This window comes from Spinacia oleracea, chromosome 3 (assembly GCF_020520425.1).
Source record: "Spinacia oleracea cultivar Varoflay chromosome 3, BTI_SOV_V1, whole genome shotgun sequence".
Taxonomy (NCBI): Eukaryota; Viridiplantae; Streptophyta; class Magnoliopsida; order Caryophyllales; family Amaranthaceae; genus Spinacia; species Spinacia oleracea.
In genome coordinates, this window is record NC_079489.1 from 33,384,232 (window position 1) to 33,456,320 (window position 72,089).

Consider the following 72,089-nt stretch of genomic DNA (forward strand, 5'->3'; position numbering starts at 1 on the left):
CTTTCGGGAATGGGGACAAAAGTAGGTGTCTACATATACAGACCGGGTTAGTGAGGTTTTCCAAGCTGTTTATATTCTACAAGAATACCAACACGACACAACCTAACACGATACGACACGTTTCGCCAGACTCTATTCTTTTTTTGGTGTGAATGAGCTACAAGGGCAATTCAAATTATTACAAACAGGGAAAAGATATTGAATGTAACATGAGGCCAATCCTACACATGCTCTATCTTAACCACTAAACCAAGACCTGATTGGTTGCTAAAAAAAAGACCTAATTGGTTGTTGGGGCTCTATTCTTAATAGGTCAAAACTTCACTTATAATTCATATGCAATATTATTACAATTTCTATTAGAGTTTTAAACCACAATTTAGAAAAATTTGCAAATTACTACCTAGATTTTTAGTGAATTTGCGAATTACTACATAACTTGTTAAAAATGGTCTATTACTACCTAAGTGTTTAATTATTATTGTCAATTACTACCTTAGTCCATATTCCGACGACTTAGTCACTAATCATATCATAATCAACCGTTAAATAATACTTTAATTATTTTAATTAATTGATAAAATTAAAAATTAAGTAAAAAAATTAAATTATTAATGTAAAATAACGGTTGATTATGAAATGTTTATGAAAAAAGAATTAAAAATTAATTAATGAAACTAAAAAAAGTTATTTTTTTTAATTAATTAAAATAATAAAAGTATGATTAACGGTTGATTATGATATGATTAATGACTAATTGGCCGAAATATGGGATAATATAATGTAGTTATTGACAACAATAACTAAACATCTATGTAGTAATTGACAACTTTTAACAAGATATGTAATAATTTGCAAAGTCACCCAAAACCTAGATACTCCAGTAATTTGCAAATTTTCCGATAATTTATGGGACATTAGTAAATTAACCAATACTTTTTTTTAATTTTTTTTGACAGGTTTAAATTACCCAATACTCTACTCCCTTTGTTTTATTTATTTATTATTATTGCACGGTTGCACCTTTTGACATTTCACGCTTGCAAATGCAAAACTTGAATCATTTATGTATCTTAATACGTATTAGATTAAATTATAAAAAGTTCATATTTTGAAATTATATATCGATACGAATTTAACAAGATCCCACATTACTATATAATTTATTATGTATAAATAAATAAAAAAAATTGAAAAAAAGAAATTGTGTAACTAGTGTAAAAAAACAAATGTGCAATAATAATAATAATAAAAATCCAGGAAGTATTTTGTTTTTGAGAGGAGTAAATTACTTAATACTCAATTTTTTTTTTCGAGAGAAGTAAAGTAAATCGGTAACTTTTGTGTAAGACCGCCTTACCGAAAAGACCACTTTGATTGTTTAACTAATTGGTTATATTAGTTAACTAATTATTTCTAGTGCTTAACTAATTTTTTCATTGTTTAACTAATTGGTTTCAATGCCTAACTAATTAGTTCAAATGTTTAACTAAATGATTTTATTGCTTAACTTATATGACATCAAGGTGGTCTTTTGTGTAAGACCACCTTATATAAAAATTTGTAAAAATAAATTACGGAGTACCCAATACTCTTTTGAAACAAAAGCAAAATCCCTATCCCTATCCCTATCCCTATCCCTATCCCAATCCCAATCCCCGGTGCCTCCCCATCCAAAAAACCCCAGCTGCCCTTTGTTTCCCCTCTTTCCTTCTTACGCTTTCAAATTTGACTGTCTTTAACACGCTTCTCTCTTCCTATTTAACCCATTTTTGCTTCATTATCACCGCCTCCTTCCTTGAACACTTATCATATTTTCTCCAACACTTCTCTCTTCTTCCTCCCTCCCTCAAAAAATCTCAACCCATCCAAAAAAACCCATTTCCTTCATTTCTCTCTCCAAAATCCCCTTTAATATCCATCTATCTCCTCAAATTTCATTCACCTCGGTTTGCGTGTCAAAACTCCCTAAAAAACAGAGCTTTTCCTGCCATTAAAAGAGCACAAAAAAAGGTTGGATATTTATTTTTAATACAGAAAAGATGGTGCACCATCAAAGATACTATCAAATGAAGAAAGGAGGAGAAGGGTTATTAGTTAAGAATTTTATCGTAGATGAAGAATCACAAATTGGGATTACTACTACTATCAATGGAAACTATTTTAAGAGAGCAATTCGACCAAAGCTTCTTTCTTTCCTCTTTCTATCTCTTCTCTCTTGCAGTCTCATCTGGACTCCTCAGCTCTTTGGCTTTCCCTCCACTTTCTCTCTCCTCTGTAAGTTTCTTCTCATTCCCTTTTTTTTTACTGATTTTTTTTTTTTTTTTTTAATTTAGCATGCTTGAATTTTGATTAATTTTTTCTGGGTTTTTCTCTCTTCAAAGTCCCCTGTTTTCGTGGGTTTTTTCTCATCATTTTTATTATTTTCTTCTTTAAACCCCTGTTTTAATGGGTTCTCAATCATCAATTTTGTTTTTCTTGGGTGCTGATGTCTGTTTTATTCCTATCAAATCCCCTGTATTAGTGGGTGTTTAATCATTATTTTTGTACTCTGAATGAAGGTTTTTTTTTGTCCCTTTTCTGATTATTGCAGTATGATTTCTCTAATTTTTGTTTGTTTGGATGAATCTTACAGATTCGTTAGGAGCAGAGGATGAGCATATGGGTTCTGATGTGGGTTCCAAGCTACCTCTTTGTTCTTCCGTCGCTAATGGTTTGTTCTCTTTCTTAACTTCAAAAACACTTTCTTTTTACTCATCAGAACTTGAGGTAGTGTATGCCGGCTAGCTGGGATGGTACTAGACCACCATAGCCCGAATTCTGTCTACATCAATTATGTGTTGATTAATTTTTATTTACAGAAAAGGATGTGGTAAAGTTCATTTTAGATGCATTGACTTATCATTAAGATAGTGGTCAATATTGCCATATTGCTATGAGATTGCGTAGATGAATTTGTCAAGCAATTACTTTTCATGACCAAATATATTAAAAGTTGAAGAAATAAAGGGGGAAAGGGAGAGTTTTTTGCTTGATCATTTTCAATGAAACAATTGCTTACATCAGAGCAGTTTGAAATATTTCAGAATGCATTAAAATAATTAGAGGGGGAAAAAAATGAATTTCAGGCTTTTGTTTGTAAATTTGAATGCTGCAATTAAACACATCCCCTTTTGGCTTTTGTTGTTGAATTGTTTTACTAAATTTATTTGGTAATTTTGATTGCAGGAACAATATGTTGTGATAGAAGCGGTATCAGGACTGATGTCTGTTATATGAAGGGTGACATTAGGACACATTCAGCTTCTTCTTCAATCTTCCTTTACACTCAAAATGGTCCTAGAGATTTTTCACATATGTTGGAAGACGAAGATGAAATTGTCAAGGAATTGGAGTTCCAACGCGAAAAGATTAGGCCTTACACTCGAAAATGGGAGACTAGTGTAATGAGCACGATTGATGAACTTTCCCTCGTGTCGAAGCACGTAAACAGCCTCTCGCAGCGTAAATGTGATGTTGTCCATGATGTTCCAGCTGTGTTCTTCTCGACAGGAGGGTATACCGGAAATGTCTACCATGAGTTCAATGACGGTATAATCCCATTGTACATCACTTCTCAGCAGTTTAACAAGAAAGTTGTTTTTGTCATCCTTGAATATCATAATTGGTGGATAACCAAGTATGGGGACATTCTTTCTCATCTGACTGATTACCCACCAATCGATTACAGTGGGGATAACCGGACTCATTGCTTTCCGGAAGCCATTGTGGGTTTGAATATACATGATGAACTCACTATTGATCAGTCCCTCATGAAACAGAACAAGTCAATTAGAGACTTCAGGAACATATTAGACCGAGCTTATTGGCCTCGGATTAATGGGTTAATCCAAGACGAGGAAAGAGAGAAGCAACTCTTACAATCTCCATCCTCGACCTCTTTGTCTGAACTAGATTACCAACCTAAGAAACCAAAGTTGGTCATTCTTTCAAGAAGTGGGTCGAGGGTAATACTGAATGAAGACTCATTAGTGAAAGTAGCAGAAAAGATTGGTTTTGAGGTGGAGGTGTTAAGGCCAGAAAAGACGAGTGAGTTAGCTAAGATATATAGGGTACTGAACTCGAGTGATGTGATGATTGGAGTTCATGGTGCTGCCATGACACATTTTCTTTTCGTTAAGCCTGGTGGTGTTTTCATCCAAGTTGTTCCTTTAGGAACTGATTGGGCAGCTCAGACTTACTATGGGGATCCAGCGATGAAGCTTGGTTTGGAGTATATTGGATACAAAATTCTTCCAAGAGAGAGTTCACTATATGATGATTATGATAGGAATGATCCTGTTTTATCAGACCCTGACAGTGTCAACGCCAAAGGATGGGAGTTTACTAAGAAGATCTATTTAGATAAGCAGAATGTTAAGTTAGATCTTAAGAGATTCAAGAAGCGGCTTCTTCATGCTTATCATCACTTAGCTCTTTCCCAATTTTGAGCACCCTATTCTTTTCTTCCTTTGTTATGGGAATGGCTTATGGTTTCCCTGCCAACCATGAACCATTACAGAAACAAAAATGTATATTAGTATAAAGTAGTGGATGGATAATGGATTAGGAGGAATTAATTTTGTAGAGAATGTGCAGTGTCATGTAAATGAAATACGGAGTAGTATGCAAAGAATAAGATTGGTTCGGCTAATTGAAACATCTGGTTGGTGCCCCATTTCCTGCTGTAATGACTAATGACTAATGACTAATGACTAATGAGAAGGGAATCTATGCTTTCCAGATCAAATTGTATTGGAGAATGGAGATGCTTAATCTTATTCTAATGCTTCTGACTTCTGACCAACCTTTTAATTATTAATTATCCAACTAATTAATTAGTGTCACTAACATAACATGGCTACTTGCGTAATTAGGCTAATTAAACTAATCACTTTCTAATGTCATTGTCCCACCTAGGGATTGGACCTTCACCAATTTAGGCTAAGGTCAATTAAGTAAACACGCTTTCCCGTTTCTGTACCACCGGTCTCATAAGCTTGGAGTCATCATCTTAGAACGTATTCACATAACCGGGACTTGAACGCAAGACGGCAAGACCTTTGGAACACGCACGTGGTCCTTGTAAAATTATGAGTCATATATGTAACTAGTTTGGTTATACTTTTTACTTCTTATTTGTTATGGTTGAAAATACCCGGTTATTTATGAGATGAGCAAGTATGCGAATCTTAGAATATAAACAACCATCAACATAAATGGTTGAACAAAGTGAAACCAACTACTTCTTCTGTCTCAATTTGTTCATCTTGGAGTTAGGAGTGTAAAATATATCTTTGTACATGTACTTCATCAAAAAAAAATAATTCTAAACCGTTCATCTAGATTTTCTTTTTTACCGAGTAATAAAAAAGAACCATGTACATAATACACTCGACTCGAGCAGTCGAGTGTATAATAAAATAGGAATCACATCGTAAAAAACATTCTAAATACGAAGTAGTATTCAAGAGTTTCTTATAACCATTTTATAAAGTTTGAAGATTCTGTTGAAATTTACAAAGTGGTAAATTACTAAATTGCTCATGAATTCGTGATAAAAGTGAAATATTTACCGAGGACAGGGATATATCAATGGTATTAGGCTATTAGCCGTTAGGGAAATGGATTATGGAGTACAACTGTACATTGTCTGTAAAAAAATAATGAGAAGTAATAATAAAAGTCAAATAAAGAATAAAAGTCAAGAAATCCAAAAAAGAGCCTAACTGGAACCAGAAGGCTATTTATAAAGTGTATGACCCTCATTAATTGGATTCCTGTTATCTACCAAAACCGAGGTCACCATCCAAGCACCTTATCTACCAACACATAACTCGGATAAGAATTTCCATGTTACACTTCCAGTTATTTTTGGCTACTTGTGGCTAGCCAGTTTATGGATTACAATTTTACATAAAAAAAAACATTTAACGTCTAACTTGTAGGGTATTCAAAACCAAATTCATCGACAAAAATATTTTTAAAAAAGAGACTAAATGTTAAGGCACAAATTATAATACACTAAGTCAATGAGCAACATGTTGACTTTAGTTAGTTGGTTAGTTACAAAGTTTGTTAGGCTGTTATAACAAACTTGATGACATGGCATTACATTGTATAAAATCGACATTGCATTGTATAAGTCGATATTGCATTGTATAAATAATGTCTTAGCTGATTGTGATCAGTTATCATAATACAAAATAAAATCCTAATTCCTATCTTCTCTCTCTAATTCTTCGGACTCTCATTCTTCTCTCTTCTTCTTCTTCTTCCTCTTATCTTCTATTTCTTCTTTTCTTCTTAATTCTTTCTGACTTGCTCAACAAGAAACTGATCAAAGATATTGATCAAAGCAGTCACACTTAAGGTGACTGTAACATTGGTATCAGAGCAACTATTGACATCAAACCATCTTTGATGATCTCAGATAGACCCTCGGAAATCAATTCTGGAAACAAAAGAGTTTTCGCATTAGCAATCAGAAATTGATCAATTTGGTTGAAATTGATTGTTGAGCAATTCCCTAAACTGGCGCCTGCAACTCGAAAAGTGATGGAGGATCACTTGAAGCAGCTTGAGGAAAGATTACATGAGCAGTCTGTAAGGGTGGAAACACAATCTGCACAGATTCTGGATCAATCAAGAAAGATTGATGACATGCTAGCTGTGATGATGGAAATGAAGAATCAATGGAAGGATTCAACTCCTACAGGTTCTAGGAGTGGAGGTAATCATGAAATTAATTCATTACAGAAATCTTTAGGATATAATCCGAAGTTGTCATTTCCTAAATTTGATGGTACTAATTGCAGAATTTGGATTAGGAAATGTAGCAAGTACTTTAGCTTGTGTAAAATTGCTGATGATCAAAAGGTTGATTTAGCTTCTTTAAACATGACTGATAAGGCTGAGAGTTGGGTTAGTAGCTATTTGTCTGCTAGAGGACATGTGGAATGGCATGAATTTTGTCTTGACTTGGCTGCTAGATTTAAAGATTCTAGGGGTACAAATTCTGTAGAAAAGTTTAATAAGTTGACACAAACTGATTCAATTGAGACATATTTGGATGAGTTTGAAGATCTGAAATCTGGTGTACTGCAAACCCATCACAATTTGCCTGAAGAGTTCATATTAGATAGCTTTATTGGGGGTCTTGATCCAGTAGTGAAACCCTTTGTGAAAGCTTTCAAACCCAATACTATAGCTGAAGCTGTGGAGTTTGCAAGATTACAGGAGGAACATAATTTAGCTTTAAACCACAAACCAGCCAAAACACATTCATACTCACAAAATTACAAAGCCATACAAGCTGTCCCTTTGAATGCCAGTAAACCAGCCTTGTTTCCCACTCCATCTACAAAACCAATCACACTACCCATCACTAAGTTTCACAATAGACCAAACATAAATTTTAGACATGTACCTGCTGATGTGAGAGCTGAGAAAATAGCAAAAGGCCTTTGTTACTACTGTGATCAGCATTATGATAGAAATCATAAATGTCAATTCTGTTAGGTTATGATACATATGACAATTCATAAATCATGCGGAAAAACCATTTAGCCAGGAATACATATTATTTACACATAATCATTTAGCATAGTTTAGATGCATACTCTTTGTTGCGTGCCTTCCCTAGCTGCGCCCGAACCGAACAAGAACAAGTCTTTAGGACTCCAAGTGTCGTCCCTCCGTAGATAGTCCACAGCACGTCCGGATCCGCCTTAAGATTGACCAACTAGAATCGCCCTTAAGGTACTAATAATTTCGGCACTTTTAGGCAAGGTATGTGACTGAATTTTTCTCTCAAAAACTCACTTTGAATACTTGAATAATCTATGTAAATATGTGACCCTAGGCACCTATTTATAGAGTTATGGAAAAGGTTTTGGAATCCTATTAGGATACTAATTTATTTAATTATAATCCTACTAGGACTCTAATTAAATAATCATTATCTAATAGTTTTAGGATTTAATCATATTTCGAATCCCGATTGCTTTAGGATTCCCGCACAAGCATTGCATGAGCACCGTACACCCGCGCAAGCCTTGCGGCCCACGCTAGGCGCACAGCGCTCGGCCCACTGCTGTGCTCTCGCGCGCGCGCCCCAGGCCTTGGCTGGGCCTGGCCTTACGCTGGGCCTGGTCGAGGCTTGGCATGCGATGGTGCGTGTTGGCTCGCTGGGCGATGGCCTGGCTTCGTGCTAGGCCTTCGTCTAGCGGGCCTCGTCCGATGCTAATTCGTACGATACGCTTCCGATTAAATTCCCGATTCCGGAATTCATTTCCGATACGAACAATATTTAATATTTCCGATTCCGGAATCAATTTCCGTTTCGAACAAATATTTAATATTTCCGTTTCCGGAATTATTTTCCGATTCCGATAATATTTCCGATTCTGACAATATTTCCGTTTCCGGCAATATTTCCGATTCCGGTAATATTTCCATTTCCGATAATATTTTCCGATACGTACCATGTTTCCGTTTCCGGCAACATCTACGACTTGGATAATATTTATATTTCCGATACGATCCATATTTCCGTTTCCGGCAATATCATCGTTTCCGGAGTATTCATTTCTTGTCTGTGACGATCTCAGCTCCCACTGAAACCAAGATCCGTCGATTCCGAATATCCATAGATGGAGTATTTAATGCCATTAAATACTTGATCCGTTTACGTACTATTTGTGTGACCCTACGGGTTCAGTCAAGAGTAAGTTGTGGATTAATATCATTAATTCCACTTGAACTGAAGCGGCCTCTAGCTAGGCATTCAGCTCACTTGATCTCACTGAATTATTAACTTGTTAATTAATACTGAACCGCATTTATTAGACTTAACATTGAATGCATACTTGGACCAAGGGCATTATTTCCTTCAGTCTCCCACTTGTCCTTAGGGACAAGTGTGAAGGAAATAATGCCCTTGGTCCAAGTATGCATTCTATGTTAAGTCTAATAAATGCGGTTCAGTATTAATTGACAAGTTAATAATTCAGTGAGATCAAGTGAGCTGAATGCCTAGCTAGAGGCCGCTTCAGTTCAAGTGGAATTAATGATATTAATCCACAGCTTACTCTTGACTGAACCCGTAGGGTCACACAAATAGTACGTAAACGGATCAAGTATCTAATGGCATTAGATACTCTATCTATGAATATTCGGAACCGACGGATCTTGGTTTCAGTGGGAGCTAAGATCGTCACAGGCAAGAAATGAATACTCCGGAAACGATGATATTGCCGGAAACGGAAATATGGATCGTATCGGAAATATAAATATTATCCAAGTGGTAGATGTTGCCGGAAACGGAAACATGGTACGTATCGGAAAATATTATCGGAAATGGAAATATTGCCAGAATCGGAAATATTGCCGGAAACGGAAATATTGTCAGAATCGGAAATATTACCGGAATCGGAAAATAATTCTGGAAACGGAAATATTAAATATTTGTTCGAAACGGAAATTAATTCCGGAATCGGAAATATTAAATATTGTTCGTATCGGAAATGAATTCCGGAATCGGAAAATTTAATCGGAAGCGCATCGTACGAATAAGCATCGGACGAGGCCTGCCGGACGAGGCCCAGCACGAAGCCAGGCCATCGCCCAGCAAGCCAAGCGCGCCGCACAAACAGCAAGGCCAGGCCCAGCAGGCTGCGCGCAGCGCGCAGCGCGCACAGCGCGCACAGCACGCGCAGCGCACAGCGCGCACAGCGCGCGCAGCGCGCAGCGCGCGCGGGCGCTGAGTGGGCTGCTGCTCGCGCGCACGCATGAGGCCCATCGTGGCTGTCGTGCGTGTGTGTGCAAGTGTTTGTGTTCGTGCACGTTTCCTAAAACATGCAGAGTTCGGTTAATGATTAAATTCCTAATTCTATTTGATAAATTAATTAAATTAGAGTTCTTGTAGGATTCTAGGTTTGATTAATTTGTATCTGAATAGGATTTCGATTCCCTTTCCATACCGCTATAAATATGAGGCTAGGGCTCACAATTTATAACACGAGTTTTCAAGTATTCAAAGTGAGTTTTTGAGAGAAAAATTCAGTCACATACCTTGCCTAAAAGTGCCGAAATTATTAGTACCTTAAGGGCGATTCTAGTTGGTCAATCTTAAGGCGGATCCGGACGTGCTGTGGACTATCTACGGAGGGACGACACTTGGAGTCCTAAAGACTTGTTCTTGTTCGGTTCGGGCGCAGCTAGGGAAGGCACGCAACAAAGAGTATGCATCTATTCTATGCTAAATGATTATGTGTAAATAATATGTATTCCTGGGTTTATGGTTTTTCCGCATGATTTATGAATTGTCATATGTATCATAACCTAACAGTGGTATCACGAGCCCCTTATTATTTTCATAATCTAAATTGCATGAACATGGTTAAATATTACAAATTTGCAAGAATTAAAAGGGGTGATTAATTTTCGTAATTGTTAATTAATTGCAAATTGCGTTTATTTAATTATACGTACGCAGTTTTTCGGCAGTTTCTTCGTTACTCATCCGAATTGAGTGATTTTTGTGTCAATTCCGCATGTAAAATGCATTCTAAAAATTTTGACAAAAAGAGTATTTTTCTGCCGAACCCAGAATTCTCAAATTCGAAGCCTAACTATGACTTTTCGAAGGTTTTAGTTTTTCGAATGCAAAATTTCGTAAATTTAAGATGTTAAATTAAATATTTGCGATTCTTGTTGATAAATCTTGAATTTTTGATTGACCTACTGCATATGTTTAACAAGTTTGAATGCCTAGTCTTGTTAATTATGCAATCTAATTATTAATTATGATTAATTTGTTGAAAATTAGAATAATTTAGAATTAATTTGATTTTCATAATTAATTGTAATTTAATTAGAAACCTATGATTAAAAACCACCATAAAAATTGTAAATTTACGATAAATTTTAAATTTTTATGACCTAGACTTGAATCCATATCAATCGGAAATCAATTGGATAATAAATTTTCGATTTTTTCGCCCTAAAATTATGAAATTAATATTATTTATTAATTTGTCATTAATTTTAAATATAAATTTTAAATTTTATGCGATTCGTTCATAAAACTTGCACGCACGAAGCAATGGACGCTTCGTGTTACCCTTAAGGGGTGTTGTATAATGCGGGCATGCGACGACGAGCAAGGGAGCTCGTCGCCCGTGCGGCACGAATGCAATGAGCAAGGGCGTAGTGCACGAGCACAAGGCAGCAGCCCTGCCTTGTGTCGTGTGCCACGAGCAATGAACGAATGGGCATGGGCGAAGAGCGAGCCAAGGCAGTCGCGTGTGGGCAGCAAGCGAGCTGCGCCACAACGCGCGCTGCCTCGCACAAGAGCGCGCAGCCTCGCGCGCAGCGAGCGCAAGCTCGCGTGCCACGAGCGCTGCGCCCAGCATTACTCGCGCGCACAGCGAGCGATGTCGCCCGCCCAGCGAGCGATGTCGCGCCCCAGCGAGCGATGGCTCGCGCGCACAGCGAGCGATGTCGCGCGCCCAGCGAGCGATGTCGCGCGCCCAGCGAGCGATGTCGCGCGCCCAGCGAGCGATGTCGCGCGCCCAGCGAGCGATGGCTCGCGCGCCCAGCGAGCGATGTCGCGCGCGCGCACTGCGAGCGATAGCTCGCGTGCGATGAGCGCTGGCGCGCGCAGCGAGCACCAATGCGTGCGGAGGCTTGCGATAGGGAAGCAGCAGCTATGCGACGAGCGCATGGGCTGCGCGCACATGGCCAGCAATGGCTGTGTGCGTACGGCCCATGGGCGTGCAACGCGTAGGGTGTTTGCGTTACGATTAGATCGTTTTGAATGTTTAATTTGAAAATTTCAGTTCACGTAATTTTAATTAATTTTAAAATTAATAATTTGAATTATTTTCTTGGATTTTAATTTTGAATATTATAATTATAATAAATGTTATTTATTCTAATTATTTTACTAAAATTAAAATCATGAATTAATTTAAATACGACTGAAATTAAATTAAATTTTTGGATTCAATTATAAATTGATATGAGCTTTAAATTTTAATTAAATTTGTATGTTTCCGGTTGGACTAGAAATACATTTTTATGTTTAAAATTGGTAAAGCATATGAATTTATTGGTTTAAGTGGGAGCGCTTTTTAGTCATAAACTCTTGATTAGGTCTACAAATACTTAAGGTTAAAACAACTTGATTAGAATTAATAAGGACTGAATAATTGGTAGATTATTGGTGCCCTTGATTAATTGCTGCAAATGTTTACGTGATGCATAATGTGTCTTACTAACCAGCTATGTGGGCCATTCATGATAATGAATGGGTGAATGGTATATATTGTATATGTACTGTTTTGCAGGTTATGAAGTGACTAGTATGGCCCAAAAAGGATAGAAAATATGGTCTGCGTACCATTAATTTGAATGTAATTGGTCTAAAGTACCAAAGTTATTTTTCAATTCAAATATGGTCTACGAACCATCAAATAGTTGTAATTAGTTATAGCTTATCCTATTTGAAGAAAATGGTGCCTCCCACGGAGATTTTCAAGACGGACTTTGAAGTCAAAGCTTCAAGATGAAGTCGGGCCATACTAGATCACAAATATCTTATGCATGTTTTAAGTTATTTATTGTTTTAAATATGTCTTAAAATGCATGAGATCAAAAGCTTGATTATGTTGCATGATTAAGGATTTTAGTTCACTTAAAATCTAACCAACATAGTAAGAGCCTTAAGTTCCAAAACTTAAAAATTGAGTTAAAAGGTGCCATGCCAAAATATACACTTGCTTGGATATCCTTTACATCAATCTAGTAATAGTTTTCGCTCAGCGAGGTGTTACTTATTGGTCCTAAAGGGGCAAGGTACACAAATAATTGTGAGTACATGTTAGTTTTGGTGAAACTCAACGATATAAGTAAGGAGTCCTTTTATGTCGTGGCAAATTCGATAGGTTTACCTAATAAGTTCTTAGACGTACCTATCAACCAAGAATAGTTTCTAGACTATTAGCAAAAGGCTTTTGCTTACCTAAGATGTTCTAGGATTAAGTCGACAAACTGTGCTTAGTTCTTCAATGATTTTAGGATCTTGGAATCATTTTATTCACACCTGCCGGAACACATAACTTGAATAAAATGCTTAATAAACATTGAATTATGCATGTATGCTAGAATTTAAGTTTATTAAGAGAAACTGTGAATGGTTATTTATTTGTTTATTCTTTTCAATTGTAGTTTTTAATATGGCAAACAACAATTCATTCAACATTCGATCAATTCTCGAAACGGAGAAGTTGAACGGGAAAAACTTCCTTGACTGGCAAAGGAACTTGCAAATAGTTCTTATGCAGGAAGAAAAGGAGTATGTCCTAGATGAGGCGATGCCCGAAGCTGCAGGCGACGGGGTCACTCAGGCAGCCCTCAATCGTTGGATTGATGCCAACAAGGATGTGAAATGTCTAATGCTCGCCACCATGAGTGCGGATCTGCAGAAAACGTTCATCAACTCAGATGCTTTCACAATCATCAGTGAGTTGAAGAACATGTTCCAAGATCTGGCTCGAGTCGAAAGATTCGAGACTCATAGGCAAATTCTTGAGACCAAGCTTAAGAAAGGCGAGCCCGTAAGTCCACATGTTCTCAAAATGATTGGACTCATTGAGAATATGAGTCGGCTGGATCAGCAATTTTCTCAGGAAATGGCTATAGACACCATCCTCCATTCTCTTCATAGCGGGTATGATCAGTTCAAACTGAACTACAGTATGAATAGTCTGGACAAAACGCTCACTGAGCTTCACGGTATGCTGAAGACCGCTGAAAAGACGCTCAAAAGTGATAAGCAGGATGTGCTTATGGTGCGTGGGGGCAAGTTCAAGAAATCTGGAAAGAAGAGGAATGCTAAGAAAGGTGGCAACAAGGCCAGCCCAACTAAGCAAACTGGCGCCAAATCTGCAAAGAGGAAGGTCAGTCAACCCACTTCTGAATCCGAATGCTTCTACTGCAAGAAGAAGGGGCATTGGAAGAGAGATTGCTTGAAGCTAAAGGAAGATCAGAAGAACAGAACAGTCGTTCCATCTTCAGGTATTTTCGTTATAGACTGTATACTTGCTAATTCAACTTCTTGGGTATTAGATACAGGTTGTGGCTCACACTTATGTTCCAATCCACAGGGACTAAGAAGAAGTAGAAAGTTAAGCAAGGGTGAAGTCGACCTACGAGTGGGAAATGGAGCACGGATTGCTGCATTAGCTGTAGGAACTTACTATTTGTCGTTGCCCTCCGGGCTAGTTTTGGAACTGGAAGAATGTTTCCATGTTCCAAGTCTTACTAAAAACATCATTTCAGTTTCTTGCTTAGATGCTAAGGGATTTTCCTTTATAATAAAAGACAATAGTTGTTCGTTTTATTTTAAAGAGATGTTTTATGGATCTGCTAGATTAGTCAATGGACTTTATTTATTAGATCACGACAAACAAGTATATAACATAAATACCAAAAAGGCCAAAAAGGATGATTCAGATCTCACCTATCTGTGGCATTGTCGATTAGGCCATATAAACTTGAAACGCTTAGAAAGACTTCAAAGGGAAGGAATTCTAGAACCATTTAACTTAGAGGATTATGGTAAATGCGAATCATGTTTACTTGGCAAAATGACAAAGCAACCTTTCTCTAAAGTTGGAGAAAGAGCAAATGAACTATTGGGTTTAATCCATACAGATGTATGTGGACCAATGAGTACAAATGCTAGAGGTGGTTTCAGCTACTTTATCACTTTCACTGATGACTTCAGTAGGTATGGTTATGTCTACCTAATGAAGCATAAGTCTGAATCCTTTGACAAATTCAAGGAATTTCAGAGTGAAGTAGAGAATCAATTAGGCAAGAAGATCAAGGCACTGCGGTCTGATAGAGGCGGTGAATATCTGAGCTATGAATTTGATGACCATCTGAAAGAATGTGGAATTCTATCAGAATTGACTCCTCCTGGAACACCACAATGGAACGGTGTGTCAGAACGGAGGAACAGAACCTTGCTAGACATGGTCAGGTCAATGATGGGTCAGGCCGAACTTCCATTAGAATTTTGGGGACATGCACTAAATACAGCTGCACTCACTATAAATAGAGCTCCGTCTAAAGCTGTCGAAAAGACTCCATACGAATTATGGTTTGGAAAGCCTCCAAATGTGTCTTTTCTTAAGATTTGGGGATGTGAAGTATACGTCAAACGATTAATTTCAGACAAACTTCATCCAAAATCTGACAAATGTATCCTTGTGGGCTATCCAAAGGAAACAAAGGGGTATTACTTCTACAATACATCTGAGAACAAAGTGTTTGTTGCTCGAGATGGTGTCTTTTTGGAGAAGGATCACATTTCCAAAATGACAAGTGGGAGAAAAGTAGACCTCGAAGAAATTCGAGTCGAACAACAAACTCTAGAGAATGCTCAAGATGACATTCAAGATGAAACTCAGAGATCTTTAGAAGAATCTGGTGAGAATCATGGTCAATCTAGAAATGTTACCCCGCGTAGATCGCAAAGATATAGATCTCAACCGGAAAGGTACTTGGGTATTTTGACGAACGAGAGCTATGACGTTCTATTACTTGAAAGTGATGAACCTGCGACTTACAAGCAAGCTATGACGAGCCCTAGCTCCAAGCAATGGCAAGAAGCCATGCAATCTGAATTAGACTCCATGTCTGAAAACCAAGTATGGGATTTGGTCGATTTGCCAGATGGCTACCAAGCCATTGGAAGCAAATGGGTTTTCAAACTGAAAAAGGACAAGGATGGGAAACTTGAAGTTTTCAAAGCTAGATTGGTTGCAAAAGGTTACAGGCAAGTCCACGGTGTGGATTACGATGAAACCTTTTCACCAGTTGCAATGCTAAAGTCTATTCGAATAATGTTAGCAATCGCTGCATATTACGATTACGAAATATGGCAGATGGATGTCAAAACTGCTTTCTTAAACGGCGTTTTAACAGAAACTGTGTTTATGACACAGCCTGAAGGTTTTGAGGATCCAAAGAATGCTAAAAAGGTATGCAAGCTAAAGAAATCAATCTACGGATTGAAGCAGGCATCCAGGAGCTGGAATATACGTTTTGATGAAGCAGTCAGTGACTTTGGTTTCATCAAGAACGCGGACGAATCTTGTGTATACAAGAAGGTCAGTGGGAGCAAAATTGCTTTCCTAGTATTATATGTCGACGACATATTGCTTATCGGAAATGACATTCCTATGTTGAACTCTGTCAAGATTTGGCTTGGGAAATGTTTTTCGATGAAGGATCTAGGAGAAGCACAGTACATATTGGGCATCAAGATTTACAGAGATAGATCTAAAAGGATGATTGGACTTAGTCAAAGCACTTATATCAATAAGGTGCTTGATAGGTTCAAGATGGCGGACTCCAAGCGAGGCTACCTACCCATGTCTCATGGAATGACTCTAAGCAAGACTCAGTGCCCAAAAACACTTGATGAGCGTAGACGAATGAATGGGATTCCATATGCATCATTGATTGGTTCAATAATGTATGCTATGATATGTACACGCCCGGATGTTGCGTACGCACTCAGTGCTACGAGCAGATACCAGTCAGACCCAGGAGAGGCGCATTGGACTGCTGCCAAGAATATTCTGAAGTACCTGAAAAGGCACAAAGATGACTTCCTGGTCTATGGTGGAGATGATGAATTAATTGTTAAAGGCTATACGGACGCAAGTTTCCAAACCGACAAAGATGATTTCAGATCACAGTCTGGGTTTGTCTTCTGCCTCAACGGAGGAGCAGTAAGCTGGAAAAGTGCTAAGCAAAGCACCATTGCGGATTCTACAACTGAAGCGGAGTACATTGCTGCACATGAAGCAGCAAAGGAAGCTATATGGCTAAGGAAGTTCATAGGAGAACTTGGTGTAGTCCCCTCCATTAAAGGACCAATAGCCCTGTATTGTGATAATAACGGAGCTATTGCACAGGCAAAAGAGCCTAGACACCACCAGAGAGTCAAGCATGTACTTCGTAGATTTCACCTTCTACGAGAGTTCGTTGAAAGAAAAGAAGTCGAGATAAGCAAAATTGGAACTGATGACAACATATCAGATCCATTAACTAAACCTCTGCCGCAAGCGAAGCACAACTCGCACACTGCAGCTATGGGAATCAAGCATATTGGAGAATGGCTTTGATGTCTCTGTTTAATGTTTTAAAGTTTTAGAGTTTAAATCTTTGTAAAACATTATTGGTTAATCATTCACAATAAATGAAAGGAATTCATTTTTCCATTTAATTTGTGGTTTATTAAATGATGAGTCCCTTCAATTTGACGATATATTCAAGATAGACTGTCAGGACCAGTCCTGTGACTAAGAAATGTCTATCAAGTGAACTTGAATGTCAAAGGTTGAAAATGGTCCCTAATCGGAGTTTTCTATAAAATTGGACGCATAGAAAACGTTAGACGATTAGAATGCAAGATGACTAGTAGTTCTGTTTCTTGAACTATGTGGACATGGCAATGTCATAATCATTTGCATAGATACTTACTTTGGGAAGACTAGTATCGGACAAGACCTATGAAACTTGACTGTAAGAGATGAAAGTCTGTCATAAGTAAATTTCATTAAATTATTAGACACTAAATCCTCAATACCTGAGTGATTTGAGATTACTTGTTTGAGAACTGGTTGCTTTGACGTTGACCAACCGTCGCACCGTAAAAGGAGGCTATAAAGGCAACGCTCAGGTAATCACCTATCAAACGAAGTCTAATCTCAAGATCGCAAGATTGGGATTGTCCTCCCATAAATCGGGATGAGATGCTTAAAAGTTGTACAAGGCCACTCGGAGAGCTAGAAACTGTGAAATGCATGGCCGTGCTCGGATGAATCATAGGCTATGATTATCTGTTTATTTGATCAGTTGAACTCTGAAACCGAGGAACACCTCTGGACATAATAAGGATGACAACTCTTACCTTATGTTCAAGAGCAAGCATCGAGCGACAAAGGAATTAGGAAATGCACACTTGTCCCTAAGGACAAGTGGGAGACTGAAGGAAATAATGCCCTTGGTCCAAGTATGCATTCTATGTTAAGTCTAATAAATGCGGTTCAGTATTAATTGACAAGTTAATAATTCAGTGAGATCAAGTGAGCTGAATGCCTAGCTAGAGGCCGCTTCAGTTCAAGTGGAATTAATGATATTAATCCACAGCTTACTCTTGACTGAACCCGTAGGGTCACACAAATAGTACGTAAACGGATCAAGTATCTAATGGCATTAGATACTCTATCTATGAATATTCGGAACCGACGGATCTTGGTTTCAGTGGGAGCTAAGATCGTCACAGGCAAGAAATGAATACTCCGGAAACGATGATATTGCCGGAAACGGAAATATGGATCGTATCGGAAAGATAAATATTATCCAAGTCGTAGATGTTGCCGGAAACGGAAACATGGTACGTATCGGAAAATATTATCGGAAATGGAAATATTGCCAGAATCGGAAATATTGCCGGAAACGGAAATGTTGTCAGAATCGGAAATATTACCGGAATCGGAAAATAATTCCGGAAACGGAAATATTAAATATTTGTTCGAAACGGAAATTAATTCCGGAATCGGAAATATTAAATATTGTTCGTATCGGAAATGAATTCCGGAATCGGAAAATTTAATCGGAAGCGCATCGTACGAATAAGCATCGGACGAGGCCTGCCGGACGAGGCCCAGCACGAAGCCAGGCCATCGCCCAGCAAGCCAAGCGCGCCGCACAAACAGCAAGGCCAGGCCCAGCAGGCTGCGCGCAGCGCGCAGCGCGCACAGCGCGCACAGCACGCGCAGCGCACAGCGCGCGCAGCGCGCAGCGCGCGCGGGCGCTGAGTGGGCTGCTGCTCGCGCGCACGCATGAGGCCCATCGTGGCTGTCGTGCGTGTGTGTGCAAGTGTTTGTGTTCGTGCACGTTTCCTAAAACATGCAGAGTTCGGTTAATGATTAAATTCCTAATTCTATTTGATAAATTAATTAAATTAGAGTTCTTGTAGGATTCTAGGTTTGATTAATTTGTATCTGAATAGGATTTCGATTCCCTTTCCATACCGCTATAAATATGAGGCTAGGGCTCACAATTTATAACACGAGTTTTCAAGTATTCAAAGTGAGTTTTTGAGAGAAAAATTCAGTCACATACCTTGCCTAAAAGTGCCGAAATTATTAGTACCTTAAGGGCGATTCTAGTTGGTCAATCTTAAGGCGGATCCGGACGTGCTGTGGACTATCTACGGAGGGACGAAACTTGGAGTCCTAAAGACTTGTTCTTGTTCGGTTCGGGCGCAGCTAGGGAAGGCACGCAACAAAGAGTATGCATCTATTCTATGCTAAATGATTATGTGTAAATAATATGTATTCCTGGGTTTATGGTTTTTCCGCATGATTTATGAATTGTCATATGTATCATAACCTAACAAAGTGTGCATTTCCTAATTCCTTTGTCGCTCGATGCTTGCTCTTGAACATAAGGTAAGAGTTGTCATCCTTATTATGTCCAGAGGTGTTCCTCGGTTTCAGAGTTCAACTGATCAAATAAACAGATAATCATAGCCTATGATTCATCCGAGCACGGCCATGCATTTCACAGTTTCTAGCTCTCCGAGTGGCCATGTACAACTTTTAAGCATCTCATCCCGATTTATGGGAGGACAATCCCAATCTTGCGATCTTGAGATTAGACTTCGTTTGATAGGTGATTACCTGAGCGTTGCCTTTATAGCCTCCTTTTACGGTGCGACGGTTGGTCAACGTCAAAGCAACCAGTTCTCAAACAAGTAATCTCAAATCACTCAGGTATTGAGGATTTAGTGTCTAATAATTTTAATGAAATTTACTTATGACAGATTTTCATCTCTTACAGTAAAGTTTCATAGGTCTTGTCCGATACTAGTCTTCACAAAGTAAGTATCTATGCAAATGATTATGACATTGCCATGTCCACATAGTTCAAGAAACAGAACTACTAGTCATCTTGCATTCTAATCGTCTAACGTTTTCTATGCGTCCAATTTTATAGAAAACTCCGACTAGGGACCATTTTCAACCTTTGACATTCAAGTTCACTTGATAGACATTTCTTAGTCACAGGACTGGTCCTGACAGTCTATCTTGAATATATCGTCAAATTGAAGGGACTCATCATTTAATAAACCACAAATTAAATGGAAAAATGAATTCTCTTCATTTATTGTGAATGATTAACCAATAATTTTTTACAAAGATTTAAACTCTAAAACTTTAAAACATTAAACAGAGACATCAAAGCCATTCTCCAATATGCTTGATTCCCATAGCTGCAGTGTGCGAGTTGTGCTTCGCCTGCGGCAGAGGTTTAGTCAATGGATCTGATATGTTGTCATCAGTTCCAATTTTGCTTATCTCGACTTCTTTTCTTTCAACGAACTCTCGTAGAAGGTGAAATCTACGAAGTACATGCTTGACTCTCTGGTGGTGTCTAGGCTCCTTTGCCTGTGCAATAGCTCCGTTATATCACAATACAGGGCTATTGGTCCTTTAATGGAGGGGACTACACCAAGTTCACCTATGAACTTCCTTAGCCATATAGCTTCCTTTGCTGCTTCATGTGCAGCAATGTACTCCGCTTCAGTTGTAGAATCCGCAATGGTGCTTTGCTTAGCACTTTTCCAGCTTACTGCTCCTCCGTTGAGGCAGAAGACAAACCCAGACTGTGATCTGAAATCATCTTTGTCGGTTTGGAAACTTGCGTCCGTATAGCCTTTAACAATTAATTCATCATCTCCACCATAGACCAGGAAGTCATCTTTGTGCCTTTTCAGGTACTTCAGAATATTCTTGGCAGCAGTCCAATGCGCCTCTCCTGGGTCTGACTGGTATCTGCTCGTAGCACTGAGTGCGTACGCAACATCCGGGCGTGTACATATCATAGCATACATTATTGAACCAATCAATGATGCATATGGAATCCCATTCATTCGTCTACGCTCATCAAGTGTTTTTGGGCACTAATTCTTGCTTAGAGTCATTCCATGAGACATGGGTAGGTAGCCTCGCTTGGAGTCCGCCATCTTGAACCTATCAAGCACCTTATTGATATAAGTGCTTTGACTAAGTCCAATCATCTTTTTAGATCTATCTCTGAAAATCTTGATGCCCAATATGTACTGTGCTTCTCCTAGATCTTTCATCGAAAATGATTTCCCAAGCCAAATCTTGACAGAGTTCAACATAGGAATGTCATTTCCGATAAGTAATATGTCGTCGACATATAATACTAGGAAAGCAATTTTGCTCCCACTGACCTTCTTGTATACACAAGATTCGTCTGCGTTCTTGATGAAACCAAAGTCACTGACTGCTTCATCAAAACGTATATTCCAGCTCCTGGATGCCTGCTTCAATCCGTAGATTGACTTCTTTAGCTTGCATACCTTTTTAGCATTCTTTGGATCCTCAAAACCTTCAGGCTGTGTCATAAACACAGTTTCTGTTAAAATGCCGTTTAAGAAAGCAGTTTTGACATCCATCTGCCATATTTCGTAATCGTAATATGCAGCGATTGCTAACATTATCCGAATAGACTTTAGCATTGCAACTGGTGAAAAGGTTTCATCGTAATCCACACCGTGGACTTGCCTGTAACCTTTTGCAACCAATCTAGCTTTGAAAACTTCAAGTTTCCCATCCTTGTCCTTTTTCAGTCCCATTTGCTTCCAATGGCTTGGTAGCCATCTGGCAAATCGACCAAATCCCATACTTGGTTTTCAGACATGGAGTCTAATTCAGATTGCATGGCTTCTTGCCATTGCTTGGAGCTAGGGCTCGTCATAGCTTGTTTGTAAGTCGCAGGTTCATCACTTTCAAGTAATAGAACGTCATAGCTCTCGTTCGTCAAAATACCTAAGTACCTTTCCGGTTGAGATCTATATCTTTGCGATCTACGCGGGGTAACATTTCTAGTTTGACCATGATTCTCACCAGATTCTTCTAAAGATCTCTGAGTTTCATCCTGAATGTCATCTTGAGCATTCTCTAGAGTTTGTTGTTCGACTCGAATTTCTTCGAGGTTTACTTTTCTCCCACTTGTCATTTTGGAAATGTGATCTTTCTCCAAAAAGACACCATCTCGAGCAACAAACACCTTGTTCTCAGATGTATTGTAGAAGTAATACCCCTTTGTTTCCTTTGGATAGCCCACAAGGATACATTTGTCAGATTTTGGATGAAGTTTGTCTGAAATTAATCGTTTGACGTATACTTCACATCCCCAAATCTTAAGAAAAGACACATTTGGAGGCTTTCCAAACCATAATTCATATGGAGTCTTTTCGACAGCTTTAGACGGAGCTCTATTTATAGTGAGTGCAGCTGTATTTAGTGCATGTCCCCAAAATTCTAATGGAAGTTTGGCCCGACCCATCATTGACCTGACCATGTCTAGCAAGGTTCTGTTCCTCCGTTCCGACACACCGTTCCATTGTGGTGTTCCAGGAGGAGTCAATTCTGATAGAATTCCACATTCTTTCAGATGGTCATCAAATTCATAGCTCAGATATTCACCGCCTCTATCAGACCGCAGTGCCTTACTCTTCTTGCCTAATTGATTCTCTACTTCACTCTGAAATTCCTTGAATTTGTCAAAGGATTCAGACTTATGCTTCATTAGGTAGACATAACCATATCTACTGAAGTCATCAGTGAAAGTGATAAAGTAGCTGAAACCACCTCTAGCATTTGTACTCATTGGTCCACATACATCTGTATGGATTAAACCCAATAGTTCATTTGCTCTTTCTCCAACTTTAGAGAAAGGTTGCTTTGTCATTTTGCCAAGTAAACATGATTCGCATTTACCATAATCCTCTAAGTTAAATGGTTCTAGAATTCCTTCCTTTTGAAGTCTTTCTAAGCGTTTCAAGTTTATATGGCCTAATCGACAATGCCACAGATAGGTGAGATCTGAATCATCCTTTTTGGCCTTTTTGGTATTTATGTTATATACTTGTTTGTCGTGATCTAATAAATAAAGTCCATTGACTAATCTAGCAGATCCATAAAACATCTCTTTAAAATAAAAAGAACAACTATTGTCTTTTATTAAAAAGGAAAATCCCTTAGCATCTAAACAAGAAACTGAATGATGTTTTTAGTAAGACTTGGAACATGGAAACACTCTTCCAGTTCCAAAACTAGCCCGGAGGGCAACGACAAATAGTAAGTTCCTACAGCTAATGCAGCAATCCGTGCTCCATTTCCCACTCGTAGGTCGACTTCACCCTTGCTTAATTTTCTACTTCTTCTTAGTCCATGTGGATTGGAACATAAGTGTGAGCCACAACCTGTATCTAATACCCAAGAAGTTGAATTAGCAAGTATACAGTCTATAACGAAAATACCTGAAGATGGAACGACTGTTCCGTTCTTCTGATCTTCCTTTAGCTTCAAGCAATCTCTCTTCCAATGCCCCTTCTTCTTGCAGTAGAAGCATTCGGATTCAGAAGTGGGTTGACTGACCTTCCTCTTTACAGATTTGGCGCCAGTTTGCTTAGTTGGGCTGGCCTTGTTGCCACCTTTCTTAGCATTCCTCTTCTTTCCAGATTTCTTGAACTTGCCCCCACGCACCATAAGCACATCCTGCTTATCACTTTTGAGCGTCTTTTCAGCGGTCTTCAGCATACCGTGAAGCTCAGTGAGCGTTTTGTCCAGACTATTCATACTGTAGTTCAGTTTGAACTGATCATACCCGCTATGAAGAGAATGGAGGATGGTGTCTATAGCCATTTCCAGAGAAAATTGCTGATCCAGCCGACTCATATTCTCAATGAGTCCAATCATTTTGAGAACATGTGGACTTACGGGCTCGCCTTTCTTAAGCTTGGTCTCAAGAATTTGCCTATGAGTCTCGAATCTTTCGACTCGAGCCAGATCTTGGAACATGTTCTTCAACTCACTGATGACACTACTACAAAAATAGGCAAAGAGATCTTCAATAAAAGACCCTTTAGTCGAGATGACGGGTCTCTTTAATATAAGAGATCTAATTTTAAAGTTAACAGGTCTCTAATGAAAATAAGGTCCCATCATTTTTCCGCTGAAAATAGAATGAGAGAAACCAGAGATCCGTTATTTGATTTAACGGGTCTCTTTTATGTCAAAGGGCCCACCATTCATTTTCGAAAAATAAAGAGAAATAAACTAAAGACCCGTTAAAAACAACAGGTCGCTTCCATTAAATGGGCCCATGTACATACAAATGCGGAAAAGGGAAAGACCCTTATTTGTGTTACCGGGTCTCTTTCCCAACTATTTTTCATTAAAAAAAACCTCTCTCTTCTCTCCATCTCTCTTCCTCTCCCAATTTCCCCACCGCCCCTCTCAATCAGAGAAACAAGAGAGTGAACTCGTCGATGTAGGCTCTTCAGTACTGGATAAACTCAAAGATCTGTACCTGAAGAAGTTATGGCATCAACCTTCTCGAGCTACAAAAGTTCATTGCTCTCATAAGTTCCAGGTTGGTAATTTTTTAGATTCAATCATTGATTTTTGTTATTCTTTTTGTTTATTTCGTGTGAACATTTTGTTGATTTTTCCGCATTTGTGTTGCTTTTTTCTTATATGTTCTGTATTTCGCGGAATTTAGGGTTTGTTTTACCACCTCCGCCGCCGCCCAACACCGCCCTACCCAGGTAATCCACCTCCTTTGTCGCCGCCATACCGATTTGTCCACTCTCGTTAATAATACTCAATCGACAATTAAGGTTGTAGAAGACTAATTCAGAGTCTACTCTCACCGCCTCTCACCGCCTCCAAGGAAGCTCAGGTATCCCGATCTCATCTCTTTAATATAATGTTTTAATTTTTTTTACATTTTTTTGTAGAAATGTTAATTAGGGTTCGAATTTGGTTTTGTTTGTTTTGATTTGACATGATCTATGTGTTTAGATTGCTTAAATTGATGCTCTTAGGACAATTTTCACTATTTGTGAAATCCTTTGGATCTTTTTGGATCAAACTGGTAACTTTTGGCATATTTTACTGGAATTCGGTAAATTTCAGAATAATCAAGGTACTAAAGGTGTTCCTTTGTTTGTTACGATTTTCTCATTTTGAAGAAATTTGGAATGTAGACATTGAATTAGGATATTATGCGTTGGATATTTGTAGATGTTAATAGACTAAGGCATTGAAGGCTTCAGTTTTTGTAATTTTCTCAATTAGGTTTAAATGGACTTTTAGAAATCTTGAGTTATTTGGTTTTCTATGACAGTAGAACCCAGATATGCGCTAGTACTTCCTTATTGATGACATTAACATTCTTGACGTAGGATGTACTCAAGGGTAAATGCTGGATTGAAATTTTGAATTTTGGTTGTATTTTTGGGGTTGAGTTAGCCTGAAACTGTGATCTACAGTTAGGTGAAGGTGAATGTATGATGAAATTAAGCTCTTGAGTCTTGAGGATATTTAGGTTAATGTGATAATCAAGCTGGAACTCAAAATGTTTGGAAGAGTTTCACTTGGTCTTCAGCTTGTAGATGTGTTTTATAGTCATTCTCAGGCGTCGGAGAGCTAATTCTTTAACATATTTTAGCCCCTGTCCTTTTCTTCAGTCAGATTATCTCTTCATCGATAACAATGCTTTCTTGATTTTGGTGACGGGTTCAATCAGATATTGCACTCCTGTGCAAGTAGAGGTGCAGGTACACAACTAAAGAAACTTAGGGAAGCCATCAGTATATGAGGATGAGGAGTAATGATCTGTATTTATGGCTAGTCTACTTTCTAGAAGACGTCTGATGGTAAGAAGTATCCAGTATCTGTATTTTTAACATAGATCTGAAAGCCATTTGGTGTACCCCCCAAAACCAAGATAACAGATTTTTCAATTTGCTTACATTTGTGCTGAATTCTGCTGTGAGCTCAAGACTGGTTTTATTTGTTGGGTTGATATAACTTCTGCAGCCTGATATATTTGTAGCGTGACTAGCGTCTTTCTGTTGTTATAAATGGATGTGTATTTAGGAAATCTCGTAGAAAACTCGACTTATTATGGATAGTAATATTGTTCAAGTTTGTGTTTGAATACCTGGTTGAATGTATGTTCCTCCTATAGGATTACAAGTTTTGTCGTAACATCATAACTTTTGTCACTCTTGTTTTTGGATAATCTATTACTAAAAGCAGATGAAATGTTAGTTTAGCTATGGTTTATTGTCCACTTGATCTTTAATGGAATAAACAACAGAAAAAGGAGCAATTTTGCTAATTTGCTTCAATCAGACGCGGTTCTTGGTCATTCGGATAATTATTGCTGGTTTATATTGTTGATTGCTTGGTTTCAAACTCCAGACCTCCATTTATATGTTGACTAATCTTGTTGTTGGTTAACTTCCCGGAAGTTATTGTGAATATAATTATAGAAGGTGGGGAAGTTTTGTATCTATTTTCTGTATTTTTTTTAGCAATAGGTGCCAATGGTATTTCACTTATTTTGTTGATGTCCACCACTTATAGAGAATATAATAGAGCTGATCCATCTTGCACATTTAATTTGAAGATTTGCCTATGAACTTTCTAATAATTTCTTTTTATTTGGTATTCTTACAGTAATGAAGAACCCATTAAATATGTCCAAGTATCAAGAAAATTTCAAGTGAAGCTAGGTACTAACCTTTGGCTCTGATATTCATTTTAGTTCTTGTGTACATTCCAACATTTGTCAAGCTTAATTTATATATTGCATTCAAATAGCTAGTTGAATATCATACATTGATTTACACAAATCTTGTATCTTTAGGTAGAGCATATTTCATAGGATGGTTATATAGAATAATGTTGTTAATGTTGCATATTGTCAGCATGAGTTTTATGATTTTTTATCGAACTCCCCAAAGTTGTGCGGTTGTTTCACTTTATTTTCTTTATAGTGGAGCTCCAAATACTGGTATTTTTATTGCACATATTGTTCTAGTTTTTCTAGGAGAACTCTGCATACTGTTTTGCAGTTCTCGGGATGAGCATTTCCCTGAAGTTCTCTTCTCCCCCTGTACTTGCGCCAATAAGTCTATTGGCCACTGAAAGTAAACTTAATTGTTTGGATATCTATTAGAGAATCATATGTTAAAGGTGCTCATTTTCTCTTTTAGATTCATTTATATGACAGGAGTTATGTGATCATTACTCTGAAGTTTGCTTGTATTCGAAGAAAAATTCAAGCTTGATTTTATGGCTCCCCATTTGTTCATTTTTCTGAAATAAAAAGTAGTTTGTTTGAATGAACTCTTACAGTATCTAGCTTGTAACATGCTCAAATCAGAAATCAGTATAACTACTAATCCCTTCTTGTTTCTAGAAGCTCATTTTGCGACATATGATTTTGTGCGTCTCCAGTCTATTGGATTCTAATATTGCATAAATACCTGAATATGACCCCGGAGAAAACTATCGACTAAAAAATGAGTATAATATAGGAATACCTGACAGAATATCAGGTCAAATTAAGTCCATTTTTATTAGACCTTAGTTGTACTATACTAGTATTATATCAGTCCTACAGTTACAGCTGAAAAACTAGCCAAATCCTGTTTAGCATTTCAATTTTCTCTTGTAGTACTTCCGTGCACTTTCAGATAGTGCTTCTTATAAAATTTTCTTTGATTCCTAAGTTCAACCACGCTGAATCTTTTCTATACTGGAGACCATCATTTGATTCCCGGTTAAATCATCATCTAATCAAAGTCTTAATTGTAAACAACATAAAATTTCTAGTAAACATTGTTGGTGGACTTCCTGATTCTCTTTCATTTGCGCGCATTCCTGTGTGATTTTTTGTTTCTTTGAACTCTTCTAATTTGGCGAGTTGACAAACTGTTTGACTTCTTGGGTGTGGGTTTGTAGAAGTTTTACCAATATTCGGATGTGCTCCTACTTAGTCCTAGTACTATAGAAGCTTGATTCTTGTGCTGAAAGTGGGATTAATTTGTGTAGAAGATTAAGAATTTCAAATGTTTCAAAATATATTGACTCATTCTACATAATTTGGATTAGACAGTGACAAATCTACCTAGTTTCTACCCCACCAACGAGTCAAATACCATGACTTTGACTTGCCTAAGCATCGCAAATTTTCATTTTGCAACCACAGTCCACAACCAGCGCTTATGGTCTTTGTAGCTTTACTTTGCTTCAGAATACTAGTATGTGTGTATGGCAACTGTGTCAGTCGTGTGTGGCTTGGTTTTTCTTAATCATCATTATGACCTTCATTTGTTGATATTAGTGGCTTAGTATACGGACAGAGTGAGTATTTTTTAGGAAAATAATAATCCACAGTCAATGAGTCATATCGCTTTCTGCATGTTTCTTGATTCTCTAGCTATTTTCATCCTCCAAAGTCCAAACATGCCTTTATTGCATTTTATACAAGAAAAACAATTTATGTCTTTTCTCTTATTACCTCTTATGACATTGTCTGCTGCTTTTAACTCAGGTGCATAGAGATGGATATAGAAGCTCTTCTTTAAATACAACCCAACTGCAAAACCTAATAGTGCCGGATGACCCTGATAACTTCCTTGACTGCTGCAAATGGTCCGATGTCTACTGCAATAACTCCACAGGTCGAATTCACAGGCTTGATTTTGATGAATTTATGTCTGGTTGTGAAGACAGTGATAGGTTTTTGATGCAGCGGTTCCATTTATGCCCTTCACTGCTTGTCCTGGAGGACTTGCTCTACCTACTTACCTAGACCTCAGTGAGATATCCGTCGATCACTCCTCAGCTTGGCGTATCCCTGTCTTCCTAGGTCCTTCTCCCACTTAAGGTACCTGTATAACGAGCCAGTTAATAATTCATTAGTGAGGTATTATTCATATGCTTGTTATTAATTAAGGAATATTAGATTTGGCTTAAAGAAACTTTTACTGCTTATGTAAAATAAGAGTAGTGAATCATGTCGTAGTTTAAATGTCATCTACTAATCACTTGGGCACTTAACGACCAAGACAATAATAAATCTTTTTGGTATGTTCAGTGAAAAGGATAGGTGTAAGAGGGAGGGAGAGGTGTTAAGAAATGAGAGTAGAGAGGTAAGAGAAAGAACAACTGTGTGGCAATAAAACATGGTCCTTTTCATCATTCATGTTGTCGTAAATCGGTAAATGAGTTGATTTTCTTAAATTTTCCTTTGTTTAACTACTAAATATGCTACTTATTACAGTTTTCTGAAGAAACTTCGTCGGGAAATGTGGATGAGGTTAGAGACATGTGGGTCGCGTATTTGCTCAAGCAAGAAGCGGAAGAAGAAAACCAAGTTGATGGTATGAAAATAACTCCATGAGTTTCGGTTCCAAATGTTGGTAAATTGACATGAATGATTATATTTTGAATTGATTTTTGTTTTACGTTTTTGGAAATTGCGATGTAAAGCTTTAACGTTTATGCAAATTACAATTTATGTAAAGTTTGTGTTTTGAGCAGTACTTGTGGGAAATATATTTTTTTGGTAATGTATGGATTATGGAATTGTTCTCGAATTATTACAAATTATGTATTATAGCAGGTGTAATATGTATGTTAATTCTGAATTGGCGCAGTTGACCTGAATTCTGCTATTATCGATTTTTTTTTTAAATAAAAAGGTTGCAAAGAGACCCGTCAGGTGTAATAAAGGCTCTCTAGTTATAATAATAAAAAATTCAAAGAGACCTCATATCTAAGATACTAGCTCTTAGTTTGTTAAAAAAAAAAAAAAATAACAAAGAGACCCCCTATCTATATATGAGGTCTTAACTGCTTTAATAATAAAAAAAAATATTCAAAGAGACCTCCTATCCTACTTATGGGGTCTGAACAATTTAAAAAACAAATCTCCCATCTCTAATAAGGGGTCTCTTTCCCTTCTAAATTATTTTCACCAGCTTTTACATAAGAGACCTTCTTTCTTACGTGGGAGGTCTCTAGATTTAACAAACAGACCCCCTCTCGATGAGGGGGTCTCTTTATCAAAGAGACCTGTGAGATAGAGACCCCCTTGAAAGGAGATCTCTTAAGCCATTTTGGAAGGGTCTCTTTGCCCTTTTTTGTAGTAGTGTGATTGTGAAAGCATCTGAGTTGATGAACGTTTTCTGCAGATCCGCACTCATGGTGGCGAGCATTAGACATTTCACATCCTTGTTGGCATCAATCCAACGATTGAGGGCTGCCTGAGTGACCCCGTCGCCTGCGGCTTCGGGCATCGCCTCTTCTAGGACATACTCCTTTTCTTCCTGCATAAGAACTATTTGCAAGTTCCTTTGCCAGTCAAGGAAGTTTTTCCCGTTCAACTTCTCCTTTTCGAGAATTGATCGAATGTTGAATGAATTGTTGTTTGCCATATTAAAAACTACAATTGAAAAGAATAAACAAATAAATAACCATTCACAGTTTCTCTTAATAAACTTAAATTCTAGCATACATGCATAATTCAATGTTTATTAAGCATTTTATTCAAGATATGTGTTCCGGCAGGTGTGAATAAAATGATTCCAAGATCCTAAAATCATTGAAGAACTAAGCACAGTTTGTCGACTTAATCCTAAAACATCTTAGGTAAGAAAAAGCCTTTTGCTAATAGTCTAGAAACTATTCTTGGTTGATAGGTACGTCTAAGAACTTATTAGGTAAACCTATCGATTTTGCCACGACATAAAAGGACTCCTTACTTATATCGTTGAGTTTCACCAAAACTAACATGTACTCACAATTATTTGTGAACCTTGCCCCTTTAGGACCAATAAGTAACACCTCGCTGAGCGAAAACTATTACTAGATTGATGTAAAGGATATCCAAGCAAGTGTATATTTTGGCATGGCACCTTATAACTCAATTTTTTTTTAAGTTTGGAACTTAAGGCTCTTACTATGTTGGTTAGATTTTAAGTGAACTAAAATCCTTAATCATGCAACATAATCAAGCTTTTGATCTCATGCATTTTAAGACATATTTAAAAGCAATAAATAACTTAAAACATGCATAAGATAAATGTGATCTAGTATGGCCCGACTTCATCTTGAAGCTTCAACTTCAAAGTCCGTCTTGAAAATCTCCGTGGGAGGCACCATTTTCTTCAAATAGGATAAGCTATAATTAAAACTAATTACAACTATTTGATGGTACGCAGACCATATTTGAATTGAAAAACAACTTTGGTACTTTAGACCAATTACATTCAAATTAATGGTACGCAGACCATATTTTCTATCCTATTTGGGCCATACTAGTCACTTCATAACCTGCAAAACAGTACATATACAATATATACCATTCACCCATTCATTATCATGAATGGCCCACATAGCTGGTTAGTAAAACACATTATGCATCACGTAAACATTTGCAGCAATTAATCAAGGGCTCCCACTTAAACTAATAAATTCATATGCTTTACTAATTTTAAACATAAAAATGTATTTCTAGTCTAACCGGAAACATACAAATTTAATTAAAATTTAAAGCTCATATAAATTTATAATTGAATCCAAAAGTTTAATTTAATTTCAGTCGTATTTAAATTAATTCATGATTTTAATTTTAGTAGAATAATTAGAATAAATAAAATTTATTATAATTACAATATTCAAAATTAAAATCCAAGAAAATAATTTAAATTATTAATTTTAAAATTAATTAAAATTACGTAAACTGAAAATTTCAAATTAAACATTCAAAACGATCTAATCGCAACGCAAACATCCTACGCATCGCACGCCCATGGGCCACACGCACACAGCCATCGCTGGCCATGTGCGCGCAGCCCATGCGCTGCGTCGCATAGCTGCTGCTTCTACCCTTCGCAAGCCATCGCACGAGCTGGTGCTCGCTGCGCGCGCGCCAGCGCTCGTTGCACGCGAGCATGTGCTCGCTGCGCGCGCGCCAGCGCTCGATGCACGCGAGCCAGCGCTCGCTTCGTGCACTCGCCAGCGCATGCTGTGCGCGCTCGCTAGCGCTCGCTTGGTGCGAGCCAGCGCTCGCTGCGCGCGGCATCGACGCTTGGCGCAGCACTCGCGGCACGCGAGCTTGTGCTCGCTGCGCGCGAGGCTGCGCGCGCTTGCGCGACGCATTGCGCGTTGTGGCGCAGCTCGCTTGCTGCCCACACGCGACTCCCGTGCCTTGCCTTCGCCCATGCCCATTCGTCCATTTCTCATAGCCCACGACACAAGGCAGGGCTGCTGCCTTGTGCTCGTGCACCATGGCCTTGCTCATTGCATTCGTGCCGCATGGGCGACGAGCTCCCTTGCTCGTCGTCGCATGCCCGCACTATACAACACCCCTTAAGGGTAACACGTAGCGTCCATTGCTTTGTGCGTGCAAGTTATATGAGCGAATCGCATAAAATTTAAAAAATTTATATTTAAAATTAAATGACAAATTAATAAATTAAAATTAATTTCATAATTTTAGGGCGAAAAATCGAAAATTTATTATTCAATTGATTTCCGATTAACATGGATTCAAGTTTAGGTCATAAAAATTTAAAATTTATCATAAATTTACAATTTTTATGGTGGTTTTTAATCATAGGTATCTAATTAAATTATAATTAATTATGAAAATCAAATTAATTCTAAATTATTCTAATTTTCAACAAATTAATCATAATTACAAATTAGATTGCATAATTAACAAGGCTAGGCATTCAAACTTGTTAAACATATACAGTAGGTCAATCAAAAATTCAAGATTTATCAACAAGAATCACAAATATTTAATTTAACATCTTAAATTTACGAAATTTTGCATTCGAAAAACTAAAACCTCCGAAAAGTCATAGTTAGGCTTCGAATTTGAGAATTTTGGGTTCGGTAGAAAAATACTCTTTTTGTCAAAATTTTAGAATGCCTTTTACATGCGGAATTGACACAAAAATCACTCGATTTGGATGAGTAACGAAGAAACTGCAGAAAAACTGCGTACGTATAATTAAATAAACGCAATTTGCAATTATTTAACAATTACGAAAATTAATCACCCCTTTTAATTCTTGCAAATTTGTAATATTTAACCATGTTCATGCAATTTAGATTATGAAAATAATAAGAGGCTCGTGATACCACTGTTAGGTTATGATACATATGACAATTCATAAATCATGCGGAAAAACCATTTAGCCAGGAATACATATTATTTACACATAATCATTTAGCATAGTTTAGATGCATACTCTTTGTTGCGTGCCTTCCCTAGCTGCGCCCGAACCGAACAAGAACAAGTCTTTAGGACTCCAAGTGTCGTCCCTCCGTAGATAGTCCACAGCACGTCCGGATCCGCCTTAAGATTGACCAACTAGAATCGCCCTTAAGGTACTAATAATTTCGGCACTTTTAGGCAAGGTATGTGACTGAATTTTTCTCTCAAAAACTCACTTTGAATACTTGAATAATCTATGTAAATATGTGACCCTAGGCACCTATTTATAGAGTTATGGAAAAGGTTTTGGAATCCTATTAGGATACTAATTTATTTAATTATAATCCTACTAGGACTCTAATTAAATAATCATTATCTAATAGTTTTAGGATTTAATCATATTTCGAATCCCGATTGCTTTAGGATTCCCGCACAAGCATTGCATGAGCACCGTACACCCGCGCAAGCCTTGCGGCCCACGCTAGGCGCACAGCGCTCGGCCCACTGCTGTGCTCTCGCGCGCGCGCCCCAGGCCTTGGCTGGGCCTGGCCTTACGCTGGGCCTGGTCGAGGCTTGGCATGCGATGGTGCGTGTTGGCTCGCTGGGCGATGGCCTGGCTTCGTGCTAGGCCTTCGTCTAGCGGGCCTCGTCCGATGCTAATTCGTACGATACGCTTCCGATTAAATTCCCGATTCCGGAATTCATTTCCGATACGAACAATATTTAATATTTCCGATTCCGGAATCAATTTCCGTTTCGAACAAATATTTAATATTTCCGTTTCCGGAATTATTTTCCGATTCCGATAATATTTCCGATTCTGACAATATTTCCGTTTCCGGCAATATTTCCGATTCCGGTAATATTTCCATTTCCGATAATATTTTCCGATACGTACCATGTTTCCGTTTCCGGCAACATCTACGACTTGGATAATATTTATATTTCCGATACGATCCATATTTCCGTTTCCGGCAATATCATCGTTTCCGGAGTATTCATTTCTTGTCTGTGACGATCTCAGCTCCCACTGAAACCAAGATCCGTCGATTCCGAATATCCATAGATGGAGTATTTAATGCCATTAAATACTTGATCCGTTTACGTACTATTTGTGTGACCCTACGGGTTCAGTCAAGAGTAAGCTGTGGATTAATATCATTAATTCCACTTGAACTGAAGCGGCCTCTAGCTAGGCATTCAGCTCACTTGATCTCACTGAATTATTAACTTGTTAATTAATACTGAACCGCATTTATTAGACTTAACATTGAATGCATACTTGGACCAAGGGCATTATTTCCTTCAAATTCAAGGAACCACAGCTATTTACTGTGGAGATTGCTGGCAGTAGTGAGGATAAAGCAGATAGCAATAGTGATCTAGAGGCTGAAACAGAGGAAGATGAAGATGTGAATGAACCAGTTCTGTCACTAAATGCCCTATCAGGAAACCAAAACTTTCAAACCATGAGAGTGAAGGGATTGAAGGGGTCTAGAGTGTTTCATATCCTAGTGGATTCAGGAAGTACTCACAACTTTCTGGATTTGAGTTTAGCTAGAAAAATGGGGTGTTCCATTGAGAGCATTCCAGCTCAGCATGTTACAGTAGCTGATGGCAATAATCTCAAGTGTCAACATGTTTGTAAAGGGTTCAGTTGGGAGATGCAAGGAAAATTGTTTGTCACTGATGTCATGTTGATTGATTTAGGGGGTTGTGATATGGTCTTAGGTGTACAGTGGTTGGCTACACTTGGACCAATATGTTGGGATTTCAAAGAGTTGAAAATGGTGTTTGATCAAGAAGGGGATCAGTTTACTCTAAAGGGAGTACATCCACAGAAAGTTAGGTTGCTTGAAGGGCCACCTACAAAGAAGCTTATTGAGAATGCAGTCCAATTGTGTTTGTTACAGGTTAGGGATATCTCATTCAATGAAGTGAAATTAGATAATGCCTTGTTAACACCTGTGTCAAGTGAGCTGCAGTCACTGAAAGACAGATACAAAGATATATTTGCTGATCCTGAGTTGTTACCACCTCATAGGGGTGTATTTGACCACACCATACCACTGGAACCAAATGCAAGACTAGTGAATATTAGACCATATAGGTATCCACTCAAACAAAGGGATATTATTGAGCAATTAGTGCAAGAAATGCTGGACAGGGGTATAATACAGAACAGTGCTAGCCCTTTTGCATCCCCTGTAGTTTTGGTTGGGAAAAAAGATGGTACATGGAGGCTTTGTGTGGATTACAGGGAGTTGAATAGCAAGACCATTAAGAATAAATTCCCTATTCCTATTATTGATGAGTTAATTGATGAACTAGCAGGTGCTACTGTGTTTAGCAAGCTGGATTTAAGAGCTGGTTATCATCAACTCAGGGTACATGATGATGATGTACACAAAACAGCTTTTAAAACTCATGCTGGTCACTTTGAGTTTCTAGTCATGCCATTTGGCCTTACAAATGCCCCAGCAACTTTTCAGGGATGGATGTACAGTGTGTTTAAACCACTGCTGAGAAAGAGTGTATTAGTGTTCTTTGATGATATATTGGTGTACAACAAGACTATAGAGGATCATTGGCACCACCTGGGTCAGGTTTTTGAACTCATGAGACACAATATGATGTTTGCTAAAGCTAGTAAATGCAGCTTTGCCATGGAAATGGTGGAATATTTAGGACATTATATTTCAGCTAAGGGAGTTGAAACTGATCCACAGAAAATTTCTGCAGTGGAAAGTTGGCCTGTTCCATCAAATGTTAAAGAGTTAAGAAGTTTTTTGGGTTTAACAGGTTATTACAGGAAATTTGTGCAGAATTATTCTCTTATATGTAAGCCTTTGACTGAGTTGCTTAAAAAGGGGGCATTTCAGTGGAGTGATCAGGCACAACAAGCTTTTGTTCTTCTCAAAAAAGCTCTTATTTCTTCTCCATTTTTAGCAGTTCCTAACTTCTCTAAAGTCTTTGTTGTGGAAATAGATGCTTCATGTAAGGGTATTGGGGCTGTTTTGATGCAAGACAATCACCCTTTGGCTTATATCAGCAGAACATTGGGTTCCAAATGGCAAAATCTCTCTGTGTATGAGAAGGAACTGCTGGCAATTGTTTTTGCAGTACAGAAATGGGAGCAGTATTTGATGAGCACACATTTCATAATTAAAACAGACCAAAAAAGTTTGAAATGGCTTTTACAACAGAAAGTCTCAACTCCATTCCAACAGTTTTGGCTTTCAAAGTTAATGGGGTTTGATTATGAAATTCAGTACAAAAGTGGAAAAGAGAATATAGCTGCAGATGCATTATCTAGGGTCCAAGGTTCTTCTATTCTGTGTATGGCAATTTCAGTGGTTTCTTCTGATTTAACTGAACTAATAAAGGCCAGTTATTCATTGGATGCTAGCCTGCTAACTACACTCACACAGCTGCAACAACTTGGTGCACTTGCAGTGGATAATTTTACCTTGGTAGATGGGTTGTTAAGAAGAAAACACAAACTGGTAGTTGGACCTGATGCTAACTTAAGATCTAGAATCATTGTTTGGTTGCACTCAGAACCTGAGAGTGGTCACTCTGGCAGAGATCTCACAGTGAGAAGGGTTAAGAATTTGTTTTACTGGAAGGGGTTGGCAAAAGATGTGAGGCAATTTGTTAAATCTTGTAAAGTTTGTCAAGCAGCAAAGTATGACACTGCTGCATATCCAGGGTTGCTTCAACCTTTACCTATTCCAGAAGCAGTATGGGTTGACATTTCCATGGATTTTATCACTGGATTGCCTAAATCAGGAGGCAAAGAAGTTATCTTTGTTGTAGTGGACAGGTTGAGCAAGTACAACCATTTCATGTCTCTTTCTCACCCTTTTACTGCAGTTCAAGTGGCTCAATCTTACTTAGATCATGTGTTCAAATTGCATGGTTGGCCAAGAACTATTGTGAGTGACAGAGATGCTATTTTCCTCAGTCAATTTTGGCAAGGGTTGTTTAGCTTACATGACACTACATTTTTGCTCTCTTCTTCCTATCACCCAGAGACAGATGGCCAAACTGAGGTGATCAATAGGTGCTTGGAAACCTATCTAAGATGTATGTGTGCTGACAGTCCTAAAGACTGGAATGCTTGGCTACCTTTGGCTGAATGGTGGTATAATACCCATTTTCACTCAGCCACTCAACTCACCCCTTATGAAGTTGTGTATGGGCAACCACCCCCCTTACATTTGCCTTATTTACCAGGAGATTCTGTTAATTGGGAGGTGGACAGAAGCATGGAAAGAAGAGAATCTATGGTTTCTTTACTGAAGTATCATCTCTTAAGAGCACAAGATAGAATGAAGTTACAAGCTGACAAACACAGGAGTGACAGGGTGTTTTCAGTTGGGGATTGGGTGTGGCTTAAGCTACAACCCTACAGACAAACTTCAATTCAGCGCAGGGGTAATCAGAAACTGTCTCACAAGTTTTATGGACCATTTCAGATCATTGCAGTGGTTGGGAAAGTGGCATACAAGCTTCAGTTACCAAGTGATGCCAAAATTCACAATGTCTTTCATGTTTCTCAGCTGAAAGTTTTCCATGGTACTTTGCCTATTGCAACTCATATCCCCAATTGGTTCCAAGGTCAAGATATTCGAGCTAAGAGTCAACCTTTGGCTGTTTTAGATAGTAGGGTGGTCAATAAGCAAGGCCAAGATCAGCTGCAATATTTGGTTCAGTGGATGGACAGTCCTGTGCATGAAACCACATGGGAAATAGCTTCTGAATTTGTGCTTCAGTTTCCTGATTTTCAACTACCTTGAACTTGGGACAAGTTCTTTTTCAAAGGGGGAAGAAATGTTAAGGCACAAATTATAATACACTAAGTCAATGAGCAACATGTTGACTTTAGTTAGTTGGTTAGTTACAAAGTTTGTTAGGCTGTTATAACAAACTTGATGACATGGCATTACATTGTATAAAATCGACATTGCATTGTATAAGTCGATATTGCATTGTATAAATAATGTCTTAGCTGATTGTGATCAGTTATCATAATACAAAATAAAATCCTAATTCCTATCTTCTCTCTCTAATTCTTCGTACTCTCATTCTTCTCTCTTCTTCTTCTTCTTCCTCTTATCTTCTATTTCTTCTTTTCTTCTTAATTCTTTCTGACTTGCTCAGCAAGAAACTGATCAAAGATATTGATCAAAGCAGTCACACTTAAGGTGACTGTAACACTAAACAATAATAATATAGACTGGGAACGGTTTTCTTAAACAGTCTAGATAAGATTCAATGAGTTTCAATCAATTGTTTGTTTACAGTTGCCTTCAAAATCAATAAGTTTCAATCATGTTAATCAGGTCCAATAAGTTTCAATCAACTGCGTTCATGCGTACCATTTCAGTTAAAGAGAACGAACCGTTTTGTGTCTTATTGTGAGAGTACATTGGATTTGTATGGCTCAGTTAACTACTCCATTCGTTCCTAAACCCTTTAAAAGTTATATTTTTGCAAAAGCTTTTTAAAAAATTGAAATATGAGAAATATATATTAATACTAATCCAACACATATTAGATAATAACATTTGATTTTTATACTTGGTATATTAATAAGTAAATGCGATCGAAGTTAATGTATGAATAGTGCAATAGTCAAATTGTTGTAAGTATTCGCGAAATAGAAAGAATCTTTAAGTCCCTACTTCCAATCGGCCATGAATGAGCCATTTGGTGCAAACAAAAAACTTGGAAGGCAAGAAAGGCCTTTTGGTGCAAACCAAACCAGGCAGCTTTAAGGGTGTAACAAAGATGAGAACAGATGGTGTTATGGCATTAACTCTATTAGAATGAAGGTCGTGAAACTTCATCAAAATATTAGAGAAAAGGGGGGAAGTAACACTGGAAAACTTCAAAAACTGTTCTGCCATTCCAAGAATTGTTTCGCATAAGAAATTAAGAATGCATCATCATTCATCATAGATGATAATTTGAATAGACTTATGGAGACATGGAGTTGTGGACATTCGAATGATCTGCCTCTGATCTTTGTATGATAAAATCTATTATCGGATTGATTTACAGTCTTAAGAAAAAAAACTTAGAATACAAGATGAGAGACCATCATTTTCTATTTGGAAAAATGAATATTGAGGTGAAATCACCAAATCTTATTGTTGTATGTATTACATTTTCTATTTACATCAATATCATCATGTCCTCAAACTCCCTTTGCACTCGACCTACATCAAGTATCAGTTAATTTGAGCTTCAAGTCGAAGCACCAAGGATCTATATCCATCCACATTTTGAATTAAACATCAAATATCAGTTCATTTGAGCTTCAAGTTGAAGCAGCAAGGATGATCCATCCACATTTTGAGTTTACATCCAACGATTTGTTAATTTGATCGATGAACGTACAGGAGGAGGGGTTTTTGCATTCCTATTGTCAGTTGGACCTAGAAGAAGAAAGAAAATAATGTAAGAAACACTACTAGATCTTTGATTTCTGCAAATTACTCTTTAACATAAGATGTTTTCTACTTACGAGCATCAGTCGATGTGCCTCCTTCAAGAGAAGATCTTCTGTTTGAACCTGGTGGTGGAGGAATGCCTGTTAGTGACTGTCTCCTTAGAGTTCTTGCTTTAGTTGAAGGGGGTGATCTTGGTTCACGAGCAATGTCTTTCCCCTTCATTGACGATGATTCGACCACCTGTTGGCTCCTATAATATCACAACAAGCCTTGAGTTATAGCACAATAAACTAGAAGAGAAACAGAAATGATCAAGTAAAAAAGTAAGGTAAACCATTATATACCTTTTCTCAGAGCCATTGATCAACTTCCCAATAGTCCTAAGTGATCTTTTTATTTGAGATCCCTTCTTGTTTGTACTTTTTGCAATGCCCGGAGTGTGCATCTCATTAAGGTCAAGTTTCTGGCGTTCTGGAGTTTTTGGTGGTTGTAATGATGGAATTTTTGTTGCGCAATCTGTGAAAGTTGGTCCCTTTGTGTTAGCAGCAGGGGCAAGTTGTAATGATGGAAATTTTGTTGCACAATCAGTGAAAGTCGGCCCATTTGTATAAGCAGCAGGGGATGGTTGTACTGATGGAAATTCTGTTGCACAATCTGTGAAAGTGGGTCCATTTGTATAAGAAGCAGGAAACTCCATAATGCTAATATAGTCCTTTGAAGAGACGACATCAGCTGATCGCAACCCTTTCTTTGTACAATCCTTAGGACCTTCCAAGCTTAATCTTCGAGCACGAAGAGAAGTTTGTGGTGTTTTACTACTCTTTCTGATGTCAGCAATGGCCTTGGGATTCTCAATGCTCAGTCGGCGTGATCTTGGAGGAGTTAGCTTTTTAAGTGTGGCTTTCCCTTCAGAAGGTGATTTTGGATCCTTGAGCTTTTGTTTTTTCTCACTTCTGATGGTCATGGGATTTTCAATGCTCAACCTCCGAGATCTTGGGAAGGACCCTTGAAGCATTGGTTTCTCAAGTGGTGACTTGGGCTCTTTGCTTCTACTTGTTGTTGGATTAGAGAGTTTATCACTGGGATTGTCTGTTGTTATCTTTAGTTGCTTTAATGGTGATTTTTCTAGCCTCTCAGATTTCACACTTCCAGGATTCTCCATGCTCAGTCTTCTTGCTTTTATAGGACTTTTTTCGATTACTGATCTTGTTTTATCATATGGGGATCTCAGCTGCCTATTAGGCAGTGGACTTTTTGGGTCCTTGTCACCCAGTGCGCTCTTAAGGGTCTCAATCTACACAACAGAAAGAATGAGCAAGTCAAATGCCAATCCCATTTCTTCAATATCATAATTTTGAGAAACAAAGAGAACCTTCAAATTTACAGTTAACTGTATCGCTATAACAGTAACCGAAGATAGAAAGAAAATTGCTAGATGTTCCTAACTGTTGGGAATTTCACCACAAAATCTACACAGTTTAAGTTTAGATGGGCGAGGTACATGAATCTCTTGGACGAAAGCAGAAGACTTCAGTAGAAAATAAGACATAAACAACAAGCTTTTATACCTCTTGTTTCAGTTGTGTTACTTCTATGTTCTTTTTGTTTGACAGAACAGCTCCAAGCTCAATAGTTGAGACCTTCTGCGCAAACTTTAAGGTATTAACTGTCTCTGCAAAGTTATCTCCTTCTGGAATAACATGTGTGAACACCACTACCTTTGCATTTCCTCCTACGATTTTGTTGCAGTGTTAGAAATATAGCAAGTAGCCTATTGCAATAAGTTTGTGATAAAATCACAGATTTCAAATTAACATGTTCAAGTCTAAGAAAAGCAATTAAAGAAGTTACATAAATTGTACCTAAAGCATCTTGCAAAAGTGATGTAATTTTACTGCTTCCTTGTTGAATGTTGTAATTTTTCTGAGATAATGATGTTATGACATCCTCCAAGCACGATAGTGACGTGTCATCCTCTCCACTGGCAGCAAGATCGACCAAGTGGAGGCAACCGCGTAAAATGTTTCCAGATGTATCCTTGCCATGCACATGGATAGTCACGACACTACAAGAGATGCAAGAATATTTTCAATGCAATGCAATGCAAACCATACCAATATCTTTTGGAGATTGTACAAGTTTCAAACACATTATCAGCACAAGAAGAATCTTCAGTTTCCACTGACCTATGAAAAGGACTGCTTAAGTTGTTTATCTTCGAAGTATTGAGACAACTGTATTTTCTTTGTCCTGAGTTTACTAAACTGATAGCATCAACATTTGACTTCACAGAATGGAATGCAACATCTGGAAGACTTGATTCACCATCAGGTGCAGGAACTTCGGCCAGAAGGTCTTGTATTTCCTTGTTGCATATCACGACCATTTGAATACGTACATCATAATTTGTGTCTTTTCTCTTCTCAGCTATTTGGAAGAGATCTTTTAGAGCTAAAAAGTTGATGCCCATCTCCTTCTCTGAGATACCTGATGAACCATACTAAAAACAGGAAATACTAATCAACAAAAAGTTCTTAACAAAATAGTAGCAACTAGACTATAGCATTGTAACAAAAATGAGAAGCACTACCATGGTATGTGTCTTGCCGGATCCAGTTTCACCATAAGCCAAAATGCACACATTAAAGCCATCCATGACAGACCTGATCAACGGCTGAATTTCCTTAAACAGCTCATCTGTTGTTAGAAAAGGAAAATTCATCACAAGGAAATTATGACTAGTTAATTATTCAAAAATAAGCATCTGATTTATGTACAATTTTTTCATTTACACAACAGTACTGTGTTCACCTTGTGTAGCAGATGGGCCATACACCTGATTAAACTGGAAAACTTTTCTTCCATCAGGTCTTGGTTTTGATGGATCAACAATCACAAGTGATCCATCCTGCCCGACAAAATCTACCAAGTTCTTAGCATCCATATTGAGAATGGGTCTGATCCTGCAGTAAACTCTTACGTTTCCTGAAAATACATCAGGAAACAACAACTTAAGGCCTTCAAACTTCAAAAGGAAAAGCTAGAATTCTTCATGATAATACTGGATATATACACTGAATAAAATTCGACATCCAAGCTTATATGGGAAGTATTCAGGGAGGAACTCACCCTTCAAGTCTTGGGCCATGTTGTATAGCTTCCTGTTCTCTTGGACAACTTTTTGGTAACGAAGTGCAGGGGTAGACATCTCTTCAACAAGGCTTCCTGGAAAACCCAATCATCACGTATGCATTTTGGCACTTGGGCAAAGAGACAACAGAAATAAATGAACTCGAGTATCAGTTCTCACCTAAATGCATTAGATCATTCAACAGCTGAGATTGTAAGTATTCAAACTCTCCTTTTGTCTTGTGCCATAAGGCTTTAATATCCTGCAATGTGAAAAACAATCATACATTCGCCACAATAGGTTCCATCAAGTTTAACTATGGCTTAATGTGTCAAGAATGCTTACTGAAAGGTCCCTTTCTTGATTCCACAACAGACGCCAGTGATCCTTGCTAACTTTTCTGGTCTGAGTTCTGTGGCACTACAGTGGTTTTGAGGAAGTAGGGTTGGAAGGGATTAGTCAACACAGTTACAGAAATATGGCCCAGTAAATACTAGCTAGAAAATGGAAAACTCTAAAGGCCCGAGTGACTGTATTAAATGTTGCAGCTCCACTCACTTAGTGAACCTGAATGGAGGGATGATAAAAGATTTTATTGACATTATGAAAATGTAAAAGTGAACATTGAAAATACCTCAGGGTTATGTATTAAAGATGAGTTTTCTTTTAGTACAGATACTGAAGCGTGTGATCCGCCTGCTTCTTTTAAGCTATCTTGAGAACAAGATTTTAGCTGAAAATTGTAAGCAGAAATCAGTTTATACTTACAATAAATATTGTTAAGGTCCAAATACAGTAGGTAAGTAACACAAACCATTGGAAATTGATTGCTTAGTTTTTCCTCCAAACACCTTGACAAAATCTCATTAAAAAGTTGTACTGGATCCTGTCACAAAAGCACCACAAAGTGAGAGTACGATTTTTTTTTTTTTGGAGGGGGGGATGAGGCGAGGCAGGCTCTCTATACCTTGCTTCCGTTTTGAAGAGAAGTACGAAAATTTTCATTGATGTTCTCCTTTGAATCAACCATATGGGTTGTAAGTGCCTTGACAATGGAATCTACAAACCCAAAATTAAAAGGAAACGGAATAAGAGTGACAAATGAAATGAAAAAGGACAGGTAGTGTTTCACCCACAAATCAACTACAACCATGATGGTCTATATATTCTCATGATCAGAATGATTGTCATACTTGCAATTAGTCTCTAGTGGTGTTTACTGCAATAGAAGTTCTAACAAGAGCAATAATGTCAAGCATACATGTATTCATTAGAACTTGAATCTTAATTGCTAAAGTGGAGATTATATCTGGAAGATAGTGATAAGCTCATACTCCGTATTCATTAATTAGTTTCACCAATAAACTAATAAATAATATAGAAGCTGAAATATGTAAACTGATCTCCCTAATCTCTTGATAAGAAGAACTAGCCTAACTTTCATTTAATCTGAAATACTATTTAATGATCACTAAGGTCATATAGTATATGAATGCACTAGGAACAGAAACAGGGCGAAAAGAAACCTGTAATGGACTGTTTTTCATCCACAGCAGACAATCCAGACATGTCTAACCGCCTAGAAGGTTGAGAAGAAATTGCATTCAAAGGCCGAGAAAAGTTCTTGGCTGCAGATTGCAGAAGCGGAGATTTAATCGTTACATGCTTGTAAACTCCTTTTCCTCCACTCCACTCCTTCCACTCATAATAAGATTTAAGTGCTAGAATGCAATCAGCTATTCTAGCTGCTGATCCTGCCTCAAAATTCTCCTGAATCATTAAGAGCAAATTCAATATTTAATGCAATGAATTAAAGAAAATCGCAATCTTTTCTGATACAATTAGTACAACATCTAGACTTCATACAAATAGGGTTAGTGCCCTTACCAAATCAGAAGCTTCAAAGGCAGGAAGTTTCAATTCTTTGACCGCCATCAGAAAATTTCGAACATTCTCAAAGTACTGATAAGCAGGCAATGGTTTCGAATCCCATATTGCTGTTTCAGATGCCACAGGCTCGTTATTATCCACCACCTTTAAATCACCCCAAAACAATCCCACAAAATAATGTTAAAAATAAACCATATGACAAATTGACACGAAAATATACAAAGGAAATCAGACAATTACAATATGGAAAATATACAAAGGACATCAGACACGAAAACTCGAAAACAAGGGGGGAAATTGATTAATTGATACCTTGGGTATACATCCAGGTTGAATTTTGTTAATAACATTGCAGAGAATTATGCCATTCCTCAAGCAAGAAATGAACTGTCTATCTGATGGCTCACTGTGTATGCCAAGGGGACCCACAAAACATTCTAGCCAGTGAACTGCCTGATACCTCCTAAGTGCTGCATCATCACACATTTTTTCTCAATCTTCAAATTCTTAGTAAACCCAGAAAGAAAAAGAACAGTATAGAAAAAGGGGGGGAAGAAATAAAGAAACTCTACTATTTTTATTTTTAGGAATTTTTATTTCTGTCCAGAAGTGCATAATCTTTGAAAGTCTTAGCAACGTTAGGAAACAAATTTGATTGATTGTTTTTTTTTTTTTTTTTTTCTGTATAGAGAATCGCAAAGGGCGAGGGCAATAACGTGACGAGATTCAATATGGACAAAACCCACAAAATAACGACACAAATATGATTGATTGATTGTCAATTTCCTTCCATTTCTATCAAATGAATAAATCAAACAAATTCCAAGGGCACCAAAAAAGCAGATTTCTCCAAACTTTTCCAGCTAAGTGAGAAAATCAAAACAAGAGAGATTTAATTTTCTTCCATTTTATGTTGGAAGTTAGCATAATTACACAAAATCAATGAAGAATTGAAGATCATATTGGATTATCTACCAAATTAATTAATTCACTCATATTTCTTTCCATTTCAGGAGATAATCATGAAAAATACTTCCAAACAAACAATATTCCCAGAACTTAAAAATAATACCTAATTCTTCGGTTCTTCTTGAAGCTAAATGAAAATCATGTAACTCCCCACTTCTTCTAATTTCCGCCATTATTGCCCTGCAACTCCAAAAAATAAATTGATAGAGATATGAGTAAGAAAACTAGAAATTAGTGGAAGAAGCAATGCGTGTCGTAAATTGATGTATCAAGAACTCACATTTTCGTAATGAAGCCGTCAATTGTCTGTATATTTTCAGTAGAAAAAGGAAGAAATAGAGAGGAGGGAAAAATAAAAAACTTATGTCCGAGCCTAAAGAATTGAGTTTGTAATTTGATCCAACGGTCAGTTTTTGTTATTTGTGTTTTATCGGGTTATCCAAACCTGAGGCTTGGGAAGTTAACGTTATTCTTTCAGCTCCTTTTTTTGAATTCAAACTGTAGGGCCAAAGGGTTTATGCTGGGTTTTGTATTGGACTTCTTTCTTTCTTGGGCCTTTTTTAAGATTGGAGGGTTTAAGCGACTTTGAATCGGGCTGTTACATTGGGTTATCGAATCGGTTATAAACGGTTCTAGTCACGTTGAAATAGGATAAACTTGGGTTAATGGTTTTGTTCGGATAGTTTCAGATCGGTTCGGTTACATTTAAATTTTATGAAGACGGGTCATATATTGTTTCGGGTTCGAGTCGGTTTCGGTTTGGTTATCTCATATTTGGTTTGAACTGATTCGGGTTTAAAACGGTTTTGTAGCGGTTTGACTTGGTTTGGTCAATTTTTGTTCAGGTGTATGCATGTCGGAGCCATGTGCACTTTTTTTAGCCTGTTTACCAAAGGTACAGTTCATGTTCAGATCAGATAAGTCTTGGGTTTGGATCAAGTTTGGATCTGTGAGTCTCAGGTTCAGGTCAAGTTCGGATCAGACTCGAACTCGAGGCAATAGCTAGTAGCATCATGTCATATGTGAATGTGGTGGTTACTTGATTCAAGGAGAAGTTTATGATTCATATTATTGTGTAAACATTTTTACTAGGGCTATTGTCATTATTTTAATATATGCAAGCATGTGACGTGGATTGTTCTAGTGTATAATTCATGCTAAAGGAAGATTTATTTTGCATCCGTGTCATGTAATACTCCATGTAAAAGAATAGTAGGAAAAGAAACTGAAGTGGCAAGTTAGGGCTTCTTCCACTAAAGTAAAGGATGGTTTTAATTGCATGTGTCTCAAGGTATTCCATGTAAAAATGAATAGCAGACAAGGATACTTAGTGCAAGTAAGGGATTCATCCAATAAGTAAATGAAGGTCTAATAGGCAAGGTTAATTGGCAGGGTAAGCAATAAAAACTCTTGAAACATATATAGCTAGAGTGAACATATAGGGGAGGTCCTAGGCGCCACCCTTTGGACATTCGTTGCATGTGATTCAGGATGTTGTACCATTTATTATTATTTACGCTGGAATGCCATCACAAAATTGTGACATAGTTCATAGAATGGGTAGCTCCCGTGCTATAATCCCAAGTGGACACAAGGAGAAGGAACCCGATTCATTTCTTGATCCATTCAAGGAATTAATTTTATATTCCAAATAGTGGATAAGGAGAAGTTATTTTAGTAGTAAGTCAAAAGTCGAGAGTAGAGTCAAAAAGTAAAGTCAAGAAGTAAAGTCCAGAGTAATGTTTATTTGTTCAATGATGTCATGCATGTTGAATTGTCAAGCAAATAAGGTTGTTGGTGATCGACCAAAGTTAGTGTGTCAAGTTAAGCATGTTAGTTGCATTTGTATTTCATGTATGTACTCAACTTTGCTGATTTATGCTTTCTTGTTACTCTTGGTCATGGCCTATTCCTTATTGACCATGTGATGACCCATATTCACACTTGTGATTATGGTGAGCAGATAACAAGCGTCTTAAGTGAAGAAGCATTGTAGGTTGGCATTTCACATTCGGGATTGATTATTTTTGAGTGTGTTTTAAATGCTTCTAACGCTTTTGTTTTAACGCTTTTGTTTATTTAAGTTGAATTATTTAATGGTTTTAAATTATTTGGATGCAAGGTTTTGTGGGCCTTTAATAGTTCCAAGTTGTAGGACTTTAATTAGAAGTTTGACCTTTCAAAGTTAATTTTAGTAGTTAAGGTCCGCTGTAAAATTCTGGTAATAGCACTAACCATTTTCATGGTGGCAGTAATGCATTGGTAATTCTTTTTACTTATTCAAACAAATTTTTTTAGAAAATCAAGAAACTATTAGAGTGTTACAAGATTTCTTTCACTTCCCTGGCTAGAGGGCTTAACATCCACCAGCGTACAAAGACTTCCATAACTTCGTTGAGCGCTTTAAGGGCGTTCAGATCAGGTAAATGGGCCAGAAACATCGTACCTCTTCTTTTTGGAGACATTACTATTCCTGGTAGGAGTGTTCAGTTATTGCGGCGCCAGAATGAAGGATATGATTTGTTTCGGTTTGATTTCAAAACCTTTGGAGGGGGTTTCAAGCGAGATGGTCATGTTTGTAGATGAGAATCTCCGGGAAGTTGGGTATCGACGCTTCTCTGCAAACATAGTGGTAGAGAAGCTAATTGTTGGTGACTTCCTTTTCTAGGAGAAGAAGATCCAGATGGAGAGGTTGTAACAAAAGAATGAATTTGGCGTTCGGAATGGAGATGTTCATAAAGTATTAGAAGACGTACGGGGTTGGATGAGGGAAATTGTTGTCTTTCGACACTGATCGCCGAAGTCGAACATTGATCAGCTGTTGAGATCGCTTGACATTTGAACTTATTTGGTGGTGAGAGAGAGGGTTGGAGAGAGAGATTATGAGGGAGGGGAAGGGTGGAAGATGAATTATTTGGTTAGAGAGCGTTTTAGAGTTTTCTGAAGAAGCGATGAATTTGTAGGGTTTGGGGTTGCGATCTTTTTGGGGGAATAGAGCGATTGGCGAATAGGAGCCATTGGATGTTGAAAACAGGTGAAAGGTTGAATGAAAGTCACATGGGTCGTTTATTGAAGATTCAAGTGGGGTTGTTCATTGACCATCTTCAAAGGGATCACATGGTTCAAAACCGATTTTTTTTCCCTTTTTTGTGGTAAAACCCACAATTTGTTTCTTCTTCTTCCCCTTTCCCCTTTTTCCTTGACAAAGAAGATTTTTGTTGGATTGTGGGAGACAAGTTAATATTCTTATTAGAAATATAAGTTGACTTCTTGCTAGTAACATTGATACAAGGTTTGGACTTTCAATCTCTTCCTCGATTAACCTTGTGATCCAATAGTGGCATCCGCAACTAAGGTTGAGATTTCCCCTTCTTCATTGTTGTCGTCTTTGTTTAGCCTTTCCACTAGAACAATTAAGGTTTTGGGCCGGCAACATAACAACCAATGCTTTGACCAATAGAGCTTCATGCATTGCAATATTGCGGCGTGGTATCATAGATAAAAGATAGTTTGAAATATCCCAACCAGATTACATCCTTCCTCTATTTTGGTAAATCAATTAGAACTTGGACTCTTTCAAACCTCAACCATGTTTCACAAGATGCATGAAGCTCGCCACAAACCAAGGGCTATCAAAAAGCATTTTGTCTCTACCCGACCGCGATGGTGGGGTGATGTTGTAGAACCCTTTACTAGCTAAGCGCGAAGAATTGAACCTTTTGTTGAATTTTCCAAATCCTAAGGAGGGCTGATTTCAGGTATTCGATTGAGAATGATTTCCCCACTACTTTGATAATCAACAAAATCATATATTTGGAGGAAACGGAGGTGGATTCTTCAGCACCCAAGCTGATAAAGCACTGTGTTTTTGGATTGAAAACTAAGGGGGGGGGGGGGGGGGGGGGTGGAGTTTATTGGGAGATGATGGAAAGGAGGGAACGGGTGATGGGAAGAGAAGGGTAGGGATTGGTTTAGTGTTGGAGAGTGCTAGGTAGGAAAGCCTTGGTGCGGAGGGGTGCGCTACATTGAGTGAGGAGTAGTGGATGTCTTACTGAATCGTAGTCTGAGTGGTTTAATCAGGCGGGGGGGGGGGGGGGGGGGGTGGGTTCTCTCACTTTCTTTCTCTAACATTTTGTTACAGACAATTGATGCATATGTTGGTGTGAATCTAGGGTACCAACAAGTAATATTCCTTACGTTCTTGAATGTCAGTCCCTTTTGGAATCTAAGACTATCCAACATAAGCACATTTGTCACGCGAATCTAATACAATCTAACCTATGTGTTTAGGAGATGAGAATACTTAAGGGGTTTATTGGACATAAAAGGTTTATTCGGAAGTAAACAAGTGAAATATTTGGATATTTATAACGGCATAATGGGATAAATATTGGAAAAATAAGAAAAGCTCTGAAAAGGGACTAACAAAAAAACAATTCAAGGAAGAGGACTAACATTAAATAACAAGGGGAGTATAATATATAGAGATATAGATTAAAATCCTAAAATTAAAAATAAAAACCACATAAGTTTTTGGTATGAAGTGACCTAAGAAGCCACTAAACTATATTTAGAACTTCATTATTAAACCAACTACTAAAACTAGTCTTTAAGTGCATCAAAACAACAATTGGTGATAATCAACATCTAGATCTTTGGTTTTTCGATTCGCTTTTCCATAGTCCATGTGTCGTCGCCTTGTAAAACAATCGAGTTGATCTATTCTATGTCATCCTCAAGCTCGACTTGTTTCCCCGCAATGCGATCTTGATCATCACACATTAAGCGCATTCTTTTCAAAGAGTTCGATTCAGAACTGCAAGATGGGTTCAACTTTTGTTTAAGCTCCTCCAACTGTAAACAAACATACATTTTGTACAATACTATGTCAATTTTATGTTATCCAAAAGCTTATTAAATTTTCAAAACTTGCTTTGTTTTTGACGCACTTACTTCTTCACGTAATGCTTCATTTTCTTTAGTTATTCTGTCTTCCTGGAAAAGAAAAAGTTACAAAAGTATTATTTAATATCATTTCATATAGGTATTACAATTTACAAGTAGTAGGGTTCTTTGGTAAGACATGGTTATGTTATCTTAGATTACCCGCTGTTTAGATTTCTCAATCTCCTTCTTTAGTAAGAACTCCTACATCATCATACACAAGTCACATGTTAATCACTTATAACGTATACATACTACTCCCCCCGCTTTTTGTGATTACTATCATTTACTGTACACTCTTATTTCGAGGAGTGGTGATTGGGTGTAAGAAAAATGTGGAAAAAAAAAGACTTATAAATTAATGGGTAATATGGAGTAGTGGGTAAAATAGGAGAGAGATGGTGAAAAGAAGTAAGATGTTAAAAGATAATTGCCAAAAATAGAATAAAATAGAAGTGTAAGAACAAAAAAGAACACCTGTTTTTTGAAAAAAAAACCTGGAGGGAGTAGTACATTATATTTCATTACTTCGTACTAGATAGTAATTTATTTATTAATAGAAAGATACTACGTATATATTTTATTTTTGTAATAATTTTGTAAAGTTTGTGTCAAATTAGTAAAGGTTCGCACCTTCATGTTTTGTATGGACAAGATGCTTGCATTCAATATTTTCTCCATGATGTGGAGTTCATGGTGACTTAAAATTTCAAGTCTCTTTCCCATTAGCTGTCTACATAAATCAATTAAATTAATAAATTAGTAATGTCAAATATTTATGCAAAGTAAAAGTACATTATATGATGTTACAAAAGGACCATCGATAATAGTTATTGTGACTATGTTATGAAGTATAGTACTTACTGACTTAATGAGGATAGGGTTTCCATTGCAGTCAACTCATCATCTGGATTATACTGTTTAAATAATGTTAACCAACCAATTAATTAATTAGGATAAAGAGAAAACTTACTAGTATTATTTGATCAAATTTACATAAAACATAATTCAACCATTAAAATTACTTGTACCATCTGAATCTGAAGATCGGTAGCACTTGGAGAATTTGATGGACCGGCATCGGTAGAACTAGCGACAACATTCCTATATTTATTTAAAATGTTTTCCATTGTGCTGCGAATTAAACCACAAAACATTCAGTACTAGCTTAATTAAGGGGTAGCACGCATTTTATCTTGAAATATTACTTGTGTTTAACTTGGTACTAAGAAATTAAGTTTATCTTACAATTTTGGTCATTGTCTTAGAAATTAAGATAAATAGTTTCTTAGAGTATTTATTTTCCTCATTTTCATGATTCTTTTTTATTCATTCTATATGTCAATTATGATTTTATGCTTTATATTTGCTTTTCTAAACATATTTGACTTTGTATCATAAATGTGTGGAAGTGTAACCCGTGCATAGTTTCGTAGTACTTCGTATATGTTATGTTCATGACTGTGTTTCTCATCTAACCATCTAATTTCATCGAAAACACAAAATTGTAGATAATATAGGGAAAAGTAGCTATATTGTCATACAGACACCCCCAAACTACATTTTCTTGCTAGTATGCGACATTTTGTACGTATCAGTATATATACATGGTTTTCAAGCGTTTATAAAAAAACCCACATTAATTATATTGAAAAAAGCATATACGGGATAGTAAAAACTACATACACATAAATCTATCGAAAATAGGCAAATAATATCCTCAAAAAGAAGAAAATCAATTTTCTTTTGGAAAGCATGTCACCAAATATACTCATGCGCCCCATGCGGGGGAATATTTAATCTGAGTACATTAAATAATTTTTCTTAATGAAAGAAATATAAAAAAAAATTCTATGTTAAACTTTATTGGTATCAAGAAATTAAACAATCTCACAAGAACTAATTCTTCTAATCGATCTAACTATATATGATACTTGTATATTTACTAGGCTAGCTAACCCAAATTAGTTTTATCTTGCAATTTTGGTTAATTTCTTAGAAATTAAGTACAATTTCTTAAAGTGTATTGTTTTTCTTCATTTGCATGATATTTTTTGATAGATTATGTCGAGATTATAATTTTTTGCTCTATATTTGCTTTAATAAATATATGTGAATTTTCTCATCTAACCGTCGAATTCCATCGAAAACACAAAATTGTAGATAATATAGGGAAAATAAGTAGTTATATGGACACCCCATACAACATTTTCTTGTTAGTATGCTAAATTTATATAAATGTAAATGATTTTCAAGCGTTTTTGGAAAAAAGCCACGTTAGTTATATTGATAAAGGCATATACGAGATAGTTGAACTACATTAACAAAAATATATTGAAAATAAGGAAAAAATATTGTCAAATAGAAGAAAATCATTATGTTTTTAGAATATTTGAACGTGACCCCATATACGTATGCTCCTCATGCGAGAGGATATTTACTATAGGACACTTAAATTATTATTTTTAATGAAAGAAACTAAAAATAATATTGCATGTCAAACTTTATTAATTGGTATCAAGAAATTAAACAATCTCACACGAATTAATTGTTCTCTTCGATCTAACTATATATGCTACTTGTAATTAAATCTACTAGGCTAGCTACACGTAAACATATAATTCATTTGGTACCAATAAATTAAGTTTAATTTAACATTTTGGTTAATTTCTTAGAAATTAAGATAAATATCTTAGGTATTGATTTTCTTCATTCTCGTGATTTTGTTGATAGAAGATGTAGAGATCATAATTTTATGCTCTATAATTGCTTTTATAAGCATAAGTGAATTTTCTTGTCTAACCATCTAATTCCATCGAGAACACAAAATTTTTAGACAATATAGGGAAATGTACGTAGTTATATGGACACCCAAACAACATTTTTAGTAGTATGCTAAATTTTGTATAATTAAAAATGATTTTCAAGCGTTTATTGAAAAAAGCCACGTTAGTTATATTGACAAAAGCATATACGAGATAGTTAAACTACAACAACAAAAATCCATTGAAAATAGGCAAAAAATATTCTCAAATAGAAGAAAATCATTAAGTTTTAGGAAAGCACGTGACCCCATATACGCATGCGCCCCATGCGGGAGGATATTTATTCTAGGGCAAACTAAATTATTATTTTTAATGAAAGAAATTTTAAAAAAAACTTTATGGTATCAAGAAATTAAACAATCTCACACGAATTAATTGTTCTAAGCGATCTAATTATATATTATTCTTGTAAATCTACTAGGCTAGTTATACGTAACAACAAAATTAATTTGGTACCAAAAAGTTTAACTTACAGTTTGGTTAATTTCTTAGAAATTAAGATAAATATCTTAGAGTGTATAGATTTTCTTCATTTTCATGATTTATTTGATAGATGATGTCGAGATTAAATTTTTTTGCTCTATTTTCTTTTATAAAACTGTGATTTTTCTCATCTAATTCCATCTAATTCCATCGAGAACACAAAATGGTATATTTTATAGGAAAAATTAGCTATATGGACACCCCAAACTAACTACATTTTCTTGTAAGTATGAGACATTTTGTATGTGTATAAATGATTTTCAAGAGTTTACGAAAAAAAAGTCACATTAATTATATTGACAAAAGCATATATGAGACAGTAAAAGTACATCCACATAAATCTATCGAAAATAGGCAAAAAATATCCTCAAATAGAAGAAAATCAATATGCTTTCGGAAAGCGCGTGACCTCATATACGCATGCGCCCCATGCGGGATGATATTTACTCTAGGGCACATTAAATTATTTTTTTATTAATGAAAGTATTAAAAAAATGTATGTTAAACTTTATTGACATAAAAATATTAAACAATCTCATGCGATTTGATTTTTCTCATCGGCTTAACTATATACTACATATGATACTTGTACATCTACTAGGCTAGTTATACGTAACCTTAAAATTAATTCTTCCGGTGAATTAAGAAAATCAATACATTTTTGTGAAAACACATGTGATTTTAAGTGCACATGCGTTCCATGCGAGAGGACTAATGTACTATCTATATAAATCAACTATCGTAAGGAATTAACAAAGTAGTAAACTAAAATTTATTTGTACCTAAAAAAACTCACATGAAATGATTCTTATTACAATACCATATAAATGTACCGAAATATATAAGGTTGCACAAGTTTACGAAAAAAAAGTTAAAAGACGTTATACTGATAAAGTAAAGGTCATGCAAAAATTACACCATTTTTAGAGTCACTAATTAAAAACCTAAAGTGATTCTTACATGCACTACAACGTGAAAAAATTGATGTAAAAATTCAGTAAAAAGTTGCAAAATTAACCCAAAGTGATCATTGCCACTTAAACACATGCAAAATCCAACGAAAAATAATTCAGAGATTTCCCAAAAAAAGCATTGGTAAAATATTCAAGTACAATGTTACTCTACGTATCATATAAATTCATCAAATTTTTGTAATAAACATGTTAGTCTAATTAAAAAACTAAACAAAATCGCAAGAAATTAATTAAGAACTTAAGTGTGATTATGTTAGAATATATGTATTACCTATCTTTGCTACAAAATTCATATTTTTTCTCTGTGGATGAAAATATTATTAGAGCAATCTGACACTTGCACAACACCGACAACTCATCTGCCTTCTTCATCAATCCGTTTCGTCGTTTCGAAAAGGTAACTTGACGTTTATTTTTATCCTCGATATGCTTAATCACAACTTTACCTCTTCCCATGGCAAATGAAAGAAAAAAAATTATTTTCTCTATTACAAGAATAGAACAAAGGAGAGATAGGTAGTAAGAAGATGTGATTATTGAGTATTAAGGTGAGTGTTATGTCTTTGGGTTGGTGTTATTTATAGAGAGGTAGAAAGAAATACGAGTTTATAAGGTGTAGGTGTTTGGTCAGATGGTCTAATTTAGTATTTTGGTCAAACAAGTTTGGTTTGTCCTTTTCAAACCCGATTTAAAAAAAAAAAACTTGGTGTGACGAATAAGAACTCATTAAATCATATTTTACAAGAATTTGTTTTTATATTTTGAATTGATTAATATATTATAATACATATTTTGTGCATAAATTTCCCTAGCTTTTATATAATTAGGTGATGAATAAATAGAAAGGTGTTAGTGAATTGGGAAATAAATCATAGAGGATCACAAAGGTACATGATTGTCAATTTATTAAATAAGAAAAAAATGGTAAAATTTTTGGGGCACATTCATGTGACAACCAGTTGTACCTTACAAGTTACTTTGTACTCTCTGCATTTATAAATGTTTTTTTATATTATTTGGATAGAAAATAATTAAGTTAGAAAAAATAATATGTACTTTACAAGTTATAACCGGCTGTATAATAAAAATTGATAAACTTTTAGGATACATAAAATTAAATCTTTTACTTAATGATTAAGATTATATTCTTTTCATCTTAGACTTGAGGACATTATTCAACAAAATAGTTTTAATAAATAACAATATATTTATACATATGGTAAGAAATATTTTATAAATATGGTAAGAAATCAATAAAAAAAATATAAAACTGAAATTCAAACCTATGCACTTCTAATTAAACAATATACAATAGTAAGCAGTAGCGGATCCAGAATTTTGAGATAGTGGGGTCACTATTTAAAAATTGATGAAACTTTCACTAAAATTATTTATTTTTTTAAAAAAAATTGAAATTTTAACTATTAAAAAAAAAAAAAAATTCAAGTGGGGTCAAGGACCCCACTGAGGGCACCGTGGCTCCGCCACTGATAGTAAGTGACCATATTATATTTTAAATGAGGTTGAGAAATAATTTCTTTGCTAACTGGAGGGATACATTTCCGAAATATAAATACATTTCCATAAATAAGATATGCTTCTTATATCCATCTAATATCTATCCACAACTTTATACATTCTAATCCCACTTGCATGGACCAGGTCCACGCTATTATTTGCGTGGACCATGGTATTTAGGTACTTTATAGCATTTAAAGAAGACATGGACCAGCAATGTTCACGTGATACAAAAAACACGAGGCCTATATAGTAACTCTTATGTTGATATAGTTGTACTTATATGTAATATCATTACTCTACTAGTCATGCAGTAAATTTTAACAATATAATTATTAATATATGTGATATAGTTACTGCAAAGATCATACAGTAACTCTTATGTCGATATAGTTGTTGTAGACACCTAAATCGTGTCTCCCCTATGGGATTATGACGATACTATTATCCTTGTTAGGTGGTTGGTACAACTCCGTGCGGAAATCCTGATTGCTAAAACACATTCCAAAGTCCAAGATCCAAAATCCAATTCCCGAGACCATTCCCATTACGGAACTCGGTACAAAATTCAATTTCCAAAAATCAATTTCAAAATCCAAACACAATCCAACCCAATGGACCTCTCCATTGGCTTTACAAGGCCTTTTCCAATCAAAATGACACTAAGCAATCCAAATTCGGGCGCCGACCCACAAAACCGAGCAAGCCGGGCCTCGTCCCGTAAAACCGAATTCAAAAACCCGAAAACAACTAGTTTTTAGTTGCAAAATCGAAGCCTTAATCATTGAGAAAATGCTACGTGCCAAAGTTCGTACATTTCGTACAATGGTACATTCACAAAAGACAAATGTAAGGACGACGTCATTGTCCTAGCGTTGGCGTTTCCTGTGCCACGTCAGCAGCGCCAGACGCCAGCCCCTGCGCTGTCTGCACTTGGCGTTTCGCCATCTAATTTTCTATTTAAACCCTGATTTTCAAGCATTTTAGGGCACCAAATCAGAATCAGAATGTCGTAATTTCGAAATTCAATCTCAAAATCAAAATACAAAAATCAATTTTCAATCCTCAAATTCCCATAAAATTTCAAGTGTTCTAGCAATTGGGAGCTCTAAAAGGAATTCCAATATAACACTAACTAGGTAATTCCGAATCGATACTCAAATCTACAATGCTTTCTATTCTTCAACCTTTCTAATACAAAAATCCAATGATGTTACCATTTAGGGTTCATGCCTTTTGGTAACTAGGAAAATCATACAAAGGTGTCATCTTTGGGGAGGTTTCATACTTGAAACCCTCTCCAAATGATTGTCCAAAAACACCATTTCCATTATGCCATACAAGATTCAAATTTTCTTCCAAAATGATTAGTAAAGTTGACACTTTTGCTCTCAAAGGTGTCACTTACAACAATCACATATTTTTTTACAAAAACCAATACTTTCTATGATTCAAGTACAAAGTTATGGATTCCATAATGTTTAAGGTTGTTTGTAATGGAGCAAATTAAACTAGAATATTTCCAGGTTATGGAGCAAATTAAAGGTGAAGCATTTTCAACATTAAAAGGTTTAATCTTTGAGATTCAAGACTCCACATTTCAGTGTTTAAATACAAGTTTCATTTTCAAGGTTCTATGATGTTTAAAGTTGTTTGTAATCTTCCTTAAACTATAATCATTTTCAAGTTATGGAGCACATCAAAGGTGACACCTTTTTAACATTGAAAGGTCTAACCTTTGAGATTCAAGACTCCTAAGTTCAATATTCAAGTTCAACATACAAGATTACATATTTCAAGTTCAACTTCTATAACACAAAATCTAAGACACTTTCGGATGAGCAACTTGTCCTAAAGTTGAGATTTTTAGGCTTGAATCCGTGTTGGACGCACTTATTATTAAGTAGTCGTTTGGCGTTCGGATCTCAAATACAATAGTGCAATTTCAATATCGTCATTTCAATATCGCAATTTCAATATCATCATTTCAATATCGCAATTTCAATATCGTCATTTCAATATTGCACTGTAACACCCTAATAATTCCTTGCTTTTATAAAACCATTTTCCAACTTAAAATAAAGGAATTACTAAAGCATTACCGCCACCGTGATAACGGTTAAGGCTATTACCAGAATTGCGCAGCGGAATTAAATGTCAACTAACTTTTAAAAACATAATTAATGAAATATTGAGGCCTCCTACAATTTGGAACCATACTGGCCCAAAACCCAAGGTTAAAATAATTCAAACATTTCAAACATAATTAAAGTATTATTAAATAGTTTCAAAATACGAAAACATGCAACTCTCTCGATCATCCCAAGCCACATGATTCCGATCTACCAACCTGCTATATTATTCTACTCCCCATCAATGCAAGTGCAAATGATAGATCATCATAGGGTCATTAAGGCAAAGGCCATGACCGAAGAACACAAAGCACGTAGTCAGCAAAAGCTGAGTACTTACAAGAATAGAGTGAAATGAAACTAAAACATGCATCACTCACTAAGTACTAATCATCATGCAAAAGCCATATAATAATTAACAAGCAATCATGAATACAAGACTCGACTCTTGACTCGACTCTTGACTCACAATTTAATTAGAATAAGCTTCGAACGGGCCAAAAGAATGTTCCATAAAGGAAAGGTGATGGGAGCCAACCATACACCAAATAATAAATAATAAAATTGGGCCATACCGAGTATCGGGCCATACCGACGGAATTCCTGCGCATAATATAATGAAACAACGTCTTGTATCATTAGTAGGAGTACGAGCTTTCCGGCAAGACTCCCCCATTGTTCATACTCAAGGTATATACGTTCCAAGAGTTTTGAAGCTTGTTCTGGTTGCACTTTACGTTTATTAATATTTTATTAGAGGCGAACTCAAGACTCACCAACACGCACATATACAATTAATAAACAACAACCAAAACAATCTTATTTTAAATGCTTTAGGACTTGTGATCAACAAGGCAAGACACTTGTGAAATTACTACCATGTTCCTCCTCACCAAAGTGAGACTCCACATCATGCACATTAACATGAGGGTTGTTCCCTTGCACGATAAATCCTAATTCATTTCATACATAATATTCCCAACTGAACCCTACATGTGCGGTGGCTTACGTGAGCTAACCCTTCACATGTGGTAAAATAAATAGTACAACGAGGTACGAATAATTGGCTCAAAGTATGCTAGACATCCCGAACAATAGCATACAAATAAATAATCCATCCCTTGCATGTGAAACAAACCATACATGCATAAATATTGAACAACATGATTGACAATGAAATCCATACTCATAATAATTCCAACATGCTTGTTCAACAATCAATCCAATAAATCCAACATCACAAATCACATGCTCGTTCACCAAAATAAACATGATTCCACATAATGTAATTCACATCATCAACAATCATGTAATGTCATTGACAAAAGGTGTGGTCGCCCTAGACTTGTACGTACCTTGAATACCTAAGCGTAGGGGCCACTTTGCAATAACGAGCACTCAACTAGAAATCACCTCCTATCATCAAAATAATGAAACTTAAATTATTTCCATGTTCATTAAATTTCCAGCAACTTTATAAAATTTAAAACCTCCTTTATAATTTAGAATTCAATCGTTTTTCAATAATAAAATCGTCTCAATTTGCAAAATCAATCCCTAGTACAAAAACATACTTTTTCCGCCTTTAAAATCAATAAAAATCGACACTTTAAACCTTTATTCAAATCTAAAAATATAATTGATTATCATAATTAAAATCATCACCTAATTATGCTAATCAATTGACTCATTAGGTCTAGGTTAAAACCCTAACTTGAAAATCCCAATAACACTAGTTTATCATCATAAAAATCAATGCTTTATTCAATAAACAAATCTGAAAATTCATCCTTTAATAATTAAAACAAACCTAATGAATCACAACACGCAAATCCTCAAACCACGGTATTCATAATCGGTTCCCAGCATTTTAATTACTCAAAACCATATTAATATAATAATTTAAAATACGGAATTTAAATAGAATAGGTAAGGAAGAAGAGAATTATTCCAATCCGGCCTATAGCACGGAACAACCACGAATTAATGTGATTGGGCGAAAAGAGATTGGAAAACGAACAACAACGAAGCAACACAACACACGACACACCACTCGTGTGTGCGTGTGCAGCGCGACACGAAAAGCAGCAGTAGGGGCGAAGGCACGCGGCTGGGTGCTGCGCGCAAGGGGCGAGCGAGGGCTGGGCGCTGTTGCGCGAGGGAGAGAGCAAGGGCTGGACGCTGTTGCGCGAGGGAGAGAGCGAGGGCTGGGCGCTGTTGCGCGAGGGAGAGAGCGAGGGCTGGGCGCTGTTGCGCGGGGGAAGGCGAGCGAGGGCGAGAGGGAGTGCAGCGCTGTGCGCGAGGGCACGAGCGAGAGAGAGAGGGAGTGCAGCGCAGGGCGTGAGGCCGAGCAGCACGAGAGCACAGCAGCGCGAGCACAGGGCTGCGTGCGTGCGGACGAGCCGAGCAAAAGAGGAGAGGGAAAGAGGAGTGTTGGGCAAGCAAAGCGAAAATAGGGTCTATGAATTTTAGGGGCTCATTTAATGATGGGGGAGTCCTATTTATAGGCTCCTATAGACACCTACTTTTGTCCCCATTTCCGCAAGGGAAAGGTTCGATGATGAAAGCATAAAAACTCCACTTGACAACGCATCTCCTATAAAATAAACGAATCTCGATTCCCCATTTAATTTTACCCGAAACCTGCTATTTATGGAAACCTGCTAAAAAATAGTAACTGCCGTAAAAGGTAGCTCCTAAAAGTGGCAAATCATAAAAGATGGAAACCTGTCAGAATTAGGTGTTGCTTTCCAACATAAATCCTAAATGAGATAGAAAACTGCGAGAATCCTATTCCTAATAGGATTCGGAAATAATAGTTACGTATTAATTTAAATTCTAACGAGCCTAGAGTTCGTAACGGGCCCAGACGCATTCCGTCACAAATTGATACGCGCTAAAAGACTCAAATTAATCTCAAACTCTACGGATTTTAGAATCCGAATCTGACTAAACAAAAAAACTGCCCAGACCCTATTTTCAACGCCTGGCTCTGGGCGCCGAAATCTTCGGCGCCCAGGCCTGGGCGCTGAAAATACCTGGGTACGTTTCTTTTCCTAATTCTTTGCGGATTAGAACTATGCAATTCTATCTTTCCACGAACTCTTCCCTATAAATAGGCCCCTAGTTTCGACGTGAAACAACACACAACAACACATAATATATTCTGAGTATTGACTCAAAACCCCTTAGCCTAAGCCTCTCGCTGCGAAACTGTTCACGCGTTCTGTCGCAATCGATCCATAAATCGAACAGAACGTATCCTGTCCCATAATCGAGATTCGTTAAATAAAAAGGAGAAATAGCAAAGTCAAAGTGGTTAGTTTTCTGAGAACCGTGACGCACCTCTCAAGGGTGCGTCGTAATGTGTCCCTTTTCGATGATTTAACTGCTTTCCTCGCCCTTTTTATGAACTGTTAAACTAACCTAATATGATTGTTCTATCACGCCTAATAAATATAATATTTTTGGGAAATTGGATTATCATGCTAGGTCCCTTAATGTTATTTAAATCAGATAATCACGATCGAATTAGTATTATATGCTGCATATTGCTAAAATCAATTCAGATTAGTTTAATAGTTAACGCATGTCCCTTCAATTATTTATGCTGAGCTAGTAAGGATATCCTGCCTCTGGAGTTATCGACGAGCGAATTACTCCTCTCGGTAGTTACAGTCCCCCGAACCCTCAATCTCTACCTTGCGGGTGTATATTGAGAGATCCCCACACCAGGGATCACAAGGGAACCTACGGCCGTCGTGGTCAAACATAATTGCACTCCCTTTATGTCACGATAACCGGGTTTTGTCAGTTTTTCTCATTGTCGTTAAAAACTGAATGGCGACTCCTATATTACTAGTCAATTGGGTGTATACTCACAGGAAATCCAATTACACTTAATTGAATAAAAATAATTGTCACACCCACGAGGGACAGGTCACGCATTAGCCTCGCGCTTTTTCGACCCCCTCGCAGTGGCGACTCCACTGGGGATAGTGAAGGAAATACTCGAGCTTGTAGGTAATCAAAATAGCCGAAGGGTGAAACGATCCTACCCCGAGTTTATTTCCCCATCAAGTTGGGACGACCTGAAAATCAGCATATTAATGTGAACGAGCAGAACATCTTAACGAATCTCGGCTCCCTCGGGAGTTGGGACTAAGGATACCTTTTTTCGCCAATAGGGGGGTGCATACGCCGCGCATGTTTCCCACTCGGTACTTGTGCAGGTAGTAGACCTATCCCGAACCCAATCGCTCGCCCATTAGGTCCCTCTCGCCTGCATGCCCCCTTGGCTTGCACTTGCGGGTTGGCCTCTTGGGCGAAATTCGTCTGTTGAAGACACTACCTCGACCGGGGCATGTGTTGGATCTACGATAGAAGCGGTACCAAGCCAGGCGTGAATAAACTACCCATAGAAGCCTGTCATAAACTACGTGGCATATTTAATTTTCAAATCCATGTTTGTAATGTAGTTATGTGTAGCGAAATATGTGATTGTGTGTGACAAACTATCCTAGAAAACCAATGACCTTACAAATTGCCCAAACATTCATAGACTAATTTGCCAAAGAGTTATACCGAAACACGTGTTCCGCAAACCCGAATGATCGCCACAAAATAAGCGACGCTTGGGATGGCCTGTAACGAATCCCACAAACGCTGTTACGCGTAAAGGACGTTATTAGGCAAGCACGCAAATCGAAGTCGCATAAACAGAAAACAGAAAACGAGAACCAGCCAGGGACGCATTTTCAACGCCCCTGGCTGGGCGCCAAAATTTCTCACGCCCACTGCTGGGCGCTGAAGTTGCTGCTTGGCTTTCTGGTCAGGTGCAGCAGCCTCGGTGCCCAAGCAAAAAGGAAATACGTAGCAAAAAATATCCATAAAAAAGAAATTGCTACGAGGGCGTAAGAAAAGCACTCGATTTCAAAAGCGACTCGCGAAAAATTAATAACTCCTTGCGTCGTTGTTAGGCCTCCTACGACGGCAATGCTCGACACTAAAAGTCGACCATGCAAATAATCGTGAATGTCACACGGGCAGAGATTTTCAAAAACATAAAGAGTTCAAAGTGCACACATAACAGTCCAAATATACTAGTCCGACTTAAGGGTAGTCATAGAATGCCTAAAAAACCGACTCACGAAACAAACTAATGTGTCTCCTACTCCACAACAATAATGCAGGGCCCCTGAGTACTTGCCCGTGATAGCCATCAAGAAACGCGATGGAAGAAGCATATCCCGAACATCTGTACCTAGAGGTCGCACAAACCCAAGAGATGCATGCTCTGGGACACGACCCTTTACGTTCTCAAAGGCCACTCGCCCCAAAGAACCATGTTATGCCAAAAACGCTCCCCAACTCACATGCTTTCGGGCTATTGTTTGGGTTAGAAAAGAAAAGAGCGAAGAAAGAAACAGAAATTATGGCACTAGCTCTCCAAGATGAAGTGTTTGATCCTACTAAGTTGATCGCTCCATCACCCTCAAAAGATGACCAAATCCAACGAGGGTGGCGCAAGACTTTCAAATGGACTAATGCTCGTGGGATAAAGTTCAAGATATCTGCGGGAGAGGGTCCGATGTACGAAGAATTAGAGTCTGAATCCGAGTCTGACTCCGAGTCCGAACCTAGCAAAATTGTAACCCCTCCCAAAAATAGTTTAGACCCAGAAATCTCTACTCCGGGAGATCTTTTTGATGTAATGCTTCATGACTTTAATAAGATAAACAAAACTTTTGAGTATGTGCCGCTTAAAAATCAGAGTAATAATGCAGAATGTCTCGCCACTAATGAGCACGAAAAAGAGCCAGAAGAGGAATATACCGAACTAATAAAAGCTGTAAATAAACAAGAACTCAAAACTCCTATAATTGAAGACACATAATCGGTAAATATTGGAACAGAAGAAAATCCTAAAATTATTAAAATTGGCCTCACCTTAACTCCCACTGAAAAGGCCGATCCAATCTCCACTTTGCGGGAATTCGAGGGTGTCTTTGCTTGGTCCTACAAAGACATGCCGGGAATAGATCGAGAAATCGCTGAGCATAAAATTCTGCTAGATCCCAAAATGACGCCAGTAAAACAAAAGCTACGGCGGCTCAAACCAGAGATAGCCTTGAAAATAAAAGAAGAAGTCACTAAACAATTAGACGCCGGCTTTATAAAAGTCTCCAACTACCCAGAATGGGTGGCCAATATTGTCCCCGTAGCTAAAAAAGATGGACGAGTACGAATGTGCGTAGACTTTCGAGACCTCAATAAAGCCAGTCCCAAAGATGACTTCCCTCTACCTCACATTGACATACTAGTAGACAACACCGCAGAACACACGCTCCTCTCCTTTATGGACGGGTACGCCGGATATAAGCAAATACTAATGGCAGAAGAAGACATGGAAAAAACAACTTTCATTACCCCTTGGGGAACATATTGTTACACTGTAATGCCTTTTGGTTTGAAAAACGCGGGGGCCACCTATCAAAGAACAGCCACCACGTTACTCCATGACATGATACATAAAGAAATCGAGGTCTACGTGGACGACATGATCGTCAAATCTAAAGACCGGCGCGGTCACCTCCCGGCACTTAAAAAATTCTTCACTCGAATCTTGAAATATAACATTAGACTAAACCCACAAAAATGTGTGTTCGGGGTAACCTCGGGAAAATTGCTATTACCGAAATTGACCCGTCTAAGATCAAAGCCATTACCGAAATGCCCCCACCAAAAACTGAAAAACAGATAAGGGGCTTCCTAGGAAAGCTGCAATACATTAGTAGGTTCATTTCCAAGCTTACTATGACTTGTGAGCCAATATTCAAAAAATTAAGAAAAGAGGAAAAGGCCGAATGGGATGAACAATGCCAAACTGCCTTCGATAAAATCAAAGAATACCTAAGCAAGCCACCCGTCCTCTCCCCACCTTTGCCTGGAATCCCTTTACGCCTATACCTAATCGTCACGGATACTGCAGCAGGAGCTATGCTCTCACAGTGTGTACATGGGTCCGAGCGAGCCATTTACTACTCGAGAAAGAAGTTCATACAGTACGAGACGAGATACACAGAACTTGAGAAAACCTGTCTCGCCCTCGTCTGGACATCCAAAAAACTCAGGCATTACCTATTGGCCCACACTGTTCATATAGTGTCACAACTAGATCCCTTAAAATACGTGTTCGAAAAGCCCGCCCTGAGCGGTCGCCTGTCCAGGTGGCTAGTCATGCTCTCAGAATTCGACCTAAAATTCATGCCGGAAAAAACAATCAAAGGAAGAGCGGTAGGCGAATTCCTGGCCGAACATGCCACGGATGAGGAAACCCCGGAAGCTTACCTTCTCCCCGACGAGGAACTTCTGATGATACAAGACGACTATTGGACACTATACTTCGATGGCGCGTCCAACCAAAAAGGATGCGGCGTCGGAGTTCTCCTAGTCAGTCCCGAAGGAGCCCATATACCAATTTCCGTCAAACTTGACTTCGAGGCCACAAACAATGCCGCCGAATACGAGGCCTGCATAGTTGGGCTAGAGGCCGCAGTTAGCCTCAAAGTCAAATACCTACAAGTCTTCGGGGATTCTTCCCTAATAATCAACCATATATCCAAAAGATGGAAGGTCCGAAGCACTAGTCTCTCAAAATATCAAGCTCACTTGGACCAAATAGTCGAGCAATTTGAAAAAATCGAGTATACGTACTTCCCAAGAGATGACAACCAATTCGCGGATGCACTAGCAAAGCTAGCTTCAATGCTCAACATCCCGAATGAATGGGACGGAATGACCCTTCGGGTCGAGCGAAAGAAAGAGCCGGCTTATTGTTGTGCCATAGACTCCGAACCTGAAAACACCGAGGAAGAACCATGGTACACGGACATCCTTCGTTACAAAACAAGTGGGGAATTCCCCCCCAAACACTTCCCCGCGAGCACAAAAGGCCCTGCGCCTCCTCGCTTCACAATATAGCATAATTCTGGGAGAACTGTACAAATACACGCCGAATAAAATCAAGTTACTTTGTGTCCATCAAAACCAAGCCCAAAGACTAATGGAAGAATACCATAACGGCGTGTGCGGACCCCATATGAACGGAAAAATGCTATCCCGATAAATATCCCGCTTAGGGTACTATTGGACCACTATGGAAACTGATTGCCATCACTTTGTGAAAACTTGCCCAAAATGCCAAATCTTCAGTAACCTTAACCATTTACCTCCCTCAGAACTATACACCTTCACTTCTCCATGGCCCTTTTCCACCTGGGGTATAGATATAATCGGCAAGGTAACACCAACAAGCGTAGGGGGACACGAGTACGTTTTAGTTGCAATTGATTACTTCACTAAATGGGTAGAGGCAGTCTCCTATGCAAAGTTAACAGCCAAACATGTCGCTCGATTCCTAGAAAAGAACATATTCTGTCGATACGGGGTTCCACATGAAATCATAAGCGACCAAGGTTCCCACTTCAGGGCCGAAGTCCAAGACCTGCTCAAAAAATATCATGTCAAACACCATAAATCCTCTCCCTACAGGCCGCAAATGAACGGCGCGGTAGAGGCGGCCAACAAAAATATTAAAGTCATAATAGAAAAAATGGCCGAAAATTATAAGGATTGGCCCAACAAATTACACTTCGCATTATGGGGCTATCGAACCTCAATCCGCACCTCCATTGGAGTAACACCCTACTCCTTGGTATACGGAATGGAAGCAGTCCAACCGGTCGAGTTGGAGATTCCCTCCCTCCGGATCGTCCTAGAAAGCAAGCTACCCGAAGCTGATTGGGTTCAAGCTAGGTACGACGAACTCGTCCTTTTAGACGAACGGAGGTTGAGAGCTCTACATCACGTGCAAGTGTATCAAAAGCGCATCGCAAGGCAATTCAACAAAAGAGTCAAACCTCGAAACATCAAAGAAGGCGATTTCGTATTAAAAGAAGTCCGCGCACCTACTGCGGACCCTCGAGGGAAATTCCGGCCTAACTGGACAGGACCATATTTTGTAAAGACCATCCTACCTGGCGGAGCAGTCCAACTAGCCGACATTGATGGAGCGGAATTCGCTAACCTCACGAACTTAGACCAATTGAAAAAGTACTATATTTAATAAAATTCAGTCCGGAGTTAAGGCATCTAATAAAACATATTAAGACTCATAAGCCAACATTCTGCGCATTACTCTAAACAAACGGCATAAAACTCGATAAAGTAGAAAAAGCGAAGGACAACAATTCAACGCCCAGGACTGGGCGCTGTTATTTCTCGCGCCCAAGACTGGGCGCCGATATTTCCCTCGCCCTAAATCGGGCGTCGTTCTCTCTTGCCACCTACCCTCCCGCTTCTACAAAGTGTTCGTACTCCTTTTTCTAACCCTCAAAAGAACCACGAACACTTGGGGGGGAAGCAGACGAGTAACGAACACCCTTTCAAAAAAAAAAGTTTTTTTTTCAAAAAAGCTAGAACTACGCGCGACCTGATTCTGACAAGATACGTAGGCAATCCTTCTCAAGGATTCGGTCCAATAAAAAATTATAAAATAATAAAGTCATGCAACGCATCAAGAAGAAAAGATATCACAAAGGGCACTCTACCCTAACCCATGCACGGGCAAGACCAATTAAATGAAAAAGCCACAAGAGTTTCCAAGAACAAGCCCAACAAAGGAGTATGACACGAGTCGACAAAAAAACAAAAATAGTGAACATGCATATGTAATACCCCAAGTAGTCGGTTAGTCTAAAAATTTATGTGCACTCTTATATGAACTCATTATTTTAACGAAAGTCTTTTCCTTTTAAAAATTCGTCGTTGGTTTAGGAAGCTAATATTGCTATAATATGTTCAAACAAAGCCCACGGAAGGCTCAAAACATTCTTGCACCAAAAATCGTAAAAAAATATATATATACATGCAGAACACAAGAATGAATATGTGTAAAACAGGAGGTAAGCCTAAGACTCGTCGTCGGCTCCATGTCTCCAAGCCTCGCCGGTCCATCCACTCCACTCCTCGTGGTATGAGGGACCTGTTAGGTTATGATTCATATGACAGTTCATAAATCATGCGGAAAAACCATAAAGCCAGGAAACATATTATTTACACATAATCATTTAGCATAGTTTAGATGCATACTCTTTGTTGCGTGCCTTCCCTAGCTGCGCCCGAACCGAACAAGAACAAGTCTTTAGGACTCCAAGTGTCGTCCCTCCGTAGATAGTCCACAGCACGTCCGGATCCGCCTTAAGATTGACCAACTAGAATCGCCCTTAAGGTTCTAATATTTTCGGTTAGGTAGGCAAGAATATTGGCTGATTTTTCTGCTTAAAAATCTTAGTTTTGAATACTTAAAACTTGTTGTATAAATAATGTCCCCTAGGCCTTTATTTATAGAGTTATGGAAAAGGAATCGTAGTCCTAGTAGGATACGAATTAATTGAAATTAGAATCCTACATGAATTCTATTTAATTAATTTATCCAATTAGGAATAGAAATTTAATCATACACTGACTCTTGTAGATTTAGGAATCACGCATGAGCACAAACTCACACACACACGGCAGCCACAAGGGCTGCCCATGCGCGTGCGAGCAGCAGCCCACGCAGCGCGGCCCACGCATCCGTGGCCCTTGGCGCGCGCTGGGCCTGCCTTGCGGTAGGCCTGGGCGCTGCCTTGGCTGGGCTTGTGGCGCGCGTGCTTGCTGGGCGATGGCCCCGGCTTCGTGCTGGGCCTTCGTCCGGCAGGCCTCGTCCGATGCTAATTCGTACGATACGCTTCCGATTAAATTTCCAGTTCCGGAATTTATTTCCGATACGAACAATATTTAATATTTCCGATTCCGGAATTAATTTCCGTTTCGAACAAATATTTAATATTTCCGTTTCCGGAATTATTTTCCGATTCCGGTAATATTTCCGATTCTGACAATATTTCCGTTTCCGGCAATATTTCCGATTCTGGTAATATTTCCATTTCCAATAATATTTTCCGATACGTACCATGTTTCCGTTTCCGGCAACATCTACGACTTGGATAATATTCATATTTCCGATACGATCCATATTTCCGTTTCCGGCAATATCATCGTTTCCGGAGTATTCATTTCTTGCCTGTGACGATCTTAGCTCCCACTGAAACCAAGATCCGTCGGTTCCGAATATTCATAGATGGAGTATTTAATGCCATTAAATACTTGATCCGTTTACGTACTATTTGTGTGACCCTACGGGTTCAGTCAAGAGTAAGCTGTGGATTAATATCATTAATTCCACTTGAACTGAAGCGGCCTCTAGCTAGGCATTCAGCTCACTTGATCTCACTGAATTATTAACTTGTTAATTAATACTGAACCGCATTTATTAGACTTAACATAGAATGCATACTTGGACCAAGGGCATTATTTCCTTCAGTACCCCAGCCAGAGTCACCCCAAAAATGGGGTTGCGACTGCAACTCGGGGCTAGGCTCTCGGGCCACCGACACGGAACGCCGCCTACGCTCCGACTCGGACCTCTCCCGGGAAGAACTCACCCCCGCGTCAGAACGACGATGCCGTAGGGGCGAGTTCTGTGCTCTCTCTCTCTCTCGACGACCGTGTCCCCCGCCCGAGGGACCCGCGTCGTCGGCCCCAACACGCCCAGTAGCCGTCTGCAAAAAGGGACAAAAAAGAGAGTGAATAACCGAAAGCCAAACCAAAGGTACAGATCAAAAGAAAAAAGAGAGGGCACATTACCCGAGTAGAGTGGGGGCTCCTGCAAGAAAGTGCAGACCGAGCTCGAACCAACGCGGACTTCAACCGGTTGATCACCCCCACCATCGCATTGGCCGTACGGGCCGGAACCTAAAACAAGAATGTCAGTAAAAGAAGAAAGAAAAAATATAAAGAAGAGTACACAAATGAAAGGTGCATACCGCCTCTACTCCCTCAGGGAGCGGAGCATGGAAAACCCGGTCTTCCGGGAAAGTCTCCACAATCTCGGATCCACTCTCTCCGGTATACGAGATCCGAGTATCGGGAAGCACCCATCCCCCCAACAAAGGGTCAGGACCCTCCTGCACAAAACACAGTAGGCATAAACACATGGGCACGAACATGAAAACACTAAAATCAATACAAAGAGAGGAGGCAACTTACAGCGCCAGGCTCCGGGAGACGAAGAGAATCCTGGATAAACTGGTAATAGCTAGCTCCCTCTATCACCAACTCTATCGCCGGCACACCAGTCCTCGAGTGGACCCTCCACAACTCGCCTATCGAGCGAGTAGACAACATGGCCGCAGGCGGAGGCCTGGGCACCGAAAAAACCCCGACCGTACCCGCTCTCCCAGGTACCAGACAGGGTCCTGGCGGCCAACGAACAAGACCCGCATCTGGCTCAGGGCATAACTCTCCCTGACCGAAGCATGGGTACCCCTAAAAGAGAGCCATGGGGTCCAAACCACCTATTTTCGTACAAAACGCAGTCAGATCTCGCACATGAAAAGAATAACGAAATACGAGATAGAGGATAAGATTCTGTACATGCTCAGGGTTCCCGTCCCGGATAAGATGCCACACGGTATCGGCCGGCGGACGCACTGTCAGCTTCTTCCTCCAACCCCAACGGCGACCGGCAGGGAACTCCAAAGGCCTCTGCCCCTTTCGGGGAGCCAGCCAGGGTAAGTGCTCAAAGGCCCACAGCTGCAAAAGAAAAGGATAATAAAACGTTAAAAAAAAAGAGGCCGGGTAAAAGCTAGAAAAACAAAAGAAAGTCTAGGCACATACCTCGATCAAACGCGGCACTCCCGCTAATCACAAAGTGACGTATGCTCGGGTCCGAGATGCGCACCGACAAACTCATCTGGCCGACAAGCGTCGCATAGCCCAAATCGCCCCAGCGATAGTCACCCAGTGTAGGCACGTCCTCCACCATGCCTATCCACCTCGGGTCAAAGGTGTCAGTCGAACCCGATAGAAAAGTGGAAGTAATAAAATGGAGGTAGAACAGCCGAGCCTGTCTCGAGGGCGACTCCTCTACCCCGTGCTCCAAAGCCCACATCAGGTCAGCGAAAGGTATCCCACGGGGCTGGTACGAAGGTAACCTACTACCCATCCACGAGCCCAGGAGCCTGGTACCCTCAGCAACAGTCGGCGATGGGCCGTCCGACCTCAGACGAACGGGGTTCCCTGTAAAGGTCAAACCCGTCAAAGCTGTGTAGTCCTCAGGAGTGATCGTCATCTCGCCCCAGGGAAAGTGGAAGGTGTTGGTGGTATCCCACCACCACCTCATGAACGACCGCATAAAGGACAAGGAGATGTTGAGCCGCAGTATCTCCCAGAAGGTCTCAACCACCGGAAACAGTGAGCTCGCCCTCACCAAAGCCTGGGCGTCCGAGCTCAGATAGCTAAAAATGGTCTCACTCGTCGCAGCGCCATAGCCTCGAACCGTAGTCTCTCTCCTCGCGTGAAGGAGGGAAGTCACATGGTGCTCTAGGTCGTAGTGCAGA

The 72,089-nt window shown here is 38.2% G+C and overlaps 4 protein-coding genes and 1 long non-coding RNA gene across 5 annotated transcripts; 3 read left to right on the forward strand and 2 right to left on the reverse strand.

Moving 5' to 3' along the window:
* The first annotated feature begins 1,773 nt into the window (after nucleotides 1-1,773).
* On the forward strand, nucleotides 1,774-4,701 carry LOC110779322 (xylan glycosyltransferase MUCI21). The gene is made up of 3 exons (XM_021983847.2): nucleotides 1,774-2,277; nucleotides 2,636-2,713; nucleotides 3,229-4,701. The coding sequence occupies exons 1-3, from the start codon at nucleotides 2,043-2,045 to the stop codon at nucleotides 4,488-4,490; spliced, it is 1,575 nt and encodes a 524-aa protein (XP_021839539.2). The 5' UTR covers nucleotides 1,774-2,042; the 3' UTR covers nucleotides 4,491-4,701.
* Nucleotides 4,702-24,216: 19,515 nt separating this feature from the next.
* On the forward strand, nucleotides 24,217-25,486 carry LOC130469618 (uncharacterized). The gene is made up of 4 exons (XM_056839007.1): nucleotides 24,217-24,600; nucleotides 24,730-24,775; nucleotides 24,848-24,909; nucleotides 25,415-25,486. Exons 1-4 carry the CDS (start codon nucleotides 24,331-24,333, stop codon nucleotides 25,484-25,486), a joined length of 450 nt encoding a protein of 149 aa, XP_056694985.1. The 5' UTR covers nucleotides 24,217-24,330.
* Nucleotides 25,487-25,806: 320 nt separating this feature from the next.
* On the forward strand, nucleotides 25,807-28,901 carry LOC130469307 (uncharacterized). The gene is made up of 3 exons (XR_008929756.1): nucleotides 25,807-25,888; nucleotides 26,697-26,752; nucleotides 28,579-28,901. It is a non-coding gene; the product is annotated as an uncharacterized lncRNA (long non-coding RNA).
* Nucleotides 28,902-39,268: 10,367 nt separating this feature from the next.
* Nucleotides 39,269-46,140, reverse strand: LOC110779311 (kinesin-like protein KIN-14L). Its single transcript, XM_056840102.1, has 19 exons — nucleotides 45,989-46,140; nucleotides 45,812-45,888; nucleotides 45,052-45,209; nucleotides 44,737-44,883; nucleotides 44,376-44,619; nucleotides 43,817-43,908; nucleotides 43,664-43,735; nucleotides 43,484-43,582; nucleotides 43,195-43,269; nucleotides 43,030-43,111; nucleotides 42,849-42,944; nucleotides 42,531-42,704; nucleotides 42,310-42,416; nucleotides 41,906-42,219; nucleotides 41,582-41,784; nucleotides 41,288-41,451; nucleotides 40,064-41,013; nucleotides 39,794-39,969; nucleotides 39,269-39,704 (listed from the first exon to the last, which is right to left on the reverse strand). Coding segments are annotated over exons 1-19 (3,309 nt in total). The 5' UTR covers nucleotides 45,991-46,140; the 3' UTR covers nucleotides 39,269-39,627.
* A 4,287-nt stretch (nucleotides 46,141-50,427) lies between these two features.
* LOC110778888 (agamous-like MADS-box protein AGL15) lies at nucleotides 50,428-51,782 on the reverse strand. The gene is made up of 6 exons (XM_021983432.2): nucleotides 51,678-51,782; nucleotides 51,517-51,569; nucleotides 51,286-51,385; nucleotides 50,815-50,856; nucleotides 50,662-50,703; nucleotides 50,428-50,562 (listed from the first exon to the last, which is right to left on the reverse strand). Exons 1-6 carry the CDS (start codon nucleotides 51,780-51,782, stop codon nucleotides 50,428-50,430), a joined length of 477 nt encoding a protein of 158 aa, XP_021839124.1.
* Between the last annotated feature and the right edge of the window lie 20,307 nt (nucleotides 51,783-72,089).

Coding starts and splice junctions, on each gene's coding strand:
- LOC110779322 (XM_021983847.2), top strand. CDS start 2,043: ATGGTGCACCATCAAAGATACTATCAAATGAAGAAAGGAGGAGAAGGG. Junction 2,278..2,635: donor CTCCACTTTCTCTCTCCTCT/GTAAGTTTCTTC, acceptor TGAATCTTACAG/ATTCGTTAGGAGCAGAGGAT. Junction 2,714..3,228: donor TTGTTCTTCCGTCGCTAATG/GTTTGTTCTCTT, acceptor TTTTGATTGCAG/GAACAATATGTTGTGATAGA.
- LOC130469618 (XM_056839007.1), top strand. CDS start 24,331: ATGTACATACAAATGCGGAAAAGGGAAAGACCCTTATTTGTGTTACCG. Junction 24,601..24,729: donor ATTGCTCTCATAAGTTCCAG/GTTGGTAATTTT, acceptor CGCGGAATTTAG/GGTTTGTTTTACCACCTCCG. Junction 24,910..25,414: donor CCGCCTCCAAGGAAGCTCAG/GTATCCCGATCT, acceptor TTCTTGACGTAG/GATGTACTCAAGGGTAAATG.
- LOC110779311 (XM_056840102.1), bottom strand. Junction 45,210..45,811: donor AAGAAGAACCGAAGAATTAG/GTATTATTTTTA, acceptor GTGATGATGCAG/CACTTAGGAGGTATCAGGCA. Junction 43,736..43,816: donor CTCTTCAAAACGGAAGCAAG/GTATAGAGAGCC, acceptor CTTTTGTGACAG/GATCCAGTACAACTTTTTAA.
- LOC110778888 (XM_021983432.2), bottom strand. CDS start 51,782: ATGGAAAACATTTTAAATAAATATAGGAATGTTGTCGCTAGTTCTACC. Junction 50,704..50,814: donor TTGAGAAATCTAAACAGCGG/GTAATCTAAGAT, acceptor TTTCTTTTCCAG/GAAGACAGAATAACTAAAGA. Junction 50,563..50,661: donor ATGAAGCATTACGTGAAGAA/GTAAGTGCGTCA, acceptor GTTTGTTTACAG/TTGGAGGAGCTTAAACAAAA.